The sequence below is a fragment of the Notamacropus eugenii genome, chromosome 1 (assembly GCF_028372415.1).
Source record: "Notamacropus eugenii isolate mMacEug1 chromosome 1, mMacEug1.pri_v2, whole genome shotgun sequence".
Classification (NCBI taxonomy): Eukaryota; Metazoa; Chordata; class Mammalia; order Diprotodontia; family Macropodidae; genus Notamacropus; species Notamacropus eugenii.
This window is the reverse complement of record NC_092872.1, coordinates 146,007,573-146,079,661: the sequence shown is the minus strand read 5'-3', so window position 1 is coordinate 146,079,661 and position 72,089 is coordinate 146,007,573. Positions and strand designations below refer to the sequence as shown.

Below are 72,089 nucleotides of genomic sequence, written 5' to 3'. Positions count from 1 at the left end.
TTCCTTTTAGCAAATGATCCTGTGAATGATGGAAGAGTCATGACATTATTAGTAGCTATCTGTGTCTTGGACATTGCAGAAAAAAGGAGAACACTGTACCAAGGAAAATTATTGATATATCATTATATCAAATATATATCTAAATACAAAACAGAAATATAGGCCGTAAGACAAATTTGCCCTGTTGGCCTCAGGATCTGCTAAAGATATAGTCTAGAAACATGATTCAAACTGAGTAGAGTTTATAAATAAAAGTCAAAACTCTATTAACATAAAAATGTCACTGAGCTGTTCTGGACCCGGAAAATAACACGTGCAAGATAGCAGTAGCAAGCAACGACACCTGTGGTGCTAACCTAGTCTCATCATATTCTTCTGGCCACAGCAATTTGCAAAATGAAAACAGGTGGAGCAAACAGGAAATTTTTTTTTTCAAAATTAGTTTTATTGACGCAATTTTTGTTATATTTCAATTTCCAAACTGTCTCCCTTCCTCCTTTCTTACCCTGAACTAGTGAAGGCTACCAATTATAAATATGGTGTAGAACTATACACCATAAACATATGTAAATTAGACTATGTGCGTCTCCATTTCTGAGTTCTTTCTCTGGAGGTGAGAGTGCCTATTACTTCCTAGCTCCTTTATAGATGATTTGATTAATTACAGTACTCAAAATAACGTGGTTGTTCACAATTATTCTTCAATCTATTGCTATTATTATATACAGTGTTTTCTTGGTTCTGCTCTCTTCACTTTCCATTATTTCATGCAAGTTTTCCATGTTTTTCTCAAACTCCAACAGCTCATCATGTCGTAGAGAATGTAAGTATTCCTTCACAACCATACATAAGAGCTTCTTTAGCAATTCCCCAATTGATGAGAATCCCCTCAATTTCTAGTTCTTTGCCACCACAAACAGAGCTGGTATAAATATTTTAGAACATATAGATTCTTTTCTTTTTAAACTGATCACCTTGTGACACATCTACAAGTGCTATTACTGGCTCACATGGTATATAGAGTTTTATCGCCCTTTGGGCATAATTCCAGCATGTGCTACAAAATGATTAGATGAGTTCACAGTTCCACCAACAGTGTATTCAAGACCCAAATTTTCCACATCCGCTCTAACATGTCTCATTTTCCCTTTCCTTCATTTTGATAGATTTGAGATGATGTCTCCATGTGGTTTTAATTTTCCTTTTTCTAATTGGTAATGATTTAGAGCACTTTTCAAATGAATTTTGAAGTCTTCATTGAGAAACAGTTCATACTTTTAGGAGTTTTTCCTAATTTAGTGGCCTTCATACTTCATATCACACTAATCACGCTCTTATATTAAGTTGACACTCAAATTACTGGAGTCATACTTAGCCTTAGGAGCAGATTCAAGCACGTATTAAGAAAATATTGGAGGTAAGTATATTAGCAGAGGATCCTGCTATTTCGTAAAAGGTAAAGAGTTGTAGAAATATACCTTTGCCTTGCCCCAAGCCTTGGATATAGAAAGAAGAAGTACCCTAAGAATTGCTCTTTCCTGTTGTGGCAGTTTCCCCTCTGATATCACAAAATCTCTCACTAGGAAAAACGCAGAAATCAAAGTTTCCTTCCTTTATCGCAGTCATTCCCATGAGGTAGAATGTCCCAAATTTGGTCATTTTATATTTTGGCTTTTATTCTTTTGTACTTTCTGCCTATTTTTATTGCTTATTTTTCTTTTCCAGGCCTCTGATAAGAACTGCTTTCAACTTCTCAATGTTTTTCCTTTTTCTCTGCTTTAATGGAAATGGTTTACATACTTCAACATGGAGTTACTGTGTTCGGAGGCAAATACATACACTTCATTCTCCAGTGAACATGGACTTATAAATTCATTCTTTGTACTTTGAAGCAATTTAATTTTGGCAGAGGATTATGTGAATTTTTTCATGGTCACATGATTTACTCAATGTGATACTTTCATTTTGTTTGTATCATTATGACTCAAAAACGTTTCTTCTTTCCAATGAACGTATCTTTGTTGGACTGTTTTTAACTAAATTAAAGGAGAAGACCATGAGACACTAAACTTTTACGTTCTTATTAATGGCAATTTTGCTGACAATTGAGCTTTTAAAAAATTTGTGAAATATATTTTGAATTCTATTCTTAAGATTACACAGCATTGAGCAATTCAGTCATCTGCAAAATTAATGAATCTGAATTTTAAATTGTGAAGGGACCTCCACATGGAGTCACTTAGTCCCATAATCCAAATGAAATTACCACTGCAATATATACAGCAAGTGCTTGAGTTTTGGTTTGCGTCAACACATACATTAAACACAAGGAAGATATAACCTTAACAGCATTGTTTCCCTTTACTCTCTTCAGGGACAACATGAGCTTGAAACTTCTACAAATTTCCTGGGGTTTTTTCTAGATATAAGACTTCTTCAAATAAAGGCCACAGGAAAGCAAATAAACACATTTTGGGAAGACATCTAAATGGAAAACTTAGATCTATATATGTAAAGGGTAAAGCTCCACTTTTCATACCTGCAGCAATGTCCTGAGTATAGAGTTTGTAGTTATCTGGGACATTTCCAATATCCCATTCAAAATTTCTCCATTCGTCAATAGGGTAGAAATATCTGAAGGTATCTCAAGACCTACAATCAACACAAGAAAGGCACTACTTGAGCAGCACTGGTTTCGTTACTCTCTTCAGGGACAACATGAGCTTGAACCTTCTACAAGTTTCCTGGTGTTTTCTCACTCTGTAAGAGTCCTTCATTTGAGGACCTTAGTAGTCCAAAAAAACACATTGTGGCAAATAAGGGAAGTTGAAAATTTGACGTAATACATGCACAGGGTAAACCTCCACGTTTTGCAGCTGATGCAATGACCTCATAATAGAGTCACTAATTATCTGGGAGATATTTGAAAATAACCCATTGGAAATTTCTCCATTGGCCAATATGGTAGATATACTTGACGGTATCTAAAGACATACATTCAACACAAAGAAGATGTTCAATTAGCAGCATGGGTTCATTACTCTCTTCATGGACAATATGTGATTCCACCTTCCACAAATTTCCTGGTGGTTATCTCACAATGTTACATGTCTCCATTAGAGGACCCAAGAATCGAAAGAAACACATTTACACAAGGTACCTTCACATACAACTTTGAAGAAATAGAGGAAAAAGGTAAAACTCCAGATGACTTATCTGCAGCAATGAGCACAATACAAGGTTGGCAATTTCTTAGGGGTATTTTCAATGAACACATTCCCAAACGCTCATTTCGCCATTATGGTAGATACATATGAAGGTATCTCAACACATCCATTGAACACAAGGAAGATATAACCTTAACACTATTGATTCGCTTTACTCTCTTCAGGGACAACATGAGCTTTAACCTTCTCCAATTTCCTGGGTTTTTCTCTAGATAGAAGATTTCTTGAAACAAAGGCCATAGGAATCCAAATAAACACATTTGGCCAATAAGTGAAAGAGAAACCTTTGGAGTACTTTCTGTAAAGGGTAACCTCCACATTTCACATCTGCAGCAGTGACCTCAATAGAGAGTTTGTAATTATAGGGGAGATAATTGCAAATATCCCATTCGAAATATCTCCATTGGCCAATATGGTAGATATATAGGAAGGTATCTCAAGACATACATTGAACACAAGGAAGATATAACCTTCACAGCATTGATTCGCTTTACTCTCTTCAGGGACAACATGAGCTTGAAACGTCTACAAATTTCCTGGGGTTTTTCCTAGATAAAAGACTTCTTCAAATGAAGGCCATAGGAATGCAAATAAACACATTTTGGGAAGACAGCTAAATAGAAAATTTAGATCTATATATGTAAAGGGTAAATCTCCACATTTTGTACCCGCAGCAGTGTCCTCAGCATAGAGTTTGTAGTTATCTGGGACCTATTTCCAATATCCCATTCGAAATTTCTCCATTCGTCAATAGGGTAGACATATCTGAAGGTACCTCAAGGCCTACATTGAACACAAGAAAGGCACTACTTTAGCAGCGCTGGTTTCCTTACTCTCTTCAGGGACAACATGAGCTTTAACCTTCTACAAGTTTCCTGGTGTTTTGCCAGTATGTAGGATTCTTTCATTTGAGGACCTTAGTAATCCAAAAAAACACATTGTGGTAAATAAGGGAAGTTGAAAGTTTGAAGTAATATACACAAAGGGTAAACCTCGACGTTTCTTAGCTGATGCAATGACCTCATAATAGAGTCAGTGGTTATCTGGGAGATATTTGAAAATATCCCATTGGAAATTTCTCCAGTGGCCAATATGCTAGATATACTTGAAGGTATCTAAAGACATACATTCAACACAAGGAAGATTTTCAATTAGCAGCCTTGGTTCTTTACTCTCTTCATGGACAACATGTGATTCCACCTTCCACAAATTTCCTGGTGGTTATCTCACAATATTACATTTGTCCATTAGAGGCCTCAAGGATCAAAAGAAACATATTTACACAAGGTACCTTCACATACAACTTTGAAGTAATATAGGTAGAAGGTAAAACTCCAGATGACTTATCTGCAACAATGAGCACAATACAAGGTTGGCAATTTCTTAGGGGTTATTTGCAATGAATGCATTCCCAAACGCTCATTTTGCCATTATGGTAGATACATATGAAGGTATCTAAACACATCCACTGAACACAAGAAAGATATAACCTTAACACTATTGATTCGCTTTACTCTCTTCAGGGACAACATGAGTTTTAACCTTCTCCAGTTTCCTGGGTTTTTCTCTAGATAGAAGATTTCTTGAAACAAAGGCCATAGGAATCCAAATAAACACATGAGGCCAATAAGTGAAAGAGAAACCTTTGGAGTACTTTCTGTAAAGGGTAACCTCCAAATTTCACATCTGCAACAGTGACCTCAATAGAGAGTTTGTAATTATAGGGGAGATAATTGCAAATATCCCATTCGAAATATCTCCATTGGCCAATATGGGGGATATATTTGAAGGTATCTCAACACATACATTGATCACAAGGAAGATATTCAATTAGCAGCCTTGGTTCTTTACTCTCTTCATGGACAATATGAGATTCCACCTTCTACAAATTTCCTCGGGGTTACCTCACAATATTACAGTTCTCCATTAGAGGCCTTAAGAATCGAAATCAACACATTTACACAAGGTACCTTCACATACATCTTTGAAGGAACATAGGTCAAAGGTAAAACTCCAGATGACTTCTATGCAGCATATCAGCACAATACAAGGTTTGCACTTTCTTAGGGGGTATTTACAAGGAACACATTCCCGATTGCTCATTTCGCCTTTATGGTAGATATATAGGAAGGTATCTCAAGACATACATTGAACACAAGGAAGATATAACCTTCACAGCATTGATTCGCTTTACTCTCTTCAGGGACAACATGAGCTTGAAACTTCTACAAATTTACCGCGGTTTTTCCTAGATAAAAGACTTCTTCAAATGAAGGCCACAGGAATGCAAATAAACCCATTTTGGGAAGAGAGCTAAATGGAAAACTTAGATCTATATATGTAAAGGGCAAATCTCCAAGTTTCGTATCTGCAGGCCTGTCCTCAGTATAGAGTTGGTTGTTATCTGCGACATATTTCCAATATCCCATCTGAAATTTCTCCATTCATCAATAGGGGAGATATATCTGAAGGTATCTCAAGGCCTACATTCAACGCAAGAAAGACACTAATTTACCAGCACTGGTTTCCTGACTCTCTTCAGGGACAACATGAACTTTAACCTTCTACAAGTTTCCTGGTGTTTTCTCAGTATGTAAGATTCCTTCAACTGAGGACCTTAGTAATGCAAATAAACACATTTTGGCCAATCATCGAAATTGAATATCTGAAGTAATATATGTAAAGGGGAAACCTCCACGTTTCGTAGCTGCTGCGATGACCTCATAATGGAGTTTGCAGTTATCTGGGAGATATTTGAAAATATCCCATTGGAAATTTCTCCAGTGGCCAATATGGGGGATATATTTGAAGGTATCTCAAGACATACATTCAACACAAGGAAGATATTCAACTAGCAGCCTTGGTTCTTTACTCTCTTCATGGACAATATGAGATTCCACCTTCTACAAATTTCCTCGGGGTTACCTCACAATATTACAATTCTCCATTAGAGGCCTTAAGAATCAAAATCAACACATTTACACAAGGTACCTTCACATACATCTTTGAAGGAATATAGGTCAAAGGTAAAACTCCAGATGACTTCTATGCAGCAATCAGCACAATACAAGGTTTGCACTTTCTTAGGGGGTATTTGCAAGGAACACATTCCCGATTGCTCATTTCACCTTTATGGTAGATATATAGAAAGGTATCTCAAGACACACATTGAACACAAGGAAGATATAACCTTCACAGCATTGATTCGCTTTACTCTCTTCAGGGACAACATGAGCTTGAAACTTCTACAAATTTACTGCGGTTTTGTCTACCTAGAAGACTTCTTCAAATGAAGGCCAGAGGAGTGCAAATAAACCCATTTTGGGAAGAAAGCTAAATGGAAAACTTAGATCTATATATGGAAAGGGTAAATCTCCACGTTTCGTATCTGCAGGCCTGTCCTCAGTATAGAGTTGGTTGTTATCTGCGACATATTTCCAATATCCCATCCGAAATTTCTCCATTCATCAATAGGGGAGATATATCTGAAGGTATCTCAAGGCCTATATTCAACGCAAGAAAGACACTACTTCACCAGCACTGGTTTCCTTACAATCTTCAGGGACAACATGAACTTTAACCTTCTACAAGTTTCCTGGTGTTTTCTCAGTATGTAACATTTCTTCAATTGAGGACCTTAGGAATGCAAATAAACACATTTGGGCCAATCAGCGAAATTCAAAATTTGAAGTAATACATGCAAAGGGTAAACCTCCACGTTTCGTAGCTGCTGCGATGACCTCATAATCGAGTTTGGAGTTATCTGGGAGATATTTGAAAATATCCCATTGGAAATTTCTCCAGTGGCCAATATGGTAGATATATTTGAAGGAATCTAAACATATACATTCAACAAAAGTCAGATATTACGTTAGCAGCATTGGTTCCCTTTACTCTCTTCACGGACAATATGATGATTTAGAACACTTTTCAAATGAATTTTGAAGTCTTCATTGAGAAACAGTTCATACTTTTAGGAGTTTTTCCTAAATTAGTGGCCTTCATACTTCATATCCCACTAATCATGCCCTTATATTAAGTTGACAGTGAAACTATTTGGGTCATACCTATAGTAGCCTTAGGAGCAGATTCAAGCATGTATTAAGAAAACATTGGAGGTAAGTACATTGGAAGTGTGTCCTGCTATTTCATAAAACGTAAAGAGGTGTAAAAATTTATCTTCGCCTTGCCCCATTCCTTGGATATAGAAAGAAGAAGCACCCTAAGAATTGCTCTTTCCTATTGTGGCAGTTTCCCTTCTGATATCACAAAATCTCTCACTAGGAGAAACGTAGAAACCAAAACTTGCTTCCTTTATCACAGTCATTGCCATGAGGTAGAATGTCACAAATTTGGTCATTTCATATTTTGGCTTTTATTCTTTTGTAATTTCTGCCTATTTCTGTTGCTTATTTTTCTTCTCCAGGCCTCTGAGAAGAATTGCTTTCATCATCTAAATGTTTTTCTTTTTTCTGTGCTTTAATGGAAATGGTTTACATGTGTCTATATGGAGTTACTGTGTTTGGAGGCAAATAAATACACTTCATTCTCTAGTGAACATGGACTTCTAAATTCATTCTTTGTAATTTGAAGCAATTTAATTTTGGCATAGAATTATGTTAATTTTTTCACGGTAACATGATATAGTCTATGTGATACTTTCATTTTGTTTGTGTCATTGTGACTGAAAATCATTTCTTCTTTCCAATGAACGTATGTGTATTGGACTATTTTTAACTAGAGTAAAGGAGTACACTATGAGACACTAAACTTTTACATTCTCATTAATGGCAATTTTGTTGACAATTGAGGTTTTAGAAATTTTGTGAAACATATTTCGAATTCTATTCTTCAGATTACAGCATCGGGCAATTCAGAGTCATCTACAAAATTAATGAATCTGAATTTTAAAGTCTGAAGGGACCTCCACATGGAGTCACTTAGTCCAATAATCCAAATGAAATTTCCACTGCAATATATATGGCAAGTGCTTGAGTTATGGTTTGTGTCCTTGATTCGATTACAGATGAAATGACCTCCAAGGGCCCCTCAAGGTATTAAGATGATATTGTCCTAGGGTGACTTTTGGCATGATCTATTTACATTTTTTAGGCATACTCTTGCTCAATCCATTAATTCCTTTACTTCCATTTACCTCTCTAACTTCCTTTCATCTGGTCACTGAAGAATCATCCCTCATTCTTACCAAGGCTAGCCTGGCTACTTTCAGGATTCTGAGTTCCCCTCCTGTCAGACCAGGATTGGAGAATTACCATCCAACGAGCAATCAATCAAGTATTTATTAAGCAGCTACTATAAACCAGGTACTAGGTTAGGCAGTGGAATACAAGTACAAAGGATGAAACATTTCTACTCCCAGTAAACTTCCATTCTAATGAGAAAGACGATATGAATACAGCCTAGATATTAAGTCAACAACCGCATATATGATTACATGTTTTTGTCATGGTAGTTAAAAACTGGAAACTAAGGGCGTGTACATCTATTTGTGAATAGCTAAAAGAATTGTGGCAGATGAAACGGGCCATTTCAGAGGAAACTGGGAGGGCCCATTGGAACCCATAAAATGAACAGAACCAGGCGACCATGTCCACACGCACAACTGTACAGAGAAAAACACTTTTGAAATGTTTTAGAACTCTGAGAAACGTAATGACACACCTTGAACCTAGACGATTTAATCATGCCGAGGAGGGATGGACTTGAAATTTATAAGGAGATCTGCATATTTGCATGTGGGCAATTTGGAAGTATCTTTTGTTGGACTAGGCATATTTACTAGGAGAGTTTTAAAAAATTGTTCTGTGAGGGCAGAGTGGGAGGGCATGACAATAAAAAATACTTACATAAAAGTAGAGAAGAAGGAAAAACAAGTTGCTGTGAAAGGGAGGCACTAGCTGTTGGAGGATGAAGAAAGGTTTTGTGTTGAAGATGATATGTGAGCTCCATCCAAGAAGAGATAGACTCTATGAGGTAGAGATGAGGAAGGAGTGCCTTCCAGGGGATTGGTCAGTGCAAAGGCACAGTGATTGGAGATGAAGTTTTGCGAGTGTAGAGCAGAGAGAAGACCACTTTGGCTGGATTACAGAATGTCGGAGGAAAAGTAATATACAGGAGGGCTGGAAAGACGGATGGGTGCTAGGTGCTGTGGGGTTTCCAAAGCCAAACAGGAAAACAGCTATAGACTTTCTATTTTGTTGTAAAGGCAATAATAAGCCACTTGAATTGGTTGGCTATAGGTATTGACATGGTCAGTTCTACACTTAAGGAAAATTACTTTATGAGCTGTGGTGTAGGATAGACAAAAGTAGGAAAGACGTGATGTGGGGAGAAATTAGAGAGCTGTTGCAATAATCTAGGCGAGAGGTAAAAAGAGCTTAATCGAAGGAGATAGTTTTGTGAGTCGATGGGAATGGATCCGAAGTGAGAGATGCTACAAATGCAGAAATAGCAAATTTGGCAAAGAGGAAGGGAACATTGGCAGGAAGGGTGGAAAAGGAGTGGAAGAAGAAGGCAGACTGGTTTTCAGTGCCTGTTCCTGTTGAACCCTCATGGTGAGACCTTGGTTGCCTAGGGACAACACCCTGATCAGATATCATCTGGAGGGCCCAGCAGGAGCATGTGTTATGAGGCCCTCCAACGTGTTAAAGAAAGTTTGACGTGATACGTAGCCTTTCACACCCACAGTGTCCCCCCATTTCAAAGAACAATTTCTGGAGTGGAGGTATCTTTCCATAGCAGTCAACATTTTTTAAAGGCTGATGATGTGGCAGTCATGACGCTAAACTATGTTTTTGGGGGGAAAGGATGGTTTTCTTTTCATAAAGGTAGAAGTTAAAAGTGGGAAAAGGGGGATACGGAAAGAAACACAAAGTGCAAGGTCTGCAAACTTGCAACAACTTTAACCCAGAACTTTCATTGATTTAAAAATTTTATCCTTGGAGAGAAGAGAATACAAAGGAGAAGATTCAGTACTGTGTCCCTACACAAATGTAAAGCAAGTCCTGTTCCTGATAATGAGTGTCATGAAAATAGACTTTTCATTAGCAACATCATTGAGGTTTCATGAAATTGGAATCCAAATTACTTCCTTCTTAAAGGGAATGTATTGTAAGCAAGAGAAGGAGAAAATAATTGGGACACAAATTACAGTAGCTTTAATCACAGAGAACAAATTGTAAAGAAATGTCAATATAATGAAGTAAATTGTCTTACGCAACATGTTAATCTGATACAACATGACCATTTTGGAAGGTTTTGCAAAACTACACATATATAGCCTATGTTGTATAGCTTGCCTTCTCAGTGGGGATGGGTGTGGAGGGAGGAATGGGGAGAAATGGGCATTCAAAGTATTAGGAACAAATATTTAGAATTGTTTTTGCGTACAAATGAGAAATAAGAAATAGAGGTAATGGGGTATAGAAATCTATTTGGCCCACAAAAAAAGAGTAAAGAAGGGGATGAGGGAAAAGAGTGATGTGATAGAAGGCAGAACATATAGAGGGAAGGGGCAATAAGAATGCAAGGCGTTGCGGGGTGTGGGGAGGGGAGAGATGGGGAGAAAATTTGGAACTCAAAATTTTGTGGAAATCAATATTGAAACCTAAAAAGAAATAAATAATCATTTGAAGAAAATACAACGGCAGTTATTGTACTGTGATGGAGAATCCTCAAAAACCTTGCCACAACTCTATCTTCCAATAATTCTTACCCCTCAAAACCAGTCTGTGACCTTGAGGAGCTCTGCTGGGATCACTAATGTAACAGAAAAACCTGTGGAAACAGTTAAGGCTGGTATCACTGCCTCCCTTTGAAGGACAATTACAGAAATCCTTCACATTTTGGTAGAGCTTTGTAGTTACCATGATGTTTTCCTGAAAACTCTGAGTTCTCTTGCTTTTACCGATCTACATGGCACTTAAACAATTTGTAAAGCACTTTCATTACAACTCTGTGATGTAGGCACTATTATTTTCCTCATGTTATAAATGAGGAAACTGAGGCTTGTGGTCACATAGCTAGTAAATGCAAGCACTCCAACGCAAGCCTTTTTGTTCAGTCCTTTTTCAGTCGTGTCCAGCTCTCTGTTGGGTGTTTTCTCGGTAAAGATACTGGAGAGATTTGCCATATCCTTCTCTCGCTCACTTTACAGAAGAAGAAACTGAGGCAGAGTTAAGAGACTTGCCCAGGGTCACAGGGCTAGTAAGTATCTGAGGGACAATTGGAACTCTCTCTCCTTGCTGACTCCAGGCCTGAAATTTTACCCAGTTTTATACGTAGCTGCCCAAGTATCCTAACTCCAAATCCACTGCTCTTTTTGCTATGTCACATAGCTGTTTCTGTGAAATGAAAGAATCAAGACATCAAATGCTGTGCCTTCAAGTGACTGCTGGCAAACCAGGATCCAAGACTAGAACCCGAATCTCCTGACTGCCAGCCCACTTCTGTGATTGAACGCCATCTTTATATTACATTCTTAGCTCTTACTATTCTAAAGCAATCAACTTTCCACATTTCTTGGCAGTCATATTGGGAACATTATGATTCTGATGTAGGGAAACTATGTTTTGTAATGTTATTCATATTATCATTAAACAGAAATAATAACAAAACGTGTTTTCTCTTTGGTTTGGTCCTAGTTTAATAAAAAAAAAAATAAGAGTAAGTGGTAAGAAATGAGAAATTTTGAATTTGTTTTGCAGAATCTATTCCCTAAGAACTGAAGCATTAGAAGATGATACACAGAGTCAGTAAGACCTGGATTTAAATCCGGTCCGAGGCTCTACTCCTGCGACCTTGGGCAAATTACTTCTCTGTGCTTCAGTTTTGTGATTGATAAACAGAAGAGCATTGTGTTCCTTGCCTCCAAGGTCCCTTCTATCTTCTTAGCCTATCTTAAGGGCAGGAAATTAACACTGGATTTGCAGTCACCATAATTGTGTTAGCTAGCATTTTAAATAGTGCTTCAAGCTTTGCAAAGCACTTTGTAGAAATCATCTGATCTTCAGCCCTGTGAGGTAAACGTTTCTATACTCATTTGATGGATGAAGAAACTGAGGTTGAGAGGTTAAATGACTTCCCCAGAGTCACACAGCTAAGTCATTGTCTGAGGAAGGATTGGAACTCAGGACTTCTGGATTCCAAATCTAGCACTGTATCTATTGCACTACCCCCAGTGGCCAAAATTCTGGGTTCAAACGCTGTGTCCAACATCTCTCAGGTGTCTTAACAGAGTCAAGCCATCTCCTCCCGTTGGGATAATTCCTCCTCTCAAATGTGGGGAGAACAATTACTAGTCACAAGGTTGTTCCCACGATCAAATAATAAAATGTATATCATCGATTGATACGTCAGCCATAATTGTAAGTAGTTAAACAATTTACTGACCCTTGATTGGGAAGAACATGAATTAGGGCCTTCATGTTTTAGTCAATTGGAAGACCATCTGGAAATTTCTTAGGTCTATTATTTTAATAAGTTGAGTTCTATCAAGAAAATCCTTGGGATACCTGACTGTGAAAATGAAACGACACCTATTTAATTTGCCAGAGATGGTCTTTATCTCTTCTCTCCTCAGGTTTAGGCAATAGATCCATCAATAGCAAAGGAACTTCTTGGGAGGGTATAAGGTCATTAGAATTGGGAAGATATGGTTGCACTCCTCATATCCACTTTCCTCCAGTGACAACAAAAAAGAATTCTTTTCCAAGGATCATAATATTTAACTTTATAGCTGCAAATAAGGTGGAACATAAGAGGAAATTATGGTGAAAATAAATTGTCAATTAGATTATCTAGATATTACATTTTAATTTGTCGCTTAATTTGAAATTCTAAGAACTGGTATAGAAAAAGGACATAAGACTTATATTGGGAGGTCTTATACAACCCTTTTAAAGACCCATATTTTTTTTAAAGGCCATAGAAGAAATGTATGTTCACATGTTCTCCGTAGGAGTGACACTTAGGCATTATTTTACCATGGAGAGATTGTTGTTTTTTTTCCAAGTATTCTACCCAGATATAACTCATTGTTTTCAGTTTGACTAACATGTCAAAGTGACTGGATAACACAATCCTAGTTATGATACAACTGCAAAAACTGACTCATATTTTGAGCAATTCAGAGAATGGAGTGTAATTATTATTATTAAGGAAATGATATTATTAGTATTATGAGCAACATTAATGGCTACTTTCAAACTAATTCTGTCACAGGCGTCAATGATAAAGTGTGTCTATTGAGTTTAATTTTTAAGGCTTAAAAAAGAAGAAAAATATGAAGCTCTGAGAATAATGTTGTGTTTGAATTTCACCTCTATAAATTGGGTAGGTTAAATTTCTGGAAGAAGATATCATTAATTTCAAATGGAAATTGAAAAAAAAAAAAAGGAAATTAAAGAGGGAAAATCATCCAGACAGCAATCTGAGTGCTGGTAGAATAAAAAGAGCATATGTATGCAATGCAGGAGGAAATCCCATTTCAAATCTTTCATATTTAGGTGCCAAGAATGGTTTTAAGTAACAAGGGAGATCCCAAGTGAGTCTGATTAAGTACACTCAATTTTCAGCTGCCTGTGGATTGGTAAGATTCAATCTTCAACTATTATTTTTGACTTCTTCATTCATAAAATTTTCCTACTTTTCTTTTAAATTTTGATCACTTGGAGCACTTATTTCCTACAAAATGACCCTTTCCAAATATAACTGAAGAGATTAAATAATTTTCTCTAATACCTACCTATACATTGTCATAGCAGGATGTCGAACCAGAATGACTGACCCCTCACATCTTGGCCGTTGTTCTTTAAGTTGAATCAGTTCTTGCCTTGAATTTTCACTTCCTTTGGGGCTCCTCCAATTCTTCTCTTCTCTTCCTTTCCCCTCATCCCATTGGAACACATCATGGCAAAACATGCAACCCCATCATGGAATACGAAAGTAGCAATCTGTTTTTCTGGGCTCTTGACTGTTCAAATAGAAAGGAAAAATACGATTTCATATTATTTCTAATGCTACAATGAAGTACTTTGTAAGAAAAAGGGATCTTGAGTTGTAGGATAGTTATACACTTTCTAGCATGTTCCATCATCTTCAGCTTTATGTTTCAATTGCGATTTTGAAAAATCTAAGCAAAGGGTCCAAGAGAGGCATGAGTTAAGTCACAAGATGCAAAGGATTTAACTTGTCAGGACTTCAAGAGAGTAAGAGGTATTAATTCAGAATATTTTTAATCCAAAAAAAGGTTGGATTTTGATGACTGCACTTAGTGGAAAAACACGTATGTTTCGCTGCTTCTATTTGAACTCAGGACTCAATATAACATCTGGTGGAAAGCTCTTCATTTGAAAGAAATTGTAACCCACATAGTCATGAAGAAGTAAACATCTAAGTACAAGGGACACCTCCCATTTGTACAGAAATCTGTGATTCATGTGGCAGGCAGCAGCATGTGAATTTTAGGTGTTCTGCGGGAACGTTTTCCACCTCCAGCAGGCTCCAGCCCTCTGACAGGGTCAGAAATAGCCTGAATTGAGGGCAGCAGTTTGCACTGCGATTTCTGGGTCTACTTCAGGTTATTTTCACGCATGAAACAGAACTCCCTGCTGGTTCTATTGATAACAACGCTCGCAGACCACCTGCAAAACAGACCTAAAACGTCACTTCCACTTGAAAACAAGAAGCAGAGCTACGGGAATTGCTCCAAGCTAGCACAGCGGGCAGGCATGGCTTTGAAGGGTAGAGAACGCCAGGACTTCCTTTTCGGAAGGAACGGGCACCCGAAGAGGTGACTGAAAACTGTGCATTTCGAGGACACATCAAAGGACCCCAAAGCGCGCTTGAGGAAGAAACAGAAAAATGGCTTTCAGGCTTCTGGCTTGATGCGGCACTTGCCTGGTCCGAGCCAGTCTGGTATCCCACGCAGCAGTCGGACGGGACTGGGGAGGTGCACAGAGCAGGCAGAATCATAGCTTCAGAAGGAAAGTGAAAAGTTTCACGGAAAAACGCGGACACGCACTCCCGAGAACGGCGGCGCCGGGGCGCGCTTCGGGGCCTGGCGAGTACTATTGTGCTGGCCCAGCCGCCAAGCGGCCTGAGGCTGACCACGGGCAGAGGCATCTACAGCCTGCTTCCTAAGCTCCTGGGGCTCCTGCATCCTCTGATTTAGGGAGCCACGCGGGAGGATGAAGGCAAGGGGGGCGGGGAGGCTGCTGCCAGCCCGAGGGTTGCAAAGGGGTGACCGCGGTGAGCAGCAGGCGGGGGGAGGGGCGCTCTCGGTGCATCCCTGGCTCTGGGGGTGCGGAGCGCTGCCAGCACAAACGTGCCCCGTGCGTGCACGTGAAGGACGTTTGCAGGCGCCTTTAAGCCCCACGCCGGGTCCCCCTCCGCATGCAGGCGTAACGCAGCCGCCTAGGCCCCTCCTACGGGGTGGGGTGTCCTGGTGGGAGGCACGTGGCGCATGGCGGGGTGGGCGGCGTCTGCCTTAGGGACCCTCTGGCTCCGCTTCCCCTAGCGCGAGGCAGACAGGGAGCGGGGAGGGAAGGCGGCTGACCCGGATGGCGGGGGAGGACCCGGGGGTGGGCAGAGAAGCGCGCGGCTGCCTTGCTCTTTCTGGCTCCCCCCACGCCTGAGGCTGCGAGTGCTGCGGAGCATGCGCGGCTCCGCCCAGCTCAAGGACGCAGGGCCGCGGGCCAGCCGTGAGCCGCGGGCCAGCCGTGAGCCGCGGGCCAGCCGTGAGCCGCGGGCCAGCCGTGAGCCGCGGGCCAGCCGTGAGCCGCGGGCCAGCCGTGAGCCGCGGGCCAGCCGTGAGCCGCGGGCCAGCCGTGAGCCGCGGGCCAGCCGTGAGCCGCGTGTCCGTGTGTGCGCCTTGGGGGTGGGGGGGGAGCGGCCGACGCCCTGCGTGGTGGGCGCTGCTGGGGCCCGCGCACTGGTCCTTGACCCGCTGGCCGAGGGGGCACTCGCGGGCGCTGCTGCCGCTGGCCACCCCGCGTCCTGCGTGATGTTGTCACCCGGGGGTCCCGGGTCCTGGAGCACTTGGAGGTCTTTGCGGACAGTGGAGGGCTTGAGACCAGCTTCGCTTTGCCGGCTTACTCTTCCCGCCCGTGAGAAGGGAAGCAGTTCACTGTGGGCTCTCCACGTGGAGTTTGCCAAAGACTTCCAGGACTGTCATGCTGCGTTTGCTGTCCTGCCCCGGCTTCATCCAGTTCTCTCTCCTGACTTGTCCCTCCCCAAAAGTGGTTACTTCCGATGACTTCCTCCTCCCCTGTGTCCTCCCCCTCACCCCTCTTGTCCCCTTCTCCCCCACTTCCCTGTAGCGTAAGAAAGATTTTCACACCCAGTGGAGTGAGCGTGTTGTTCCCTCCTTAAGCCCAGTGTGACCCGAGGAAGCTTCCCTTCTGCCCTCTCACCTCCTCCCTTTTCTCCTCCGTGGAAAAAGCTTTTGCTTGCCCCTTTTGTGAGATAATTTGCCCCATTCCACTTCTCCCTTTCTCCTCCCACCCCTTATTTTGATTTTTTTCTTTTTCATCCCTTTTATTCAACTCACCCTTTGCTCTCCGTCTGTATATGCATATATGAGTGTGTGTGTGTTTAATCCCTCCAACTACCCAAATAGTGAGAAGAGTCTGAAGAGTTCCAAATACTATCTATCCACATATGAATGTAAACAGAGCAACTTTAGAAGGTGCCTTAGGATTTCTCTTTCCTGTTTACCTTTTCATGCTTCTCTTGATTCTTGTGTTTGAAAGTCAGATTCTCTCCTCAGTTCTGGGCTTTTCTTCAAGAATGCTTGAAAGTCCTCTATTTCCTTGAATGACTGTTGTTTCCCCTGAAGTAATATCCTCAGTTTTACTGGGTAGGTGGTTCTTGATTTTCATCTTAGTTCCTCTGACTACTGGAGTCCCTTAATGAAGAAGCTGCTAGATCTTGAGTTATCCTGATTGTATGTCCATAATTTTCAAACTGTTTCTTTCTAGCTGCTTGCAATATTTTCTCCTTGAGCTGGGAACTCTGGAGTTTGGCTGAAATATTCCTAGGAATTTCGCTTTTCCTATGTCTTCCAGGAGGTGATGGGTGAATTCTTTCAATATTTATTTTGGCCTCTGTTTCTAGAATGTCAAGCCAATTTTCCTAGATAATTTCCTGAAAGATGATGTCTAGCTCCTTTCTTTCATCATGAGTTTCAGGTAGTCCTATGATTTTTAGATTGTCTCTCCCCATCTATTTTCCAGGTCAGTTGTTTTTCCAATGAGATATTTCACATTGTGTTCTATGTTTTGATTCTCTGGTTTTGTTTGACAATTTCCTTGTTTCTCATAAATTCTTTACCTTACATCTGCTGAAGAAAATAGTTCTGTAAAAGTTAGAAGTGAACATTTTTTTTGGAATGTTGCGTTGAAGTAAGTTTCTTTTATTTGTGTCTACATATGTGTATGGACACATGCATATATACATATACACACACATCCAAAACCGCATACCTGTGTATATATCTTCACTGTCTCCAAAAATAAAAATGTCCTCAAAAATCAAGAATGATTTCAGGTTGTGACAAAGTAAGGAGACAATCAGTGATGCTTGGGAAGTTAAAGTATTTTGTGGTTCTTTTTAAAAATAAAAAAAATGAATTCAATGGTAATCAAGTTTTCCATTCTTGACCTCTTTGAATAATGTTAATCATACTTTTGGTACCTCTGGAATTGTGGTGAGGGAGCATTGTTCTGAACCGAATGTAATTCTGTAAAGTTTGATGAGCTGCATTTCAATACTTTGGATAATAGGTTAATGGAATATTTAGTTTTGTGTATGAAAATGCTAATTCCACAGCAATTTTTATTGTTTTCCTCAGTGTGTTATAATTCTTCTTGAACAATGTGTAACTGATTTTTAAGTGTCCATTTATTCATTGAGTTGGTGATTCTCTTTTGCAAGCCAGTTAATGTTTTGAATCAATTTGAAATGGCATTGGTTCCTATCTCTGCTGAAATATTACTGTGGAATAAGATGAAGTGTGCTATGAGGGGCGCTCTGGACCTGGGCCCCCCTGAGAGGATAGGAGACGCCCAAGGGTCTGGACCTGCTGACGCGGCATTGCCACGCTGGCACTGGGGCGGCTCGTCTGGACTGGGCTGGGCTCCGCCCTCAGGGAGGAACTGGGGAGGGGCTTACCCGGAATAGGAGGGCGAGTTCTGGGGGCCATAAGGCACAACACGGAAGGGGACAGGGGGGACTTCTGGCTGACTATCATGTAATAAAGGTGCTCTTATCCACCTCCGGAGTTCTGCCTGGTAATTTCTCCCCCTGATCCCCAAGGGGGGAGCCAGATATGTCTGAAGACCCTGGGCAGGGTAAGTTGATGCGGTGGTCGGGGTTCCGCCCCTGACAGTGTGCCCCACCCCCAAGCTGATTACAGACTGACTTCTGCAGTTTTAACATTCCTACGCAGAAATTCTGCCAAATTGTTCATTGTATTCTGATCTGTTATAGATGAGCTAACCAGCCCAAGCACAGATGATGAGATTGCACTTATTCCTGCTTCTGCTGTCATTTTGGCATCCACCTGCCACTTACTCACTCTAGCCGAGATTCTTCCCAGCCTTACAGCTTCACCATCATGGTAAGTCTAAATTAGTCAATGCCTAGACGCAATTCTAACCTCAGTCTTTCATCTTGGAGGTCATAGCATTCTAGAATTTCAGTGTCATTGCAACAACTCCAAAGCCCAGCCGTGTGCATCTAAGTGCTCAGTTTGATGTGTGGGATCTTCTGCGCCATCCTAGATGGCCAGCGCAACTCAGAACACTGAAAGGTCAAAATCATATGAAGAAAGCCTGGGGGATTGCAGAGTAGAGGCCAAAGGGTGAGTACTGGGCGTTTGCTGTGAGACTCTTGCACATACTTGTCTGGGTAGAGAGACTTGGAGGAGTTCCATTTTAGATTTTCTCATACATGACATTGAAAAGCCTAAGAAATGAAGTCCCCTCCTAATAAGTATATACGTTTTATCAGATGATGGACAGAATGAATCAACTAACTTTAACATGGTCCTGTAAGTACACCTAATAGTTGTCCTTTACCTTGGGGACTGTCAGGGAGGATGAGGTAGGTATTTCTGAGGCTACATTTAAAGTAATAAGAAGATGCCATGTCATTCATTCTCCTCCCTAGAGGATACCACTTTTAATAGCAGTAAGGCACAAAGAATCCTCGATACTATTACCAGATGATCATACTTCATCTCTCAGGGACCTTTAATATATGACTTCATTTGGGAAAAAATTATAAAATTGAGAATTACTTATTTAGGTTGTCATTTACCCTTGAAAAAATTCTTGTAGAATAAAATTCTTGTGGAATCCACTTTTTTATTGAGTGTTATCTCTCTCATATGACATGTTCAAGTAACCTGCTGTATTTCCACTAATTTTTTGTTTGTGTTGTAAATAATCTGATACAGTTGACTTTTCTGACAGGACTTATAAGCATGTATCTACCTTGAAGGAAATCAAGGTACATGTTTAGTTTATGATTCAAGTATCTTATGTATGATTCTGTTTATTTTTCATTACTGTGGCTCTCTCATTCTGATCATGGACTTGAATGCAAGCAATCTACCTATGGTCATAATGAAAGATTTTGAGGTTTTTCTTCAGTGAGCTCTCAAAATATTGCAAAGTAGTAAATGTCAGCTCAACTCTTCATCCAGTTTTTACATAATACATATTTGTCAAGTATGTTCCCTCAAAGATTTTTCCAGATATTCCTAAATGACCCCATTTCCGGTTACTTGTCACTGATGAGGGGAACACATTCACTCTTAAAGCTATGCATAAATGTCCAAACTAGTTAAACACATGGCAAAATAACTTTGAAGTAAAATCTGTGGCTACCCAGGGAAAAAACATATGCAAGAACTCAGTCCTTCATTTGCCCACTTTTTTCCAGATTTGGCTATTTTGAAACGTTCTGACCAGTTTTGAATTTGGCAGTTTTGCCCAGATACTAAAACAACATAGATGCAAAGTTCCTACGAAGAAAGGAACATTCTTTGATCAGATTGGTGTAGGGTGGTGCAGTGGACAGAGCACCAGGGCAGGAGGACCTGAGTTCAAATCTTACCTCAGACACTTGACACTCACTGGCTGTGTGAATGCTCAAGACGTTTAACCCCGATTGCCTCCTCCTGGGTCATCTCCAGTCATCCTGATGAGTATCTGGTCATTAGATTCAGATGGCTTTGGAGAAGAAGTGAGACTGGTGACCTGCTCAGCCCTCCCTCACCCAAAACAAAGTCCAGCGCAGGTCATGTCTTTATTTCTCTGATGGCTTGGTCTTCTTCGGCAACCAAGGGTGAACATGCACAATATTAATCCAAGTAGTAGACACTTTAAAACTATCCATTTTTCAGTTTTACACATGACAAGGCTCTTGATCCATTTCTAGTTTGAATCTGTTATAATTTCACTTCCTTACATGTTAAATGTTTGTAAATTTTAGCTAGATATTATAACCTTCAGGCAAAATCTCATTGTAAACAATTTGCAAAATGACCATTGGCCATCTTGATCATGAGTCAAGTTCCTTTTAGTAGTCAGGATCTTTAAGAGTCTTCAGAATAAATTTATTGTCATGAATGGAATAAGTCCCAGTTGTTGATTCATCCAAATCTTACTGTTCTACTTTCCCAATATTTTCCATATTTCCCATAACCAAGATACACTCTAGGTTATGAATAGAGTTTCTGTGATAGAATGTGTCTTCTAGGGATACTCATGTGGCAGATACTCCCTGTGAAAGTAGTTTGAACTTTCTTCATTTCATGCCAAACTTTCCCCAGCTTCCATTTCTTTCAAAGTTATTCTATAATGTCAGGCGTCTTTGACGAGGATTTTGTAGGTTCTAGCAATTTATTTGAAGTCCCACAGGGTTTCAGGGAGAAAATGTAAAGCTCCACTTAGTATATTTTAAAGAGTGAGCATTTCCATAAAGTGGATATTTCAATCCTGGCCTCCACTTGTTATATAAGGATCCTGGGGTCACTAATGGCGACCTCATGAGCTGGAGGATAAAGGAATATAGCAGTCTGATATGGTACGGTGTCTACCATCTGTTATAGTTTTGGGTTTTTTTCTTTGTGGATTTGTAGAGGAGAAGGTGTGGAAATCAAGCCAGCAACTCTTTATTTTCTTGCTTCAGCCAAGCAGACCGTTTGCCAACAACACGCAGCCAGAGTGTCATTATGAGGCAGACTTTGCTTGGTAGTGAATTGGAATCAAAATTTCACAGTCCACCTTCTCCCAAAGAAGAGTCAGAAAGAAAGATGTCCTCAGTAAAGGACCATGCTTTTGCTGGAGAAATGTAACAATTCAGTGATTGAGACTACTTAGAATATTAAGTTCTCAAAATATTTTAACTTTCAAAATTCTTTCCTAAATATTCTTCCTAAGTCTTGGTGGTTGGTTTTACCTGGCTTGTAAGGGCCATAGTCCCGGGGGTCCTTTTCCATTTAGGCTTAGGCACAAAAATGTAGCTTTCTATAGTATGTATTACAAAAATAAAAAAGCAAGCAACATGTATTCCTGAAAATTGCAAATACAAAATTCATTTTTCACACCTATGTGGAAATGAATCCTGGGCAATTTAAGATATTATAGCGTGACATACACATACATGAGATGGGCTCTCCTAATGCTTGAAGATGCCCACATTGTGATCCAGTTCATTTCAGGCTCCATCTTTTCTTCACAGGACTCTCTCATGCTAGCATTAATAATGTAAATATCCCTTCCATAAACTCTCCCTAAGACCCATCATCAAGAATCCATCATGATCCTATTATCTGCAGTGGAAATATGACAGTCCCCACATATATTATCCACCCCTTTACTTTTCTCTGTAGATACAAGAGTGAGAGGCAGCATGGAATAGCAGGTAGAGAGCTGGCCTCAGAGTGAGTCAAAACCTGAGTGCAAATTTCGCCTCTGGCACATAGGGATTGTGGCTCTTTACCTCTGTGGGCTATAGGACACTCTTTAAGCCCCTTCGGTTGCAGAGCAGGAATGAGTATTTCTAGAATGAGCTGTACCTGCTGAAAATATCGCACAATATCTAGCCCAAAAGAAAAGAAATTAGAGTGTCAGCACTTGTACACACACACACACACACACACACACACACACACACACATATACATACACACATATACATATGCATGCATGCCTGAGTGTGTGTGTGTGTGTGTGTGTGTGTGTGTGTGTGTGTGTGTGTATATATATATATATATATATATATATATATATATATATATATATATATATATATATATATATATATATATATTAGTATAAATAGAGGACCATTAGAAACTTGAAGATGTTGGGGTAGAAGATAATGGATCTAGAATATTTGAAGAATCCTTCTCTGTATCTCCAGCTTAGTTATACTAGATACTTTGTGAATATTTGTGGAGGTTTTCCTCAGTGAAAAATTCAGCATAGTTTACATTATAATGGCATGAAAAACACTTAGTGCACTTTAAAATATATGGAAGAAGTTAATTTTCTTTTACTGATGAATGGCAAGTGAGGAATTAGAATGACTTGCCACGTTGGTAATAGGTGCATCTTTCTTAAAAATTCAAATATTGAAGGGATGCCATTTCAGCCAAAATATTTTGTTCATGTATTTGAATGATGATTCAAACAATTTTGTTTCCTTTGCTTTTTCTCAAATAAATCACCTCCTTTTTCCCACAATAATCAGAGATGACTTCAGTCCTCCAAAATACAAAGGCACATGGAGAAAACTCATTGCAAACGTCATGAAGGAAATATTTGAGAAAAATCCAAGTGCTGTAGGAACCTTTGGTGTCAGACTGGATGACTGCCCCCCAGCACATATCCATCTGGCAAGAGACGAAATCTTTGCTCGTACCCTAAGAGTCTAAGATACCTGTAATCTCCTCAGTGTGGCTGCTGCTTCCAGTGATACAGAGAACAATGTGTGATGCAGAAAATCATGTATTTCCGTTAATTTGTCCCTGGCAGGGATGTACATACATGCCGGACCTTACTTTCATTCTGTTGACATTTTGTGCCACCACCCGTGGCACAAGGTATCCATTGGTAATCCCTTGTCCTCACTTCAGTGGCTGACTCATCTTTTTTATGTGGGTCATGGTTACTTCTGTGACATTCTCCACTTGTACACAACTTTTTTTTTTCTAGTGGATAACCTACTTGTGGCCTGCATGCACTTCTGTGTTGACCTTTGAATGTTGTGATCTGTGACTTGCAACCATGTATTGCCAGTCTCTCAGCACACATTGAAATGCCTACTACGTGCCAGGTGTTGTGCCTGCCTCTGGGGCTGTGAAGGCAAAAGAGGAAACAGCATTTGGCCTCATAGCACTTGCACTAACCGGTTTAAAAGCATGCCTGTGGGTAGCAGTGTACAGAAGAGATCCACAGTAACCTGGAGAGAGTGGGAAGCATTCGCCCCCGAAGGGACCAGGAGAGTCCTCCTGCTGAAGAAAGTGGTCACTTGAGCAGAATCTTGAAGCAAAGAACACTGAGTTAGATGCTTTGTCTCATGATTTGGGGAGTTCCCTCCATGATGCACTTTGCAAGCCGTCTGTGCCTGCTCAACCTGTGTGTCTATATTTTCCCCAAGATTCTCTGTCAAAATGCTGGGAACTTTTCTCTCTTTCTCCCTGCAACACAAGGGCAGTAGGAAAGTGCTCTTCCCCTACCTTCCTTTCTTCCTTCCCTCCCATTCCCCAAAATCAGTCCATCCTCTCTTTCTGCCATGTGATTGTTAGATGACCACCTTTACTCTTGCTCTTTGGAGTGCCTTGTTGATATGTTGCAGGCCGCTCACACCAACCAAGCCCCCTTCTCTGCCTGCCACATGAGGTTCGTCTCTAGGTTTTCCGAGGGAGTGCTGAATAGCTGGGCCTTTGTTGTTTGGGGAAGCTTGGGGTTGGTCAGTTTTCCAAAAGCAATCCGGAGAGCTCTCATCTTCTTTTTCCTCTCTGCACCCACATGGAGATACCGTTAGACAAATTCAGTAGGGGTCCAGCCAGACATAGGTTGGAATCTGGGTATCCATTTGGTCTTCCTTTTTTCTTTGGATGGTCAAGTCACTATCCTTTGAATGATTGCAGATCTCTTCCAGGAGGCTCTGCAATGTGTTGTTGCTTGATGCAGTGAACAGGATGTCATCTGCAAGCAAGAGTATTTGGAGAAACTCACCATCCACTGGGCATCCCTTTTTGCCTTAGGCACTGGGCTGGATGTGCTCAATACATTGCTGATATCTCCTATCTTATGCCTCACTAGATGATTATTATCAAAGAGTCATTCAACAGGATGATTTATGCCGTTAAGACTTCCAAAGAAGGATGACAATATCTGGGTGGCAGATGCCTTGCTGTAAGAGCTTGTCAGAGAGCATTTTGCTTTAATGATTCCAATGTTTTTTCATACTTGATAAGCATTTTGTTTCCATTAATTTTGAGATGTTTGATTGTCACGTACCATTTTTGAAAACCCACTTGTCACTACCTTTTATCGTTGGGAGACCTTGGAGATCTACCTGTCCTCCAAATACCTTACAAACAATCACTGAATATTCTTATACGTTGACATTCTCTTCAGGCTGAGCATCCCAATGGATATTATAAGATGTCTACCAGTAGACATTCTATGCCTTTGACTTCTTTTCTCCTGTGGCGAGTATTAGACCTACTTTTTTTGAGAAAATGGAGATGTCACTTAGGATATTGTGCATAAAGACATGGAAATTGTGGTCAGCTCAGTGTCACTTTTGAACAAGAGCATCAGTAGGATCTCCCCACTGATACCACCATGTTCTTGTTTTTCACCGAGGCATTATATTTTACACCCTCCATGACAATGCTGAACTCCTCTAGCAAGCTTCTGAGTGTCTGTTTTGTGCTTCCCGTGAAATGACTAATCCAAAGTTGAAGTTATCCCTGTTCCATCTTTCAAGGAATGCTTTATGATTTGTATGCAGACGTGGGAAGCAACATTAGAGAAGACCTGTTGTCAAATATTTCTTATGTTGTTGTTGTTGTTCTTCCTTCGTATTCCCAGAGGACTGATGATATCACAGTGTTGGTCCAGTGCATTGAAATATGGCTCATCTGTCTAATGTGAGATTGGAAGGCTCTACCGCCTTCTCCGTTCAGGAGCTAATTGCCTGACTTCTAGTGTTCTTTGCTCAGCGGACTAACTCAGTGATTTCTTAGTAATAAGAACAAATGTATATTTGCTACCTTAAGATTTACAATAACAACACTGTGAGAAAGATGTTGCCGTTGTCTTTCGATGCGTTTCATGCAAACTGGGTCTTCCCAGAGTTTTAGTAACTTGCCCACAATTCTCCCAACGAATAAATGTTGAAGGCAGCATAAATACCACCTGAGTCTTCCATACTCCCCCATGCAATACTCTATTAGATAACACTTGGCTGATACTCATTTCCATCCCAGTGTTCCAGATATGTTTAACTCAGTTACAACTGAGCTCACTATTCTCTAGCTACTTCCCATGACCTAAATCGGAAATCTTTTATTTGAGAAATATATAGAGATAAATAACAGCTTTACAAGACCATTTGAGGGGGGCCTATAATCATTAGAATTGTCTCTTTTTATTTTGTAGTAGATTCCACTAGGAGTTGACATATGCTGCAAATCAGTTGAAGAATGACGACTTGAATATACAGATGTTTACCGAACCCTTGGAAATAATGCTGCTATCTCAAGTATGCAAGAAGCACTCAACAAGGGAATGGTTGATATTGATAGACATGGTGATGTAAGCTAATTCGTTCCTTCCCATTGATCTGAATGTTTCAAAATCTCATGGTGATTAGAACACATAACCTGTTTCCCTTTTGAATTCCTAAAAATGGCTCGACTTGAAAGTGATGATAAGCTTACTGAAATCAGATGGTAAGTTATCCTCTATAAAACCAGTTGAAGTTCCCCACCCTTAGGTTTGAATTTCAAAGGAAATTAAACTGGAAATAGAGTTATATGGGGCTGAACTAGAATGTATTTTCTTTTTCTTTTTGGTCAATCCATGAAAACAAGTTCATATCCAAATTATATAAATACAAATTTATATACAAATTATTTACATACAGCGAAACTACCTTGTTGTGTCCCTCCTTATTTCTGGCACTCAGACTCTTTAAACATGTTATTCCATATTACTTATATTTACATGTTTTTAATAAATCAACAAATCTTTTCTGAGCATGTCTCACACAGACACGCACCTATGTTGCTATACACACAAAGCCAAAAGATCTTTCTGTTGATGTTGGGGGCAGGAAAAAGAGAGGTATGTTTAAGACAAAGTTCCTGCTCTCAAGGCACTTTTGCACTCTAAATTACTCTAAGGATTTTCTCATTAAAATTGATATCATTGTGGAGGCCTAAATTTTAAACCTACTTAAGACCCACTCTTTTTCTCCAAATCAACATTTGTCATTTCGTTAACAATTGAAAGAATGCATTCAGCCTAAGCGTTTGAGAGAAACAGTGTCTTTGTATTGTCAAATAAAATGTGGAGTTTATTGAAGCAATTCAAGAAGAAGATCCCCTAGAGCGTCTACAAACATTCAAACCACTGGTGAGTATTATTAGGCAGTTGGAGAATGACACCACAAAGTTCTCCAGAGTTTTAAATCCATCTCTAAAAGGATGTTTTTACTGATTCATGATTTGCCTGAACATCATTATGAGACCTTTAAGTTTCTCTCCGCACATCTGAAGAGAGTAGCAGAAAATTCCGAATCCAAACAAGGTGAGTAAATAAAGGATTGAAGTCATATTCTTTAACTTTTTAAATCAGAACTTTATGTTTTATGTAAGAAAATCAAGAGTAGCCTTCTAATTAAAAGGAAAGGGTACAGATTTGTCTACCTGGCTTTTTCACTAAGTAGACCCCAGATGCAGAAGCGGTAGAAGGAAAGGGCAGAGATGTTCATGAATTCTGATGGTTCAGATATTTTTCTTCTGAAAGTACTCGATGCTCTTACTAAACTAGCCTCCTTCCCACTCGCTACACGTGTCAGCTTTCTTGTCTCCTTGCCTTCACACACAGGTCATAAGTTGCTGACTCTCTCTCCTAACAGTGGGAAAAAATCATCGAAAGGATTGTAACATGAAGAATTACTTTGAACCTTTAAAATCATAGTAGATTTAGAACAGTGTGTGATACAGGGAGTGCTGTGATATGCACTACTGCCCTCCTTATGTAGGATCCTTCACAGTTTTGGGTTTTTTTCTGCCTCTGATATGTCCCTGAAGAAAATTAGTGGCTTCTCCCAGCTTATTGAGCATTCTTCACAGTTCTGGGGTTTTTTCTTCCTCTGATATGTGTCTGAAAAAAATTAGTGACTTCTCCCAGCACGTGTTTTCCTATTTTTCTTGACTGACATATTCATGATGTGCTTGTTTCCCGTTTAATAGTATATATTGCAGCAGTTCACGTGTTGGGTGCTTGAACATTTCCCTGTGGTCAGAGAACTTGATTTGCTGCTTTACATGAAATATTTTATATATATATATATATATATATATGTTATACCAAATGATGGTAGTTTGAACCATGTAGCTAAATTAAATACTTCAAAAGCACTATAGCAAAATTTGGAAACTTAAGTATAATTCCAATTTCTGCTGATTACTTCCTGTTATGTGACCTTGAAACGGTTGCTTAATTTTAAGGCATAAGTTTCCTACTCTAAAAAATGAGCTAGTGGATTCTCTGACTCTATATCCTGTTGTCCCTTCTCCTTTGCTTCAGAGTGCTAGTCTCTGATGAAGAGGCAACCCTTCCCTTCAAAGCCAGTCTGTACATTTCATTGTCTCACTCCCACCTGGACTCTGTCTTCAACTTCTACAGCAATGAGGGCTACGGAAACGAGGCCAAACCCAGACTAGCAGATGTGGAGAAACACCCTGGAGAGCCAGGATACCCAGACAGTAACAGATCCAGTTTCAGCTGCCTTGTCCTCTCCTGTTACCACCATCATTACGATATCTGCTGGAGTGGACAGAAGCATTTTCTTGATGTCTCCAGAAGGGCCAACAGAGGCTAAAGCATCGTCCAGCACTTTCTGCGACACCCCTGGAATCGGTGCCAGCGAGCACGTGTTCACCAAAAGGCCAGGAGGGCCTGACAGCAGGGCTTCCACCTCTTCTCTGAGCCAACTAAGTGAAGGACCCAGCTACTGCAGAAGAGTCTCCTACCCCTCTGTGGGAAACATGACAAAACTTGGTCATGACTGCAGCCCAGAGAAGCCCAGCTGAACCTCCTCCCCCAGAGCTCACAGAACCCAAAGCCCTTGAGTGAGATACTCCCTCTGTTGCACCAATGACTGACTTCAGAAGCAGGGACAGTGAAAATTGACAGGGTGGTTTGGCCTCGCACCAGCGTTCTCATGTGGGAGGCCATCGGATCAGGTAACCCTGCAGCCTCAGATGCCAGCACACTCATCCCAGGAATGTTTCATCTGGGTGGGAGCAAGGCTGACCTCATGTCAAGTGGTGTGTGAGGGTCCAGCCCAGAGCCAGCTGGCTACACGACTCCATCGCAGACCCCAAGTACTTATATGGATCAGGCTTGTAGGAGAAATAGACTGGGTCTTGGTATTGAATATACCAGCACCTGCTGTATCCATCACCAGGATCGCTGGCATAAGAATGGTGATCCCTGAATCTTGACTTACCCTGAAGCCCTGGATCTCACGGTGATTGGTTGGTATTATGTCTGCTTTGCCACAGGCCTTCTGTCCTTTGTCTCCAGTCACCTTCTCTGGGGTTCCATACAAGTTCAAGCCATGAGCTTCAATAATCTTGGGACTGAAAGCCTGAGCATCCTCCTCAGCAGCAAGGTCGTAACGATCTTCTTTCTTTATCAGGAGACCACTCCCAACCAAGAACTTCTGGGTAGAGTGGGAGAAAATACCACAGGTGCTTTGCTGATCACTCCTTTACCTGGACCTCCTGTGTAATTATCTGCACTTATGGGAGAGGTACCAAGTAGGTTAGGTACCCCTCCTGGTTCAATCCAGTCGGGACTGTAGCTTACAATCTACACTGCAATTGATAGACTCAGCGTGGACCTGAAGTCTCCCATTGGCCACAATGGAGCACAGTCCATACTGTCACAGTCAAGATGACTGGGGATATCTGTCTGTGCTCCCATGGAGCACAACACAGAAGCTCAAGTGATCTCAGTCCTGCTTCTTAGCCTCAGCACCAGTTGCATGGTTCTCCCTGGACAAAGCACAGTTTCTCCTTCATCTACCAATTCTGAGGCCAGGGATCTGACGATTGGCTGAATCAGATACCATCCCTGCATAGCCAAGGACACTGTCTTCTTCTGCTCTTGTAAGTTCATCTGGTCTTACTCCCTGCACAGTGAACATGAGCTCAACTGCCCCAAGGCCTGATGCCAAAAGACTCATCTTCAGCACTAAAATCAAAGACGTTGGCCCTGTCCCTCCTGTGGTCACTCTCAGCCCTGAGTTCCCAAATACGTTATCAGAGAAAAGCACCAATGCCCCATTGACCACCCACCACTTGTACTGAAGATCCACTCTTCTCAAAGACTAATCCTGGAGGTTCATTGGTCAGCACTGGCTCAATTTTTGTGGGGACTGATGCCCATAGTGTTCCACATGCAGAGAGAGGGGAGCTCAGAGCTTCCTCTGACCACGTTAACCAGAGAGACCACAAAGAGCACCATTCCAAGCAGGGCTCAACACAGAAGTTGAAGTGAACTCAGCCATTGCTCCTCCTGCAGTTCCAGAAGACTCTCCAAAAATTCTGAAGCCATTCTGACCAGCAGAGTCATAAGCCCTTCCTCCACGTGGCAGGGGGCATGGGGAACCCCAGTGACTGCTGTCCATATTGTTATCAGGTTCAAGTGTGGCTGCTGTGTCCCAGACTCATCCACTTGAAATTCAGAGTTCATTAATTATCATCAAAGCCCCATGGGAGAGTGACCCAGAAGGTCCATTGTCTTCTCTTGCAATCGAGGCCAATAACAGAGTGACCCAAACAGATTAGACTCTGATATCAGGGCTGCAGGAGAGCCAGGTTTCCAACGGTGCCATCTCAGGGACAGAGCCCAGCAAGATCTACCCCAGCTTAATTTCTCCTTCAGAAACACCATGACATGACACTAGTCCTGAGAGGGGAACATGCACTGAGCAAGCACTGCCCACTGAGCCAACTGAGCAGTTGCTTGAGACAGGAGCCAGGGCTGCTCCTTTTCTTTCCAAAACGCATTCTAAAGTCACTGTATCGGCACCACAGACAAGTAACCAAGGAACTGAAATCAAAGCATATCTACCCTGGTTGTTATAGGGACCCTAAGAGTAGGCACTGGCTGTAGCAGGACCTTTACGTCTCCAGTATCAAAGATCACAACTTCTCTCAGCATGGATATGCCAAAGGTGTGAAACTGAGCTCCTCAGGCAGCCAGCTGTCAAGGAATTTTCATTCTAATGGGGGAGACAACATATAGAAAGGAGTGGTCCCCAGTGAAAGACAACTGAGTTATGTATCTTGCAGGAATGGTCCGTGGGGGACCAAGAGAGTATATGGACACAAGATATTCGAGAAGAATGGCAGTGAGGATTTGGTCACAGTTCCAGATCTGGAGAGGATCTAGGGGATGAAATGAAGCATGACTTTGGATTTCATGAAAAAATAGATCAGGAGAGTCATTCACCAATGGGGACCATGGAAGTCCAGGGGAGACTTTCTAGGGACTAAGCATGAATCCTGCAAGAAGAGTCTTTGGTATGATCATTGGCGCAGTAATAAAGCTCAAGGAGAAATGGCCAGAGTGTAGGTTCAAGGCCTTAACAGGGCTTGTGAAAGGCCTTTAGAGGATGAAGTGCCCATGATGTGTATTGGAGAGGAAAATGGGGTCCTGGAGACTGGGTATTATCCAAAGGAAAAAAGAATCGCACTGAGAGGAAATGAGTATCCCTGCCAAAAGAAGACCAACCCTGCCCACATGCTAACCACCTCTTGTGCTCATAGCATTCTCCTCCAGGAATACAGTTGGTGGCTCAGTGGGTCTGCTGTGACAAGCAGCTCAAGAGAGTCTACCACCATCCTGAGGACTAGCTTCACAGTGACAAATTCTGTTTCAGAGACTGGAAGAGAGGCTTGATCAAGGAAACCCCTCTAGGCTCAGCGACCATTTGGTATCCATCTTCTCTTTGTGGGGATGATCACAAATTGGTTCAAATCTGAGACACCCAGAGGAACTCTGTTTTCCCATAGAAACATCAGTTCCACCTGAGACCCTCTGGAGTGACCATGGTTATTCCCATAAACCTGCCCTGCTCCTTGACTCCAGCAGATCCCACAGTCTGCCAAGGATCTTGTGAGCCATGAAAGACCACGCCAGTGGCATGGCATACTCAGGCAGGACCAGAGGCGGGTTCAGCTGCCTTGTCCTTCACTCCTCCAAGCACCATCCCAGCAGATGGTGGAGGGGACGCAAGCCCTTTCTTGATGTCTACACAAAGGCCAACAGAAGGTCAAAAGTTGTACAGCACCTACCCAGAGAACACAGACACTTTTGCAAGCACTAAGAGAAAACAGATGCGCTTTGCAAACACAGGGATAAGACTCTGGCCTGAGAGAACCCTCCCTACTTGTCTGTTCTGCCTGACTGAAGGACCCAGCTACTCACATTCCTTCAGCCTCTTGGGAATCATGGCCATGCCTGGAGCTCAGAGAAGCTCAACTACATCATCCAGCCTAGAGCCCAGAGACAGCATAGTCACCACAGTCCCTGAGGGGTAGTATTGTTGCTCCAAAGACTGAATTCAGAAGCAGGTACAGTGAAGTGTTAGAGAGTATTTTGGCCTCAGCTATCAACCCAGCTTGGGGGACCAGCAGACCAGGTGACCCTGCAATCTCAGATACCAGCACCCTCATCTCAGGGAAGTTTCATCAAGTCCTGTGGAAGGGTGCAGCCCAGAGCCAGCTGTCTATAGGACATCCTTCACCCTCGGTAATACAAAGTCCAGAAGACCAGGCCTGGAGGAGAAATAGACTCATCCATGGTAATAACTACACCAGCATTTGCTGTCTCCATCACCAGTATCTGTGGGTTTTTCTCCAACAAGAAGAGGTGACCCCTGGTCCTCATGTTTAGCTCAGGTCACAATTGCCATCATCACTAGGCCAGATACCCCCCTTCATGGCCAAGGGCGCTCTCCTTCCAGTCTAATAGCTTGTTCTGAGGTGAGCTATATAAGCTGGAGCACATGAGCTCAGCTTTCTCCTATATGTGTTAAACCGAAATCTGACTCTCAGCACCCAAATCACATACACTGTCTTTCTTTTCCTTACACTCCCTATTAGCCCTGAGCTCCTACATAGAGTGGCAGAGAGCAGCAGAGATGTTCCACTGACCAATTTCTTTCCCAAGGCCCCAGTGTTGTCAGTGAGCATTCCCGGAGGCTCATCGATCATCTCTGCTACCTTTGTTCCCCTAGAGAAAATCGTTAGTGCGATCCTGCTTAGAGGCCTAGAGAAAACCTCCGAGCTATCTCTAAGCACCTTAGTCATCGAGGCCAGTATGTTTCAATCATCAAGGTGACTAGAGACATCTCTGCAGGTCCTCCACGATACAGCACCCAAACTGAAGTGACACCTTCACTTTCTCCTAGTGTTAACTTAGGAGAGATTGTAGCAAGTTGTGGGGTTCAGACTGCCAGAGAGAATAGCTCTTCATCTAGGTGGCCCACAGGGACCAAGGGAGGGTGAATCCGGTACAGATCTGGCTGCTGTGACCCAGGTTGAACTATCTGAGTCTCCAAGTCTATTGCTCACTCAGATTTTACAGGACAGTAGCCCAGAATCTTTATTGTCTCTGAAGGTGAGCCCATAATAGAATGTCCTCTGAGCCCAGCGCTAAAGGAGACCCAGGCATCCCTGGGCACAATTTCAAGCACAGAAGACTTAACTTATCCCCTGTGTTAGAAAGCCCTAGGACCACACTCATCCTGACTCTGCTCTAACGAAGCCCTCTAGCAACGGAAATCAGTGGGGAACAGGCACTGGCTCAGCTGCCTCTGTTTCCACAAAGCTGCCTGTAGTCACTGCCTCAGCAGCAGGGCTAGGGACCCAAGGATCTTCTGGGAGTCTAAGTACAGGTACCCTGAAGCCCACCATTGCTCTGGCAGTTGGGTGTTGCTGTCACTTTAAGGTTTCCTTATCGATGACTAGAATGTTTATGTAAACAGGGTCATAGTGACTTGCCTAGCAACAGCTCCTCAAAAGGGGATAAATCAGCTCTACCAGCCCCATTGTTTTACCACTTTGTTTGGACTTTCCTTGCACTCACCACCTCCTTACCTCCTACAAGTACCCACTCCTATACCACAACCCAAGAACCCAGCTATTCTACTTTTGTGTCTACAAGTAAGTAGACTTCTTTAAACCTCACAGTAAGGTACAGTGATAAGACTTTGGAAAATATGTTTGGATCACCAAATGAGAATTGTGTCTGGCTTAATCACGAAGATGATACTCCTGCTGCTGCTGCACATGATATAGTTAGTATTTTAGGGTTCACAGAGTTCCGTCTAGATATTTTTTAAATTTAGTTCTACAGGGAATTTTAACCATCTCCCCATTTCATAGATGAGGAAACTGAAAGGGACATTGATCAAGTGACCCTTCCTGGTTTGACCCATTGTTGTAAGTATCTGCAGCTGTATGTGAACTCAGATGTTCCTGATTCCTAATCCAGCACTCTCTACCCTTGCCATAAGAATTTCCTTGTGTAGGCATTTCTCTCTTGGCACCTCTGTTTTGGGGCTTTTTTGACTTGAGTGGTGTGACACTCTGTTCACTCCCTTGTCAAATCTAGCGGTCCTTGTGGTAAGTTCATTTTCCTCTTTTTTTTTTTTTTTTTTTGGTGAAATGCTGACGTTTCCAATTGCAAACAGCAAAGTAAAATTTGAGAGTTTCCAAAAGAAACGTGTAGGGACAACATACTTTTCACAGTCTCTCACGAACCTCATCTTACTGATCTGTGGATCCATCCATTTTCTTTACCATTCTTTCTTAAATTTTGAGTTCCAAATCCTCTCCCTAGTTTCGGTCTGTCCCCCATGCATTGAGAGGGCCAGGGATATGGTTCCTGTTATATATGTTAAAGTTATGCAAAGCACATTTCTGTATTAGCCATTTTACAAAAAAGCAAGAAAAATGTAGCAGGCCTCAATATGTACCAGAGTTCATCAGTTGTCCCTTTGAAATTAGAGAGAATTTTTCATTATAGTTCCTTTGCAGTTATGTTGGATGATTTTATTCATCAGTTTAATTTAGTCTCTCTCTCTCTCTCTCTGTCTCTCTCTCTCTCTCTCTCTCTCTCTGTCTCTCTGTCTCTCGCTCTCGTTCTCGCTCTGTCTGTCTGTCTCTCTCTCTTTCTGTCTCTCTATGTCTTTCTCTCCCCTCTGTCAGAATTAATAGCCTTCCAATGCAGCAAGAAGCAGTGAGTATTCAGTGTTGTAATTTCTCTATGGACCCATGACTTGGCAAAGTAAACTGTTGATCCTCTTCCCCATCCTATTTTCCTCTATACTCTTGAAGGAGAAGGGAAAGTGGTGGCCCAGTGATGACCTGTGGTCTCTCAGTAGTTTAGTCCTCAATTTCCATGGGATAGTTAAGGACCTAGCCTCGCACTGTCCCTTTTGCCACATACCACACTAAAACATTATCTTCTCCTGACATTCATATAGGTTGACCAGGGTGGTTTTCATCCTTAATTTTCCCCCCATCATTTCCCATCTGCATTGACAGCGAGATTCTTTTCCATCTCTCTTCCTCAGTTCCTCCCATACTAATTCCATGTGTCTGTGCTCTGTGTCCTATATAGTGTGAAGTGAAGTGTTTCTTTGGGAAACTGACTGTAAGCAGAGGAGGTGGGAGTTGCAGAAGAAGGTGGTAGTGGAGGGAGGGGTTAGGGAGGTCCTATCACAGATGCATAATTGGAGTCAAGATGGCCAGTTTTCTTTCCAGTAAAGTATAGATGAACTTCACTTGGGTATCCTTTTTGGAGTTGATGGATGGCAACATGTTCCATTGAATAGGGCGTTTGTCTACAAGTCGTGAATACCTAGTTTCAAGTCTCACCTCTGTCACTGTGTATGGGAACGTGGCCACTACAGTGAATCCTCCCTGGGCCTCAAGTTCGTCACCTGCAAGATGCAGGGATTAGAAGGTCCATTCCAAGTCTAAATCTGTAATCCTTTGATCCTATGTATCCAAGACTCAATTTCTCTTCTCCCCAAAACAGACACTCGCCTTATGGAGTGTTTCACACTCGATTTTACGATTACCAATCTCCTCTGCAAGGCAGACATGGAACAGTCAGGCTCCAGGCAGTTCAGCGCCACTGAGAACATCCTACAGAGTCTGGTGAGAATCTTCCCTTCCTGTCCTGCCTTCCTCCTCTCTGGACCTGCAGCCCCATATGTCCAGGGGCTCCCTCAATCTCTGTCTTGCTTTTCAGGTCGGAGCAATATTTGAAAAGAGCTGCATTGCCTTCCATTTCTCTGGTTGCAAGCTGAAGTCACTAAGGTAAGGACACTGAGGGAGATGGGCCCAGGTTGTCAGGGAAACAGATGATGCCTGGTGCAGTTCTTCCTTTTTGTTGGGTCTATGGTCACTTTTTGGACAACACCAGGAAGACTACTGCCAGTACCAGAGGCTGTCCCACCACGATTTGCTTCAAGAAGCTTTGGGTTGCTTCCCAGCAGCAGCGCTAGGTAGCTATTCTCAAGACAAAACAGGCCCTGACCTCAAGGAGTTGGCATTGTGGTGGCGCTGAGGGGATACAATGTGTGACCTAAATACATGGTGAGTTGAGGAGAGAGAGGACACTGACAACTGAGAGGATTCAGGGAAGGTTTTCTATTGGTGGTATCATAGCTGCGTTCCTTGAAGGGGAGACTAAGGAGTCCAAGAGCATCTTGAAGAGGGAGTGCAATCCAGGCATGGGAGACATCTTATGCAAAAGCACCATGCAACATCTGAGTTCAAGGTACAGCTGGTAGGCCAGTCTTCTGCAAGTGCCAAGTGAGCAGTATGTACATCGCTCTGGAACACAGGACTGAAGAAGGCAAATCGAGAAGGATTTTAAAGGTCAGGTGGAGGAGTTTTTAATTCACATTAGAGGCAATAAGGAGCCACTAGACATTTGGGTTGTAAGAGAGTGATATAGTGAGAGATGTGTCTTAGGGAGATCATTTTGGCAGGCATGGGAAAGATGGATGGATAGAAGAGAGGAGGAGTCGGTGATGAATTGGGAGGGTAGGAGGCACTGCAAGCAAAGAGAGGAAGTGGGAGGTTATTGGAAGCTTCCAGGTCAGGGTTGTTGATATGGGCCTTTGTGTGAACAAATGTGAAAGATACTAAAGGAAATCAAGGAGCCAATAAACTGGTTATGGGAGCTGAGGTAGAGGGAAGAAATTGTAACAGAGACAGATATTTGAAACCTGGTGATTGGTAAGATGGTGGTGGCTTTCACAAAATTACGGAAGTCTGGAAGAGGGACAGGCTTATGGAGGGGGCAGTGGAAATGGAAGAGATACCAAGTTCCATCTTGGTTATATTGGGTTTTGAGATACCACCAGGACACAGAGGTGGAAAGAATGACTTCCCCTTAGTTCACCTAAAGGCCAGTTTAGCACATATCAAAAGTGAATTTTACCCAGAGCAATGCACACGTACATGCGCACACACACACACAAACACACACACACACACACACACACACACACACACTAAAACACACACACGCACAAACACACGAGACAAATGGCTAAAGTCTATGGGCATACAATTTTCAAGTTGTACGTAGTCAGTCAGAAAAGTATCCATGGATGGTAACAGTCAGAAGAGATGTAATTTAAACCATATGGAAGGATCGAGTCAAGGTAATGAAAATGGCAGAAATAACTAAATGACACTCAAATTTGTGGAGAAAGGGGAATACCTGTTCTCTGATATTTCAGTTGTGAAACTGCAGAATATTTTTGGAGCACAGATCACCCATTCATAGTAAAAGTAGGAGAAACGATCAGATTCTTCACATGGATAGCAAATAAAACTGTTCTATAGAACATCAGCCAAGCAGCTTGCACATGCTCATAAGGACTAGGTTCCTTGGCCCATCTTCCTATTATATTATGTTTTAGAAAGGAGTTCCAAGAATTCATATGAAGATTAGGAATGGTCCTGTCTGGTGAAATTCGACAAGTCATCCTGGTGGAAGAAGGGATAAGCGTTAGTGTGGAAAGTAGCTGCTGTGTCCTACCTCCTGGAAGCAGTGGAGCTACATATGCTCAAGCTGTGTCCCCCAGGTCTCACCTGTCTCTACTATGCCCCTGCCTTCCATTTCTCCCATAAGGGGCTAGAGATTTCGTCAGTTATGCCTTGCAATAAGAGTTAGCTCAGTTTTAGCTTAGGGATAATATAATGGGCCTCATTTTCACATGGTCCTTTTCTCTGCTATTTTATGCACTTTGTATAAGAAAATTGCCTTTAATTCCAATGACTTGTAATAGCTAATATCCCACTCCATTCAGGAATTTCCTCACATTCAGGGATTTGACTCTGCTTTCATTGGAGTTTTCTGTATTTCCCCTAGTGCCTGGCCTATTTATATTTGGAACAAAATCAAGGTAGACAAAAGAGTTAGGTAGCAGAATTAATCAGAGCTCCATAACTCTTTATACTGTATAGGCAGATAAAAAAAGAGTAGACCTTTAGGAAGGCACGTTCAATCCTTGCAACTTTTGGTTAGAATTCTCTGTTCTGAGGTCTGTACAGGAACTCAGTGACCTACCTTGAGATTTCCCTTCTCTAACAGAATCTCTTCTTTCACTTCCCTTATTTGCCTCTCATTGCTGTGTCGCCTTTTCCCCCCACCTCAACTTATTAACGTCTGCACATGGCTACAGACGCTATCTCCCTACTTTTTCTTGTTCTGTCTGTCTCTCTGTCTGTCACTCCCTTTCTCTCCCTTTCACTTCTCCCCATTTCCCTTTCCCCCTCTCCCTGTCCCTTTTGCTACCTCACTTCCCCATTCTCTGCCCTTTCATTTTCCTAGGCTCCTTCTCTTTTTCTAACTCTTTCTCTCACTCCTTCTCCCCTTCTCTCCTTCTTTTCCTTCCTCCTCCTCTTCTCCTCCTCCTCCTCTCATTCACTCTTTCTCTTTCTCTCATTTCCCTCTCCTCCTCCACTTTCCTCTCTTACTCTCTTCCCTTCCTCTCACATTCTGCCTCCTGTTCTTTCACTCTTCTTTCTATATTTCCCCTCTTCCTCCCCTCCCCATCTTTTACTCTGTCTTTCCATTTCCTTTCTCTGTCTCAGCCACAGCCCCTCTACCTCTTGGTCACATGTTGCCTCTCCCGCTCAACGATTACAAGAGTCCAATTATGTTCACACCTGTGAGGGAATGGTATTCCCTCTGAACTACAAAGTTCTGTGTGCCATCCAGTTCTCAGCACTGTAGTAGATGAGGAAGAATAAGAATCTCCCACAAATGAACTTCTGAAGACCCAGAAGGTGAAACAGTTCCACAGAGGCAGCAAAATGGCAATTGTTCAAAGAGCTGGAAGTGGATGCACAAGGAGCTAACCAACTAGCTTGGATAATTAAGAAGTTACTTACAAAATATGTGAGTGTTGAAAGATGGTCCACAGAGGAGTGAACAGGAAGATTATAACAATATCAGAGTCTTGCAGAAGTTGTGTCTGGAGTGCTAGTGCTGCTCATCTTGATTCCATTATATCCATTATATTCCAGAGGTTGCCTGTTTTAGTGGGTAGCGAGTAGGCCCCAAGAGTCAAGAAGACCTGGGCTCAAGTCCCCTCTCTTGACACCAGGTGATTGTGTGAGCCTGGGCAAATCATCAAATTTCCCCAGGCAACCATCTGAGTATATGTTGCAGGGAAGGTGCTGACAGGCCTTACTCAAGAAAGGTCTATGCCTTTCCCTACCCTCAACCCCTTAAATCAATAAAGTGATAGTTCTACCAAACACTTCTTTTACAATCAAGAATTATTCTAAAATAAACCTGAAATAATTTGCGGCGCATTGATGGTCCCTTCTCACTGCACCTAACTTTGGCATGCCCATGAGAAGCCAGATATTTGACAGTCCTTACCAATGTGTCCTTCAACAGGTCTGTGAAGAAAGGCACTGGCGTGCATCTACTTTGTGCCTATTGGAATGTCCCCACCATTCCAGTCCTGGACGAAAGGAGGATGTACCATGATTTTCGCAGTCAGACATGCAAAATTACAAGACTGGGTCCCTACACCCTCGACAGGAAAAGCCTGTACATCAATGGTGAGCAGTAATTCTGTCCAGGACATATAGTTCTTTAACCTCCATGCTTGGCCCCACTCCTCTTAAGCACTCACCTGTCAAAGCAATCTTCCGTTCCTTGGAGGATCCAGCTTTGCCTGGAGGGCACCTACTTACTGAAAGTACTTTCCTCTGATGCGCTCAGAGTCTGAGGGGTAGCCAAGGCCCCACAGGACCCTAGATGGGCAAAGGGACTTCTGACCTGGGAACTACTTTCTGAAATGCTTCCTCTTAGCTGATGACCCATATGTTTTCAATTCCTTTGCTTTCAGATGCTCTCTCATGTTGCTCTTTCACACTTTCTCAAAATCTCTTGGTCCTTCCAAACATGGCTGTTTTCTCTGTCTCTCTCTCTCTCACTCTGTAGGTTACAACTATAGGGTGTCCCTGTTCTCCTGCGTAAGCTGTTGTGAGTATTCTTATCCTAGTATCAAAGAGAGAACACCCCTTGTCCTTACCGACCCTGTTCTCCCAGCATATTAGGAAGGCAAGAATGGACCACGAGTGTACTAGTGAGAGGAAGGCATAATGTCCCCCTCCTTCTCAGGATGCAGTCTTCACCGCTTGACTCAGTACCCTATCCAAATGAAGTCTCTTTTCCTTGTTTGTCACAGTCCCTTCCCCTCCTTGTCACATGGACATTGGGTCCACAGTGTTCATTCATGATATTTCTCTTCAGTTCCAGTAACATCCAGGAGGCCAAATCCAAGTTCAGTTTGCACAGGTAAGGTCTGCTTCCACCTTTGATCCCTTCTCTGGAAGCTTTTGCTTTCATTTGGCTAGGAGACTGAGAGAGAGGGGATTTTAGGATCTTAGGCTGTCCTGGCAGGAGAATTCCAGGTCATCTAGTCTAGTCTGAGTTCTGCCATCATTTTGAGTTGAGGACACTGAAGCCCAGAGCCATGTAGATAGCAAGGGGGACAGGCAGGATGGGAACCCATGTCTCCTTTCTCCAAATACAATATTATTCTGTTGCCTTGTGTGAGCAGAAGAATAGTTTTATGGCTCAAGGTTTCCTAAAGGATTCATTCATTTATTCAGGTTGCTGAGTTTTCCTTGCACGAAAGAATAGGACATTTTCAGGTCAGTGTCCTTAAAGATGAGGGTGATTGTTTTCATGATGATTTTCTTAGAAAACATGCCTCCACATATTCAGTATTTGGCAGTTGTTAGAAGTGTGGAAAAGAAAAAACACAACAAAATATGAGTTTGCAAATACATTGAAGTATCAAAGAAGCAAAGCTCGGTGGTAGAACCATGGAGAACCATTCTGCTGCTTCTGAAGATAGAGATGTAATGGCTTATGTATGTAGCCTCCAGAGACAGTCATCATTATCATCATCTATCATGTATATAGTGCTTTCACAAGGCACTTTACAGACACTACATCACTGGGATGAATAGTTCCCAAGCCCACACGTGGGCATTTCAATCCTCCTTCATAGTAACCTTGCTTCATCATGATGCTGACAGATGGGAGAGGCTGAACCAAGTTTGGAGGGTTACAGGTTGCCTCAGGGATGCGGTGAATAGGGCCAGGTTACTGACTTTTCCTCCCAAGTACATTGCAATGGGGTGTCCCTGACTGTGCTGAATGACGCACATTGAGCATTTCAGACATCTCTCACTCTCTTTCTTGTAGCTCCGGACTGCAGATTTGAGTTCTTCACCCTCAAGTTCACCATCACCAACTTGATCTATACATGTGAAATGGGCCAGGTGGGCTCAAGTCAATTCTATGGCACAGAGAGTGTCCTCAAGTTCCTGGTGAGACATGACTCCTTCCGTTCCGCTTGGCCCAGCTGCTTTCCTCGTCCTTTGGTATAGAGGCTTGATCTTGAAATCCGACTGTCTCCTTTCACTTCCAGCTCAGGTGCTTGATGGCCAAAACCAGCATTGCTTCTGTTTATTGCGGCTGCAGACTAACCTCGCTCAGGTGAGATCCCTGGGAGTCACTGGCCTCATGAATCACGGTACCCAGTTGGTGCCCTTCAGAAAGGAGATTTCTCCAACCCGCTGTGTTGTGGGTCCAGGTCGATTTTCCAGTTCCTCATTGAATCGATCCACGTCTCCTTGCCACATCATCTCAGGGAGGTGAATCAGACTTGGAAAATTGGCAGTTCCCCACAAAAGTCTCCCTTTTCAGTCTCTTCTACTTCAGGGTTTACCTCAGCCTTCTCAGGGGTGCTGTTCCTACTTGCAAAATTCTTATCAGACTTATCAGTCCCATTTTGGGCTTCTGATGCCCATTTTTGTCTCCTTTCCCAGGCCTTGGAAAGAAGCAACAGGAACTGGAGTTGGTGTCACTTGTGCATGTTGGAGAGATGCAGACAGCCCCATCCTGCAGAAAGAACAACTTTATTGGGAGCTGAGAAATCACACCTGCAATATGACGAAACTGGGGTCCTACATGCTGGATGAGAGAAGTCTTTTTCTCGATGGTGAGTACAGAGCTTTGCACTTAGTAAGTCGTTGTTAAATGCTTTTTCATTCACCCATTCATTCATTCATTCATCTAGCCATGCATCCGTGTATCCATTCATTCATCTTCCCATGGCTAGTAGCCCAGGTCTGCAAATGAAGCTCTGTAATTTCGTTCCTTATTTCAAGGGATTGGTGCATGTGTTCCAATTCACACTCTCTCACTTTCGAGGGTCAGATTTCTTTCTCTTCCTTTGCCAGGTTCTAGGGAAGCTACAACCTGACCCAGACTCCTTTCATGCTTCTTCTTGGAAAGGTGTGGGTTCTCTGAGATGTATTAAGCCAGTACACAGCTAGCGACTAATCTGTCAATGAGCTCTTTGGAGGGGAGGCAATTTCTCTGCTGCCTGAAGTACAACCAATCCCTGACATGGATCTTCTTCCCTTTCAGAAGAGCACAAGCTGGGGCAGCTGGGTGGTGCAGTGCGGAGAGAAACAGTGCAGCAATCAGGACGAGCTGACTTCAAATCTCACGTCAGACACTTGACACTCACTAGCTGTGTGACCTTGGTCAAGTCACTTAACCCCAATGACCTCATCCTGGGTCATCTCCAGTCATCCTGATGAATATCTGGTCACTGGATTCAGACGGCTCTGGAGGAGAAGTGAGGCTGGTGAAAACTTTCCTCACAACGTGATTCTTTCTTTCTTTCTCTCTCCAGATGACAATTATCTGACCTTGGACTCCACCAAAAACTGTAAGTCTACAGTACATCAACATCTCCAGCCTTCTAAGGTCCCTATTGGGAAGGAAACAGCTCATTCACTCTACCCCTCAGCCCCAGCACTGTGTTCAGGCCTAGATAGAGAGGAACAGGGAAGGAAGGGTGGGTGTGTGCATAGAAATCTCTTGCTGGATCTTTCCTGTTTCTGCTTCTAGCACCATTATTCTCTTGATTCCTTAAGATTTAGTTCTGGGCCTCAGTTCACCTTGGGCTGACCAAGCTTAGGAGTGAGTTGACCACAAAACCTCACCTGAGTCATGGAGATGAATTCCTCAAGGTTCCCAGAGGCCTCTAATATCCTTCTCAAAATACTCTCATGGTGCTATGTTCTAGCGGGTTCCCCTGAGATTGCAGGATAGAATAGAGGGAGCATTCCAAAGCTGGAGTGAGGAGGTTTTGTTTCAAATCCTGATCCCAGTATGCTTTGTCACCCTTCACAAATCACTTACACTCTCTGAACCTCAGTTTCTTTAGCTGTCCAAGGAGAGTCATAGTGCTTGCTGTGGCTCCAGGTTGTGAGGAAGGGGCTTTGTCAATCTTAACTTGCCACAGAACTCTTGGTGGTGCTGCTGGTTGTCATTACTGTTCTCATTTGTCATATTCCCCAAGGCGCACCCCTTGGCTCTTCATTATTCTAAGTACGAAACTCGTTTGGAACGCTCTTTGAAAGACATCGGAGCTTTAATTTCCTCTCTGTCCTAAAGATCTGAAAAGTGTCCCTTGTTTTCCCGTGAATTCGAATTGTACAACACAAAGTTCATCTGTCCATTTTCACTCGATCACGTTAGTGCTGCCCAAAGCAGTATTTCCAGTTTGTACTCTGACTCATTTCTTCCGTATCCACTAATTGCCCTGTCATTTATTTGACTGCTGTATCCTTTACCTAGGCATCCACCTAAGAAGCCATCTCTGATTCTTCGATCTGCTTCTCCTCTACCCAATCAGTCACATGGATTCTTCTGAAAAATTTCATCTAAGATCTAGTCCTTCCCCATCGCCACTAACAACATGTAGTAGTCTGGGTTCTCAGAGTTGGACTCCTGGATTGCTGCATCAACTTGGAACATAGCTTTTCTGCCTCTAAGCTTTTCCTCCTTCCAACCCATTTAACATGTACTCCAATATTTCAATACTTACAAGTGTTTTCTTAACATTTCCCACGGGTAACAAACATTATTCCAAATGATGGAAGAACAAAGAAAAAGGGAAAATAATCCCTACCCTTAACAAGCTTACAATGGGTGAGTCATCAGGAGCAACATGCTGCAGCCTAATAATCTCTGACATATATCTTTCCATTGTGGTACACCTGCAGTTGTGTCCTCCCCAAATTGTGTTGTTCCATGGCAGCGTTACTCTTGTAAAGGAATGGCCTTTTGTTCATGGACTAGATTGGCAGCATTCAAAGTATTACATAACTGCCCAGAAGCCAGCTAGCCAGCTCCTTCTTCCTATTTGCTGCAGCATACAAGCCAGTCACCATATGATATAAATAGAATCTATTTCTTGAACCGGAGCTTTTACCCCGATATGCTGCAGAATTGAACAAACCAAACACAACACCTAACCTGGGCAATGGGTCACTCAAAGGACTCAAAGCTGTCCTGATGCTCAAGATACTTTTTCGATAAGAATCTTTTGAAAAAACCCTGGCTCCCGAACCATCATCCAAGGCTGATTGTCTGCTGCTTGCTCAGTGAAATGTAGCTACTTAGTGACCATTTCTGTGCAGGATAATGGGTGTAGCTCTTTGTTAGGCTAGACCTCAGCCACCGAGCAACCTGTTAATGAGTTAATGAGTCAGATCCACAGTTATACCTAGTTGGCACAGCAAACAACTTTCAGGTCAAGTTGTTCGTTTTTGGAAATCTTTCGCTTGCTGCATAATGGCAGTTCCTCCACTACCACCTGATATTTGAATGATTTTCCCAGTAAGTTTCATTCAGCTCCTATCTTACCATAGCTGTATGGCCATTTATACTTCTGGGATTGACTTTGAAAGATTGGAAGACACAAGGAGGAGCTGGGCACATTTTGCCAGCTCTCCTACAGTTTCAGTCAAATTGCTGCTCTTCCTACATCACAATGTCTCATGCTCACCATATCCAGCTGAAGCCTTTTGCACTGGCTTTGCAGAATTTTCTTTGTCAGGCCCATCTATGTATCTAATGTAGTCAACGCCACTTTCCCAAAGTCAGACTTATCTCCCCTAATTGCTTTTTGTAGACTTGAGTCAGTCTATTCCCCTACCTTGGCTGTGGCTTTCTTTTCCTCAAATTAAGCGGTTGGAGTAGATAAGCAAGGAAATGCGGTTCCTTCCAGCGCTTATAGGTTATGAATCTTTATTGCCCTCTGAATAGTTCATGCTTGGTTCTGAGCTTGGAGGGTGTAAGAAGTTCTGTTAGGAGTGCTACGACCACATCATATCCAAACTTTGAATTTACTTCTGCGTACATCCTAGGCCACATTACGATGTCAACGATGCATATTGTATCCTTTCTACGTATTAGTTTTAGGTCTATGCCTGAGGATCAGAGGGGCCAAGTGACTTGCCAATGTTCACCAAGCTAATAAGTTTTGGAGGTAAAACCAGGTCTTCCTGACTTCAAAGCCAGTCACTGAGCCAGTACGACTACTCCTTTACTCCACGCACTCTTAAGAGGCACGAGACAAATATGCCTCCAGTTGAAAACCTGGGCTTCTCTCTCCCTCCCTCTTATAGCCATGGAACCCAGCCTGAAGTGTTTCACCCTGAAGCTGACCATCACCAGCCTCCGGTATTTGGCAGACATGAGCTGTCCGAACTCAATCCAATTCAATATCGTAGACACCATGATGCAGCATCTGGTGAGACTGCCTGCTTCCAGCCACCCTGCCGAGCTGCCCTAATATCTTGAACATCCACCTGACATACTCACCATTTGTTTCTCTTTGTTTCTTTTTTGACCAGATTGGCCACTCATTCAAAAACACCACCTTTGGTTCCCTGTACTCTGCATGCAAAGTGACTGAACTCAGGTAAGGCTGCCAAGCTGGGGACTTGCAAGTGAGTCTCCTGGGAGAGAGCTCTACGTTTGAAGCACAGACTTCAAAGCTTCACTGTACATTGACTCACACATTCTGTTTCCTCTAGTTTCATGCTAGCCCTGTCAAAAGGAATCTCTTCTCCTTTCTCTCCCCGTCCTTTAGAAGACATATATTTTAGGATTTCTATCTAGAGCCAGTTCTACACCTCACATGCATCAATCCATTCAGCGAAATGCATGTAGTATCAGCGAGATTCTGTGAACAGTGGCAGGCACTGGGGTCAGAAAAGCAAAACAAAAACAAATGTCTTCCTCTCCCCCAATAAAACCACCAAACAATCTTTTTCCTCAACGAGCTTACATTCATTTGGGGGAGTCACTATAATCTGATCACAATTTTGGCTATGCCTGGAGTTCTTTCTTGCTTCTATTACCCCCAATTCCATTGGATTCAGAAGACCTGAATTCAAATTCCAGCTTTAATGCCAGTGTCTTTGAACATGGATGAGTAACGTGACTTACCTTTTCTGAATTTCTCCATCTGTAGAACACAGAAGAGAGTACTCATACCATATTCTTGATAAAGTTGCTTGAAGGGAGCGCTTTGCAATGTCACTACAGAAATGACAATTATCATTACTGTTTTCCTCATTGAAAAATAATCATAAAAAATTGTGTCCCTACCACTCTTTCTCAGTTTATCCAGAGTATCTGTTTTCCTAGGCCTGTGAAGAAAGGATCACAGACAGCTGTAGATGCCATCTGCACGTGTCTCCCATTTGCCAGCAGCACTCATCTAGATGCCAAGCAGATTTTCCACGAGCTGAGCAACCAAACTCGTGGTATCCGGCTACTGGGCCACTACTCCCTCGACAAAGATAGTCTCTACATCAATGGTAAGCAGTCTCATGGAAGGAAGTCTTAACATCTATCTCTGCCTCTGTCTCTTCTCTTCCTCCTCTCTTTTAATCTGAACGTTCGCCTTTCCTTCTGACGCTTCTGCTATGAACAAGGTTCTAATCTCATGCAGCAATTCAGAAGAGAGAAAGACAGACTCTAGAGACCTTACCTGTTCCTCTACGGAGACCTTTCCTCTGAGTTTGTGAGTTTCTTGACATCTGACGGAAACTATACAGAGCATTCCTTGGTCCTGTCTTCTTCAACCTTTTTCTCAATGGCTTAGAGAGATACGTAGATGGAAACCAATTATTGATACCGTGAGACTAGGCGAGAAAGGGTCATTGATGTGTTGCGTAGAACCAGAATCCAGAAAGCTGAGACAATGTGACAAATTTGACCAGGTAACTTTTAATAGAAATAAATGCAAAATTCTACATGAGGATAGAACAGGGAAAACATTATGTCCTTTAACAATTTCTGGGAAGATGCTGCTGGAGCTCTTGTTGAGCTACAGTCAGCAGTTTAATGTGCCAACGAGAGACTCTCTGGCCCTGTGAGTCTATGTGGAAAGAATTCTAGTGTCTTGGACTAATTTGTTTGTAGTCCTAGTTTTTGGGTTTGTTAATTGAATATTTTATTTTCTTCACCTACTCCATGTAAAGAAGCATGTTTCCCATTTGTTTTGGTTTTTGTTTTTTACAAAAGTTCCAGATTTTCTCTCACTCTCTTCCCCCTATTCTCATTGGGAAGGCAAGCAATATTGATATAGCTTTATCGAAATCTTCCGTGCCCCAGAAGAAAACAGAGAGGAAGGGAAGAAGAGATGGAAGGGTATGAGAGAAGGGAGGGCAGATTGTGGGAAGGGGCAATCAGAAAGCACGCTGTCTTTGGGTGTTCAGAAGGGAGGGATGGGGGGAATAATTGGAATTCAAAATGTTGTGGAAGTCAATGTTAAGAAGCAAAAGTAAAGTGATTAATTATTGGAAAAAAATAATAACTAGTGGAAGAAGGAAATGGATAAGCAATCCATTTTGTTTGCCAAGAAAACATCCGGATGGGATGATGAAGAGTCTCACAAAATTGAAAACTGACTGAACAGTAATTGTTATCATTGTGCCTCTGACAGCAATGTGAGGTGACTAGAGAAAGATGGTTAGCATTGTATTTTTTTGGAATTTTCCCACAGCACCAACTAGCTCAATAAAGGCATGTTGAATTCATTTGAACAGTGGCAGAAAGGATTCAAAATTAGGATTATTCTTTGAAGTTTTTGAGAAGAGAGAACCTTCTCTCTCCAAGAAAAAAAGAGAAGACATTGTTCAGATCTTACCCTTGGACACTTACTAGCTGGGTGACCTTGAAGAAATCCTTGTCATAATGAAAATGACCTTCTAATAATGATAATAACAATAGCATTTCTATAACACTGACAATGTTGGGTCATTTGGTCCTCTCAATAGTCCTGTGAGGTAGGTTCTACCGTAGTTCTAATTTTCCATATGAGGAAACTGAGACTGAATGAGGTTAAACCAAAGAAGCAAGGGCCTGAGGGAGGAATCCGACTCAGTGTCCCTGACACCAAGTCCATCAACAATCCAATCCTTTAGCATCTCAGAGCTTCAGTTTCTTCATCTGGAGAAGGAAGGGTGTGCATTGGAAAGCCTATGACGACCCTTTCTATTCTTTATGTGTGATCCTAAGCTTTCCATCAAGCCAGGAGTGGAAGGAGAGGAGCTACCATTTCCACTTTCCTATACACCAAAGGAGAAAGAATGCCTTATTTCAGGCACTTACTTATGCTTTGTCTTATTCTCATTCCTCACAAGCTGCAAGCTTCCCATTCCTATCTCGTCCTGGTGTGATAGGGTTCTCCTCCAAGAAGCAGCTTTTTCTCATAAGTGATCAGGTGCAGCAGAGCTGATCCACTTTACCTGTGTTATTCAGTATGAGAATTCCTTTCTGTTCTTTTCTGCCATGATGTATTCATGACCCTCATTGTCAACCTTTTTGTTTCCAGGTTATAATGAACCTGGTCCAGATCTACCCAGTGTTGGTAAGTATGTGGGCACTCTCATCTCATAATCTTGAGCCATCTGGGAGCACTGAACCTTACTCCTTTCTTGACCCCTAAAGTTGGAGGCCAGTGCCTTTGCCATGCCCAAGTCCCTGACCCTGGAGGCCATTTTCAGGTGATATGAGAAAGGAATCCAAGATATAGAGTTAGCATGTTTCCGTAAATCATGGGAAACAAAGACCTCCTGTCACTGGAGGTCTTCAAATGTCAGCTAAAGGACAAGTTCTCAGGGATACTGGAGTGTGCATGTGTTCTTCAATTAGATTTCCTCTCAGCATGATTTTAGTTCTGATATAATAGGATTTGGTGAAACTGTGAAGAAAAGACTGAAATGTAGGGAAAAGGCACTCAAGATCCTTTGAGTCTCCCTTGCCATGCAAAAATGGCTTCCTGTTTCATCACTCGCCCTTCCTTGGCTCGAAACTGGGTGGAGATGACTTGTTAAGCTGTCTTCACCATCAGTCAATGATGCACCAAACATTGCTTAACTTCCATCTATGTATCAATCTCTGAACTCGGTGCTCAGAGTAGAGGGTGAAAAAATGTGGGAATCTTTGTTCGGAAGGGGGTTTACATTCTGTTGTGGGGGAATCCAGAGCCTCTGTCTGAGATAGCATGGTGAAAACTTAGCAAAGCATCCCCACGAGATGGTCAAGGGGATTAACAGTGGACCTCACCTCTTTTAGAGAGATATTCTAAAGGAGAACTCATAATGGTATTTAGGAAGTATTCCGAAGTGTCACTGGAGCTCATAGTGTCACCAGCTCGGCACCTTAGCCATGGCCTTCTGAAAGATTACTTCTGTAATAGCCCAGGCAGCACAGGCAACTAGAAATACCCATCCACCTTCAATCATGTAGTGATTTGTCAAACACTTATTTGACATCTCCTACAGGGGGAACCCGGAATTAATAACCCCATGACAATTGAGTTGATCTGAAAGAGTTTTAAGACACAATAGTTTCTGTCACGTTTCAGTGTCAGTATTTCTTTCTTTTTTGACACCTTTTGGCGTCAAACCCCATTCTGTCATCATTTGTGACTCTCAAGGCATCTTTAGGGCCTGCAGCCCGCGCAGGTAGAAAATCAGCAAGATTAGGATGCTAGGTGATGTCCACTGGGTCCCCCATGGAAGCTGCTTAAAGAATGTGATTAGGAAAATGAAAATGGCCACGATCCTTAAAAATCACCTCCTTCCAAATGAGCGAATCAGAATCTGAGACTTGGTGCATCATCTTGGGTGGGGGACAGTGACCTTGGTATGTTGGATATTGCAAGGCTCTCCCCTCATTAATCCTCACATACACTGAAGAAAGAAGGATATGAATTTCTGGCAGTTGATTTAACAGCTTCTCAAGAAATACTCCCATAGTTCTAGGAAATGAGTCCATGCTTCCCATTCAAAACCTAAAAGAAGTGAAGACCTGGACCATTCTAAACAAGAAGCACACAGCTTGACAAGTTTGTCAGGAGAAGCCCATTTTTCAAATATCTGTTTCCACTGCTTTAACTCCTCCCCAAAGCATTCTGTGACTACATCCAGGTGTTCACTTTTCTCCCACATCCACTATGAAATTGTCCACAGTGTCTTTATCAGTGATTTCCACTCTTCATGATTTTTCCTCAGTTCCTGTGAGAACCAGTTACCCTGCAGACACCTCTCTGACCCCATCACAATCCTCCACTTCCTCAGGTAAAAAGAATGCGGCTGATAGGCATTCCCAGGAGTATCATTGTGTGCATAACTAGAAAAGGGGAAGAACAACTGTGGGGACGTAGGCAAGGAAAAGAGAGGAAGTGGTTAGGGATTCCTTGATGTGAATGTCAGTGGGCCATGGAGTATGAGATTGCCCTCCAGGAAAGCGTAAGACAGTACAAGACATGCCCAGGATTCAGGGCTGGATCTTTTGTTTCCTTCCTCTGTAACAGCCGGTGACAACATGACATTTTTACCCATCCGCTTTACCATCACGAACTTACGCTACATGGAAGGCATGGATGACCATAGCTCTGGCATTTTCAATAACATCCAGAGAATGCTTCGTCGCGTGGTGAGATTTCACAGGCCCTGTCCAGACCCATTCCTGCATAGCAAGCTTCTCCACCGTGGGGGCTGAAAATCTGGTTATTCATTCCCCTTCTTATTTCCTTCACAGTTCAAACCCTTGTTCGGGGAAAGCAGCATTGCTTCCTCCTATGATGGATGCCAAGTGGTGGCCCTGAGGTGAGACCTGAGAAGAAGTTGTCAGGCCCACACATCATCTCCCATGATGCCCCCAGTTTCATGGCTAAGGTGCAGGGTGGGTGGACAACAGAAGCACTGTCTCCATGGACGGTCCATTTCCTCCTTTTTCAAATCTGAGCAGGATTTCCTACCCATTCTCTTCCTTCCAGAGTCCTTAGGAAAGTGATTCCCCTTGTGTGTCGTGATTGGGAATAAATGCTGGCTTGTGGAAATACATTTCTCAAGTGGGAGTTGTGTGGCTGCACAGGCAAACTCCCCACACAAGGAATGGGCATGTTTCCACCATCAAGGATTCCGTATCAGCCTTTGTGATGGCAGGAAATCTCAGCTGAACTGTCCCCAATGTCTCCTAGAAGTAATTTTCTCAGCATCGAAACTCAGGAACCTCAGCATTTGTTTCCTTCCACAGATCTCTCAAGGGTGGCTCAAAAACTGGAGTGGAAGTTGTGTGCAACTTTCGAGGGGGGCCGACCAATCCCTCCTTAGACAAATACAAGGCATATTGGGAGCTGAGCAAACAGACTGAGGGTATCAGCAGACTGGGCCCCTACATTGTGGAAAAGGAAAGTTTCTACCTTGATGGTGAGATTCCTCACTGGCACAACCATTGATCTCTTTCCCTCCAGCATAAGCTTTGTAATGAGACCATAGTCCCAACATTCCTATCTTTTCCCTTGATTCCCCACTTAGATTCAGGCCATCTCTCCCACCCCAGCCCCACCCCAGCAGCTCATGTTCTCACTCTTCCCTTGTTCATCCACTTGCACTCAATCAGCCGTACCCATGCCTATTTCCTGGTTACCTTAAGCCATTCTTTCTCTTTGTCTGACTTTTTTCATTTGCTGCCCACTCTTGAACTCTGCTTTTGATCCTGTTATATGTAATGTTTTTAGCCATCAATCGTGTAGAATCGTAGATGGCAGAAAATAGACAAAGGACAGACAAGTAGAAGTGTTGGGTGGTCAATAATAGAAGGCAGAAAATAAACTCCACAAAAATTAGAAAGGTGCATCACATCTAAGAACCTGACATTTAACCAACGTAAGGCCAAAATATGGATGCAGAGTTACCCAGTAATCTGGCTGACCAGAGGGTGATGGGGACATGAGCAGAAAGGATTCATGTTGCGAAGACACCAATTAGATTTCATGAAGGTAAATCTAGAGACTGTAAAGAGGAAGATGCTAGTTCCCTTATCATCTGGCCTTATCAGCCCTTGATGATAGTAATCTGTTGTGATCTGAGGATCCAGCCTTCAGAAAGAACATATATAGACAGAAAATGGCCATGATGGGAAATTGAAATGATGTGATAAGAAGATTGCTTCAAGGAACTTGAGGTATTTAGTCAGATGAAAGAGGTATAAAGATTGTCTTCAAACATTCCAGTACCTCTCATGGGGCATATTATATAAGATGCTTCTACTTGGCCTCAGCAGAATGTTAAGGAAGGCGTGAAAATTCCTGCGTCAAAATACTCATGTGAGTATTGATACTCACATGAAAGCAAATTGTTCTCATTGATTAATGCAGTGGACACCCATTCACAGAAGGTTTCCATGCTTAGGCTAAATCACATTTTGCTGGGAGTGGAACGGAATGAGTACATCTACAGGAAGCTTGGACCACAAGGAATGAAAAAGCTTTTGAAGTGGTACCTTTTGTCTATAAGCGTTCTTCCATGCTCTTAGAGATGAACGGGTTAGACAGTAGGGGGCTTGAATTCCTACCGAGTTTCTGCAAGCCAGGAAAAGGCAAAAATGAAAGGGATCAGGGCTCTTGGATCCATCTAAATCTCAGAAGATTGAAGGGTCCTTCTTACTTCTATCCTCATGTAAGAACTTCATGGAACAGATTACGGAAGGGCCCTGAAGAATTGCACTCTCCTCCCTTAAGGATATAACAGGAGAACTCAGACTCTGCCGTTCACGTCATGGCTAAGGTTCAGGGTGCACAAACAGGAAAGGCCATTCCCCATATCCAGCGTCCATGTCCTCCATTTACAAATCTGAAGATGTTTTCATTCCCAGTCTCTTTATTCGTGTCCTCAGGAATGCCATTCCTCTTCTCTTTCATGATTTGGCACAAATGAAATGTTGACAGCTCTTGCTCTCATCTTTGGGTCTCTCCCATTTCCTCTTCCTTCGTTTCTGATCTTCCCTTCATTATATCTTATTTTGCTTTACAGGTTGTAATGAACACCATCCCTTACAGCTCTTCACCAGTAAGTGTCTTGATATCCAAATCAACTTGCAGTCTTCTGTTCCTTCCACTGAAGTTAACTCTGTAGGCTTTACCAAGAAATTCTCCACACCATAGTAAATTTCCCAGCAATAGAAATCATTGTGAACACTCAAGATGTTAAGAATGCATTAGAAGAGGGTTAGATGGTCTCTGAGGGCTTTCCCTGAAGAAAATGTCCCAGGTTGTATAGAAATGGGCTCTCCATCCTTCTGGACCTTTGTGATCCAGAGACACTCTTTCATTTTCTGGGATTCTAGGTCTCTCTCTGAGGTTGCATGGTGATACCTTAGCAAGGCATGCGCATGGAATGGTCAGGGGAATTAGCAGGGTAAATCAACTCTTTCAGAGAGATTTTCTGAGGGAAAGTCATGATGGTGTCCATTGTACCACTGAATACCTCTTTTTCTTGGAGTGTCATCAGCAGGACCCATTAGACATGTCCTTATAAAAGGCTCCTCCTGTGTGGCCCCAGGCAGCTAAGTCAACCTGAAGTGCCTGTCCAGATTCACTCATTTATTGATACTTTCTTCATTCCTTCATTTTTCAAACACTTATTATGTATCCCCTACATGTGCAACTCTGAGTTAATAACCATATACCAATTGGAATGATCACAAAGAGTTATAGGACACAGTGGTGTTGGGCAGTATGCAATGTCAATACTACTTCTTCATTTTTACAGCAGTTCCTGATCCCAATGCATCATCAGTCCCAACTCTCAAGGAACCCTCAGGTCCTCCATCCTCCAGAGGTAGAAAATCAGCAACATTAGGCGACTATCCATTAGATCCCACATGGAAGCTATGTAGAGAATATGATTGTGATAAGAAAGTTAAGAACCTTGCGTTAAATATGAAGAATCACCTCATTCTAAGAAAACCCTTCCAAACAAAGATAAAGCAGTACCTGAAACACAGGGTATAACATCTTGTGTGAGGGAGGGTGACCCTCAAAGACCTCCTCCCAAACACATGTGCACATATACCCACACAGAAGACAGGACATAAATTTCCTGCTGTGGAGTGAATGACTAAGTACATATACATATATATACATATATATACATATATATATATATACACACACACGTGTATATCATATACATCTTTATATATATAACATACATATATATTTATAGATAAAGATAGATATATTTATATATATTTATATCTATATCTATGTATATATCTATATATATGTATATATACATGTGATTTGTTTCCACATGGGCATCCATGTATCTAAGCAATTAGCTACCATTCATGAATCAGTCAATATGTCACTCTGTCCTCCTTGGAATGTTTTGACAGCTTGATGCACTGCCACAAATTCAGCATATTGACCCCTTCCACCTATGCAAGGACTTTCCAATATCCACCTAGTACTTGGCTTAGAGGCTACCGCTTTCCAGTGTATTCTGAGGCCCTAATATTCTGCTGCACCATCAGTAAACTATTCCTTTCCCTTTTCTTCAGTTAATCCTTCTAATCCCTCATTCCATTTTGCCAAGGGTTATACCAACTTTTGCTATGGTTCGGAGGGTATATCCTTTCCCTTAGTGGGTATGTTTGCTATTCATTCATAGAGGGTTGATTTAAATGTATTTTGAACATAGCATTTCCAATGACTTGTCCAATTCTTTGAGAAGCTGGTGTAATCATTACCCAGGTCTTGAATCCATTTGCCAGCATTAATGTTACCCCATGAGTCAAAGTCAGTTGTCCAGTCTCTACGAAAGCCCAACAGGCAGCTAACCACTGCTTTTCAAAAGGGGTGTATTGAATGCCAGATGAAAGGAGTTTCCTAGACAAAAATCCAAAGGGCACATTTCAGACAGGTTGAATATGCCATAAATCAAGGCTCAATTGGATCGTGGTCTATGCTTCCACAAAAGCTTTACTTTGTTCAAGTGACCAAGCGCCAATTCAGTGTTTTTTATTGTAATCTTCTATAAGGGTTCAAATTTTGTTCTTGATGTGGTACATGATGTCCCCAATATCCAAATAATCCTTGAAACTTTTGGGCCTCTATCTTATTGGTGCAGATGGAAAAATTCTGAATCTCTTGTCAGGTTTGTGGGAGGTGTCAACCCCCTTTTCCTTTATGTACCCCTCAAATCTTCCAAGTTCAGTTAGCTCTTGAAACTTTGCACGGTTAATTTCCAAATTTTATCCCCTGGAATCCTGTCCATGGTGCCAAATGAATCGCTAAGGCAGTGTTTACGGTACTGGGGGTAACTGTGAATATACTGGCATAGTTGTCAATTGCAAAGTGTAACAGATGCTCCATAGAGAAGGTAGAAAAAAAACATTGATTGGGACCTCAGAAAGCCACGTTCCCAAACCACCAAGCAACACCATGTATAGTAACAAAGAAGTCAATACACATGATGGCAAAGAATTTTTCGTTTAAATTACGATTATTCAGGTACAGAGGGCAAGCTTAGTATGCATTTCCTCAGGAGTGTCTTACTGTATTTTCCTAGCAGATGAGAGGCATAGGCAAGGGAGGTTGAGGAAATGGTAGGGGTACCTTGAAATGGATGTTATTGAGGCCAGGGATTACCAGTTTTCCTTCCATGACAAGATAAGAATAGATTTGTCAGTACATCTATTTGTTCGATGTGCCCAGAGTTCAGACATGGATATTTTTTCCTCTTCTACAATAGCTGGTGTAAACAGCCTGCAGCCTTTACCATTCAACTTCATCAGGACCAGCTTGTCCTACCAAGACCACATGGATCACCCTGGTTCTGCCTATTTGTGTTCCATCAAAAGGACCTTGCAGCAGCTGGTGAGATTTCTCAGTCCCTACCCTGACCTTGGGATGCTCTAATGGACAAAAGCATTGGTTCTGGAGAGATAGGACACTGGGTTCAAATACGTTGTCTGGTGCTTCTTGCCTGTGTTACCTTGGGCTAATTATCTAATCTCCCTGAGCCTCAGGTTTCCTCATCTGTGAAATTAGGATAGCAAAGTCAGAATAAATGAATGAATGAATGAGTCTTTCATAATCAAGTGCATACTGTGTGCTGGACAGTTTGCTAAGTACTGGGAATACAGATACAAGTGAAGAAGACCATCCAAGCCTTCAAGGAGCTTGAATTCTAAGGGGCCCGGAAGGGGTTGAAGACAGCACATTAAGGCAATGTGGAAAATCAGCAGATTATATATTCCAGATTGCATTGTGTCACAGTGTTTGAGAAATGTCCTAAGGCTCTGGTTCCGGGGATGATAAGGTGAAAGCTTATATTTCGGTGGCGATGATTGTGTTGGGGAGAGGTATGATAGAACGAGTCAGGAGCAGAGTGTAAGCAGTTTAGTATGTAGGCAAGTCAGAAGACAGCTTCTAAGGTGTTTGGGAGCTCCAGATTTATGATGTCAAGCCCCCTCCTCCTCCTCAATAGTCTACTCCATTCTTTGGGCGTCATCTTTACAAGGCCCATTTGTTCACTCACATTTTCCTTTCCTTGCAGCTGAATCCCTTCTCCTCGGGAAGCACACTAACTTCACTGAGGTGAGACCTGGGAAGCTAAGACTTGGAGGTCTAGGTTTCTGTCCTGGGGCTACACTCACATAAGTAGGGCTCACGGTAGACAATATACATATAAAGTCTCCACAAAGTGACCTTTTCCTGCATTTCCCCATTCCTCAGTTGTTTCATGCCTCTCTGTCTTGGCCATGGAGTGTCAGGAATGGAGATCTTTGTGTCTTCCACAGTGCTTTCTCCAGAACAGTTGTAGGTTTGTAGGTCCTCTCGGGGGCACTATCAACTATTATCCTGACGTCTCTGACGTCCCAGTTTCACTGCCCCAATACACAAGTCTCTGTCACCGCAGTCAGCACCAGTCTTAGGAGATTGTATCAAAATTTCCTTTCCTAGACCAATGACGTGTAGATCCATGACTAGAGTGGCTGTTGTATGCCACTGCTGGCAAGATCCTACCACACCCTTTCTGATCAGAGAGAAGTTTTCCTGCGAGCTGAACTACCAGACCTATGGCACCACCAGGCTGGGCGTGTATATTCTGAAGAATGACATCCTCTACCTAAATGGTGAGCTACCTAACTGAAGCAAGGTTTCGCACCCATGCCTTTTTTCTTTGTTCTAATCCCAACATTACCTCTTTTCTCATTTTCATTATGCTTTGGCCCCTCAGGCAGCCCAAACTTTCTTCTCATTCATCCCTTGTCGATACAATTGCACCAAAGTCATGTTACACATACCTAGTTCCCCAGAGAGTGGGTTCTGGCTTTTCTTCTTTTCAGTCAGTTTCAGTCACCAATCTCTGAGGAAGTAGCTGTTTGGTTCTACAGATTTCTAAACAACTTCAAGGAAGTCATACATAAAAGGAAGCAAATGTATAGATGACACAGAGTTGTTTGGTAGGTAGCTACCATACGGCAAAGAAACAGGATCTAGTAAGGACTCAACTCACTCGACAAACAGGCTGTTACATTTAACAAAATAAATTGAGTGAAGACGAATATAAGATTTTGGAATTAGGTTTCTTTCAATCAATGGATTGAGTTCAGAATGGAGGAGACATGGCTAGACAGCATTTTGTGGGGGTTCTCACATACTTCAAACTCCATAATGAATGACAAGTACAATGACAATGGCACAAGTTAGTTGAAAAGTATCGTGCATATATTTACAGAGACTCTTTTCACATGCAGAGCTTTAGAAGTGTTAGTCCTACCATGCTTTGGATGCATCAGAGTACATCTGAATACCGAGTTTAATCTCTCAGTTACAATTGAGGAGGGTGTTGGGCAGGGAGGGGCTCACTGAGGAACAGGGTGAAAATGGAGTGGACTTCCATTCAGGTCAAACCAATTATCTTTTGGATGGTTGTCTATTGAGTGTCATTCATTTTGCTGAGCTCATAAATTCAAATAGCATTTGAACTTAAGCAGCTTGCATGTATCCAGAAAGAGCAAAACATGAAATATATTTACAGCAAATACACGACCTCTCTTTCTAGTGGGGTACATCAAGAAAACGGTTCGAGGAGACAGGGTTTCAGGTGAACCAGTGAGAGGATGAGGGGTTCCTAGCAGTGGAAGTGAGGATGGACAGCTTTCCAGGGGTGTGTGAGCACTTATGTAAGGCCAGAAGATGGAATGTCAGGTACGGGTAAAATACAACAGCTAGAATGTATAGTGTATGACTGTGAGACATGTAAATGAAATGGATAGAGATCATTGGGCTTTAACTGGATTTGTTGTTGGCTTAAAATATGAAATAGGGACACTTCTATTTTATTCCATGGGTAATCTTAAAGAAGGCAGTCTGCAAATTTTAGACCAGTGAAGGTTCTTAAGGATGTGAGTGGCATGGCCAGACCGGGGCTTTGGGAACTTGAATTTAACAAGTGTGTGGAAGATGGTTGAAGTTTAGAGGGCAGAATCTGAGAGGCCAGTTTGTGGAGGCTATTGTGCTAGGCCATGCCAGCTAGTGGGGATGAGGACTTGAATGAAGGTAGTGTCTGGGTGAGTTAATGTGTGCGGTGCTGTAGAAATAGAATAGATGTTAATTTTGGAAACTGGAGGCAAGGGAGCAAGGCTGAGGGTGAGTGTTGTGAACCGGGTCACCATGGTGCCATCAGCAGCAATAAGTAGATGATGCTGAGATGTGGGTTTAGAAAGACATCTGAATCACCCTCTGGACAGGTTGTGTTTAAGATGAGTTTGCAACCTTTGTGTGGAAATGTCCAGTCATCGTGTCCCTCAAGAGAAGAATTAAATCATATAACGCTATGAAAGAGAGAGTCTGGAGGAGAAACGGTGTGATCAGCAGTGTCTGTATCATAGAAATTTCCAAAGGAATAAGGACTGCGTAAAAGTCACTGAATTTAGCGATGAAGAGATGATTGGTCAAACTCAGGGAGTTTCAGTTAAATGGTAGGATCAGAAGGCAGATTGCAAGAGGGTGAGAAGTGAGGAGGAGAGGGAGAAGCAGCTTTTTTCTCGATTGACTGTAAAAGGGAGAAGACATGTAGGAATAGGGGAAGGTGAGGACAGGATCAAGTGAAAGGTATTTTTCTCCCCTTAAGGGTGGAAGACATTTGTAGTAAGCAGAAGAGGAATTGGTTTGTCAAATGTTGCCATGCTAATGTTATGGACAGTATGGACAAATGGTGACTAGATGGCATCACAGCTAAGTAGTTGACAACTGGAAGAATGGCTGGACCCAAAGAATAGTCAGTAATTATTCCTGGAAGGAGGTGTGTAGTGAATTGTCCCAGGGATATTTCTTGGTCTCTGTGCTACCTAGGGAAGGAAAACAGCTAGAGAATAGGTAGAAAACACGTTTACTGATTTTACATCTAACCCCAAGGGTTTGAGATAGAACCAATAGATCTACTGGATGACAGATTTGGAATTCCAAATCTTAGGCTAGAATGGTGGGCTCAGATGTAGTAAGGTGAAATTTAATAGACATAGTAGAATTTTGCGTCTGTACTCTCAAAACCCTTTTATGAGTCCAAGATGGACAAGCAGAGGCTGGGAATTTCTGAACAAATATTGGGACATTTAATGGACTGAAGCTCAACATGGTTCAACAGTGTGATGTGTTAAATAACAAAGGTTAAGGAAAACCTTAGGGTACATGAAAGAGACAGAGTATTCAAGTGTCTTCAGGGAGTTAAAGGGCTGTCACAGGGAAATGTGCCTGGACTTGTTCTGCTTTGACCCAGAAGGTAGAACGAGCAATACAGTGTCACGTTACAAAGAAGCAAATATCCACTAGAAGTGAAGAAAAATTTCGTATCATGTGGTGGGATGGTCTACTTCAGGAAGGAGAAGGTTTGCCTTCCCTGAGGAATGTCAAATAAATGGTCGATCACCACTTCTTGGGGATGTGGTGGAGGGTATTCCTGGTCAGGTAAGGGTTGGACCAGGCCATGCCTGAGGTGTCGCATTTCTGTTCGTCCTTCATCCTGATGTGTTGATTTTCTCCTAGAAGTCAGAAGACTATGGAGAAGAGCCTGGTGACAATCCAAGGCAACCCATGGGAAAGTGTGCTGTTGTCTGTGTCTCTTTAGAGCAGAGGAGAGCAAGTCAAGATCCTTTGTTATGTTTGTCACGGTAGAGAGCTGACAGGTTCCCAGGAGAATTCTCTTGTCCCTTTGTTCAACGATCACATCCTCCACATCTTGTGTGGGGGAGGGTGACCCTCAAAGACCTCCTCCCAAACGCATGTGCACATATACCCACACAGAAGACAGGACATAAATTTCCTGCTGTGGAGTGAATGACTAAGTACATATACATATATATACATATATATACATATATATACATATATATATACACACACACACATGTGTATATCATTTACATCTTTATATATATAACATACATATATATTTATAGATAAAGATAGATATATTTATATATATTTATATCTATATCTATGTATATATCTATATATATGTATATATACATGTGATTTGTTTCCACATGGGCATCCATGTATCTAAGCAATTAGCTACCATTCATGAATCAGTCAATATGTCACTCTGTCCTCCTTGGAATGTTTTGACAGCTTGATGCACTGCCACAAATTCAGCATATTGACCTCTTCCACCTGTGCAAGGACTTTACAATATCCACCTAGTACTTGGCTTAGAGGCTACCGCTTTCCAGTGTATTCTGAGGCCCTAATATTCTGCTGCACCATCAGTAAACTATTCCTTTCCCTTTTCTTCAGTTAATCCTTCTAATCCCTCATTCCATTTTGCCAAGGGTTATACCAACTTTTACTATGGTTCGGAGGGTATATCATTTCCCTTAGTGGGTATGTTTGCTATTCATTCATAGAGGGTTGATTTAAATGTATTTTGAACATAGCATTTGCAATGACTTGTCCAATTCTTTGAGAAGCTGGTGTAATCATTACCCAGGTCTTGAATCCATTTGCCAGCATTAATGTTACCCCATGAGTCAAAGTCAGTTGTCCAGTCTCTACGAAAGCCCAACAGGCAGCTAACCACTGCTTTTCAAAAGGGGTGTATTGAATGCCAGATGAAAGGAGTTTCCTAGACAAAAATCCAAAGGGCACATTTCAGACAGGTTGAATATGCCATAAATCAAGGCTCAATTGGATCGTGGTCTATGCTTCCACAAAAGCTTTACTTTGTTCAAGTGACCAAGCGCCAATTCAGTGTTTTTTATTGTAATCTTCTATAAGGGTTCAAATTTTGTTCTTGATGTGGTACATGATGTCCCCAATATCCAAATAATCCTTGAAACTTTTGGGCCTCTATCTTATTGGTGCAGATGGAAAAATTCTGAATCTCTTGTCAGGTTTGTGGGAGGTGTCAACCCCCTTTTCCTTTATGTACCCCTCAAATTTTCCAAGTTCAGTTAGCTCTTGAAACTTTGCACGGTTAATTTCCAAATTTTATCCCCTGGAATCCTGTCCATGGTGCCAAATGAATCGCTAAGGCAGTGTTTACGGTACTGGGGGTAACTGTGAATATACTGGCATAGTTGTCAATTGCAAAGTGTAACAGATGCTCCATAGAGAAGCTAGAAAAAAAACATTGATTGGGACCTCAGAAAGCCACGTTCCCAAACCACCAAGCAACACCATGTATAGTAACAAAGAAGTCAATACACATGATGGCAAAGATGTTTTCGTTTAAATTACAATTATTCAGGTACAGAGGGCAAGCTTAGTATGCATTTCCTCAGGAGTGTCTTACTGTATTTTCCTAGCAGATGAGAGGCATAGGCAAGGGAGGTTGAGGAAATGGTAGGGGTACCTTGAAATGGATGTTATTGAGGCCAGGGATTACCAGTTTTCCTTCCATGACAAGATAAGAATAGATTTGTCAGTACATCTATTTGTTCGATGTGCCCAGAGTTCAGACATGGATATTTTTTCCTCTTCTACAATAGCTGGTGTAAACAGCCTGCAGCCTTTACCATTCAACTTCATCAGGACCAGCTTGTCCTACCAAGACCACATGGATCACCCTGGTTCTGCCTATTTGTGTTCCATCAAAAGGACCTTGCAGCAGCTGGTGAGATTTCTCAGTCCCTACCCTGACCTTGGGATGCTCTAATGGACAAAAGCATTGGTTCTGGAGAGATAGGACACTGGGTTCAAATACGTTGTCTGGTGCTTCTTGCCTGTGTTACCTTGGGCTAATTATCTAATCTCCCTGAGCCTCAGGTTTCCTCATCTGTGAAATTAGGATAGCAAAGTCAGAATAAACGAATGAATGAATGAGTCTTTCATAATCAAGTGCATACTGTGTGCTGGACAGTTTGCTAAGTACTGGGAATACAGATACAAGTGAAGAAGACCATCCAAGCCTTCAAGGAGCTTGAATTCTAAGGGGCCCGGAAGGGGTTGAAGACAGCACATTAAGGCAATGTGGAAAATCAGCAGATTATATATTCCAGATTGCATTGTGTCACAGTGTTTGAGAAATGTCCTAAGGCTCTGGTTCCGGGGATGATAAGGTGAAAGCTTATATTTCGGTGGCGATGATTGTGATGGGGAGAGGTATGATAGAACGAGTCAGGAGCAGAGTGTAAGCAGTTTAGTATGTAGGCAAGTCAGAAGACAGCTTCTAAGGTGTTTGGGAGCTCCAGATTTATGATGTCAAGCCCCCTCCTCCTCCTCAATAGTCTACTCCATTCTTTGGGCGTCATCTTTACAAGGCCCATTTGTTCACTCACATTTTCCTTTCCTTGCAGCTGAATCCCTTCTCCTCGGGAAGCACACTAACTTCACTGAGGTGAGACCTGGGAAGCTAAGACTTGGAGGTCTAGGTTTCTGTCCTGGGGCTACACTCACATAAGTAGGGCTCACGGTAGACAATATACATATAAAGTCTCCACAAAGTGACCTTTTCCTGCATTTCCCCATTCCTCAGTTGTTTCATGCCTCTCTGTCTTGGCCATGGAGTGTCAGGAATGGAGATCTTTGTGTCTTCCACAGTGCTTTCTCCAGAACAGTTGTAGGTTTGTAGGTCCTCTCGGGGGCACTATCAACTATTATCCTGACGTCTCTGACGTCCCAGTTTCACTGCCCCAATACACAAGTCTCTGTCACCGCAGTCAGCACCAGTCTTAGGAGATTGTATCAAAATTTCCTTTCCTAGACCAATGACGTGTAGATCCATGACTAGAGTGGCTGTTGTATGCCACTGCTGGCAAGATCCTACCACACCCTTTCTGATCAGAGAGAAGTTTTCCTGCGAGCTGAACTACCAGACCTATGGCACCACCAGGCTGGGCGTGTATATTCTGAAGAATGACATCCTCTACCTAAATGGTGAGCTACCTAACTGAAGCAAGGTTTCGCACCCATGCCTTTTTTCTTTGTTCTAATCCCAACATTACCTCTTTTCTCATTTTCATTATGCTTTGGCCCCTCAGGCAGCCCAAACTTTCTTCTCATTCATCCCTTGTCGATACAATTGCACCAAAGTCATGTTACACATACCTAGTTCCCCAGAGAGTGGGTTCTGGCTTTTCTTCTTTTCAGTCAGTTTCAGTCACCAATCTCTGAGGAAGTAGCTGTTTGGTTCTACAGATTTCTAAACAACTTCAAGGAAGTCATACATAAAAGGAAGCAAATGTATAGATGACACAGAGTTGTTTGGTAGGTAGCTACCATACGGCAAAGAAACAGGATCTAGTAAGGACTCAACTCACTCGACAAACAGGCTGTTACATTTAACAAAATAAATTGAGTGAAGACGAATATAAGATTTTGGAATTAGGTTTCTTTCAATCAATGGATTGAGTTCAGAATGGAGGAGACATGGCTAGACAGCATTTTGTGGGGGTTCTCACATACTTCAAACTCCATAATGAATGACAAGTACAATGACAATGGCACAAGTTAGTTGAAAAGTATCGTGCATATATTTACAGAGACTCTTTTCACATGCAGAGCTTTAGAAGTGTTAGTCCTACCATGCTTTGGATGCATCAGAGTACATCTGAATACCGAGTTTAATCTCTCAGTTACAATTGAGGAGGGTGTTGGGCAGGGAGGGGCTCACTGAGGAACAGGGTGAGAATGGAGTGGACTTCCATTCAGGTCAAAGCAATTATCTTTTGGATGGTTGTCTATTGAGTGTCATTCATTTTGCTGAGCTCATAAATTCAAATAGCATTTGAACTTAAGCAGCTTGCATGTATCCAGAAAGAGCAAAACATGAAATATATTTACAGCAAATACACGACCTCTCTTTCTAGTGGGGTACATCAAGAAAACGGTTCGAGGAGACAGGGTTTCAGGTGAACCAGTGAGAGGATGAGGGGTTCCTAGCAGTGGAAGTGAGGATGGACAGCTTTCCAGGGGTGTGTGAGCACTTATGTAAGGCCAGAAGATGGAATGTCAGGTACGGGTAAAATACAACAGCTAGAATGTATAGTGTATGACTGTGAGACATGTAAATGAAATGGATAGAGATCATTGGGCTTTAACTGGATTTGTTGTTGGCTTAAAATATGAAATAGGGACACTTCTATTTTATTCCATGGGTAATCTTAAAGAAGGCAGTCTGCAAATTTTAGACCAGTGAAGGTTCTTAAGGATGTGAGTGGCATGGCCAGACCGGGGCTTTGGGAACTTGAATTTAACAAGTGTGTGGAAGATGGTTGAAGTTTAGAGGGCAGAATCTGAGAGGCCAGTTTGTGGAGGCTATTGTGCTAGGCCATGCCAGCTAGTGGGGATGAGGACTTGAATGAAGGTAGTGTCTGGGTGAGTTAATGTGTGCGGTGCTGTAGAAATAGAATAGATGTTAATTTTGGAAACTGGAGGCAAGGGAGCAAGGCTGAGGGTGAGTGTTGTGAACCGGGTCACCATGGTGCCATCAGCAGCAATAGGTAGATGATGCTGAGATGTGGGTTTAGAAAGACATCTGAATCACCCTCTGGACAGGTTGTGTTTAAGATGAGTTTGCAACCTTTGTGTGGAAATGTCCAGTCATCGTGTCCCTCAAGAGAAGAATTAAATCATATAACGCTATGAAAGAGAGAGTCTGGAGGAGAAACGGTGTGATCAGCAGTGTCTGTATCATAGAAATTTCCAAAGGAATAAGGACTGCGTAAAAGTCACTGAATTTAGCGATGAAGAGATGATTGGTCAAACTCAGGGAGTTTCAGTTAAATGGTAGGATCAGAAGGCAGATTGCAAGAGGGTGAGAAGTGAGGAGGAGAGGGAGAAGCAGCTTTTTTCTCGATTGACTGTAAAAGGGAGAAGACATGTAGGAATAGGGGAAGGTGAGGACAGGATCAAGTGAAAGGTATTTTTCTCCCCTTAAGGGTGGAAGACATTTGTAGTAAGCAGAAGAGGAATTGGTTTGTCAAATGTTGCCATGCTAATGTTATGGACAGTATGGACAAATGGTGACTAGATGGCATCACAGCTAAGTAGTTGACAACTGGAAGAATGGCTGGACCCAAAGAATAGTCAGTAATTATTCCTGGAAGGAGGTGTGTAGTGAATTGTCCCAGGGATATTTCTTGGTCTCTGTGCTACCTAGGGAAGGAAAACAGCTAGAGAATAGGTAGAAAACACGTTTACTGATTTTACATCTAACCCCAAGGGTTTGAGATAGAACCAATAGATATACTGGATGACAGATTTGGAATTCCAAATCATAGGCTGGAATGGTGGGCTCAGATGTAGTAAGGTGAAATTTAATAGACATAGTAGAATTTTGCGTCTGTACTCTCAAAACCCTTTTATGAGTCCAAGATGGACAAGCAGAGGCTGGGAATTTCTGAACAAATATTGGGACATTTAATGGACTGAAGCTCGACATGGTTCAACAGTGTGATGTGTTAAATAACAAAGGTTAAGGAAAACCTTAGGGTACATGAAAGAGACAGAGTATTCAAGTGTCTTCAGGGAGTTAAAGGGCTGTCACAGGGAAATGTGCCTGGACTTGTTCTGCTTTGACCCAGAAGGTAGAACGAGCAATACAGTGTCACGTTACAAAGAAGCAAATATCCACTAGAAGTGAAGAAAAATTTCGTATCATGTGGTGGGATGGTCTACTTCAGGAAGGAGAAGGTTTGCCTTCCCTGAGGAATGTCAAATAAATGGTCGATCACCACTTCTTGGGGATGTGGTGGAGGGTATTCCTGGTCAGGTAAGGGTTGGACCAGGCCATGCCTGAGGTGTCGCATTTCTGTTCGTCCTTCATCCTGATGTGTTGATTTTCTCCTAGAAGTCAGAAGACTATGGAGAAGAGCCTGGTGACAATCCAAGGCAACCCATGGGAAAGTGTGCTGTTGTCTGTGTCTCTTTAGAGCAGAGGAGAGCAAGTCAAGATCCTTTGTTATGTTTGTCACGGTAGAGAGCTGACAGGTTCCCAGGAGAATTCTCTTGTCCCTTTGTTCAACGATCACATCCTCCACATCTTGTGTGGGGGAGGGTGACCCTCAAAGACCTCCTCCCAAACGCATGTGCACATATACCCACACAGAAGACAGGACATAAATTTCCTGCTGTGGAGTGAATGACTAAGTACATATACATATATATACATATATATACATATATATACATATATATATACACACACACACATGTGTATATCATTTACATCTTTATATATATAACATACATATATATTTATAGATAAAGATAGATATATTTATATATATTTATATCTATATCTATGTATATATCTATATATATGTATATATACATGTGATTTGTTTCCACATGGGCATCCATGTATCTAAGCAATTAGCTACCATTCATGAATCAGTCAATATGTCACTCTGTCCTCCTTGGAATGTTTTGACAGCTTGATGCACTGCCACAAATTCAGCATATTGACCTCTTCCACCTGTGCAAGGACTTTACAATATCCACCTAGTACTTGGCTTAGAGGCTACCGCTTTCCAGTGTATTCTGAGGCCCTAATATTCTGCTGCACCATCAGTAAACTATTCCTTTCCCTTTTCTTCAGTTAATCCTTCTAATCCCTCATTCCATTTTGCCAAGGGTTATACCAACTTTTACTATGGTTCGGAGGGTATATCATTTCCCTTAGTGGGTATGTTTGCTATTCATTCATAGAGGGTTGATTTAAATGTATTTTGAACATAGCATTTGCAATGACTTGTCCAATTCTTTGAGAAGCTGGTGTAATCATTACCCAGGTCTTGAATCCATTTGCCAGCATTAATGTTACCCCATGAGTCAAAGTCAGTTGTCCAGTCTCTACCAAAGCCCAACAGGCAGCTAACCACTGCTTTTCAAAAGGGGTGTATTGAATGCCAGATGAAAGGAGTTTCCTAGACAAAAATCCAAAGGGCACATTTCAGACAGGTTGAATATGCCATAAATCAAGGCTCAATTGGATCGTGGTCTATGCTTCCACAAAAGCTTTACTTTGTTCAAGTGACCAAGCGCCAATTCAGTGTTTTTTATTGTAATCTTCTATAAGGGTTCAAATTTTGTTCTTGATGTGGTACATGATGTCCCCAATATCCAAATAATCCTTGAAACTTTTGGGCCTCTATCTTATTGGTGCAGATGGAAAAATTCTGAATCTCTTGTCAGGTTTGTGGGAGGTGTCAACCCCCTTTTCCTTTATGTACCCCTCAAATTTTCCAAGTTCAGTTAGCTCTTGAAACTTTGCACGGTTAATTTCCAAATTTTATCCCCTGGAATCCTGTCCATGGTGCCAAATGAATCGCTAAGGCAGTGTTTACGGTACTGGGGGTAACTGTGAATATACTGGCATAGTTGTCAATTGCAAAGTGTAACAGATGCTCCATAGAGAAGCTAGAAAAAAAACATTGATTGGGACCTCAGAAAGCCACGTTCCCAAACCACCAAGCAACACCATGTATAGTAACAAAGAAGTCAATACACATGATGGCAAAGATGTTTTCGTTTAAATTACAATTATTCAGGTACAGAGGGCAAGCTTAGTATGCATTTCCTCAGGAGTGTCTTACTGTATTTTCCTAGCAGATGAGAGGCATAGGCAAGGGAGGTTGAGGAAATGGTAGGGGTACCTTGAAATGGATGTTATTGAGGCCAGGGATTACCAGTTTTCCTTCCATGACAAGATAAGAATAGATTTGTCAGTACATCTATTTGTTCGATGTGCCCAGAGTTCAGACATGGATATTTTTTCCTCTTCTACAATAGCTGGTGTAAACAGCCTGCAGCCTTTACCATTCAACTTCATCAGGACCAGCTTGTCCTACCAAGACCACATGGATCACCCTGGTTCTGCCTATTTGTGTTCCATCAAAAGGACCTTGCAGCAGCTGGTGAGATTTCTCAGTCCCTACCCTGACCTTGGGATGCTCTAATGGACAAAAGCATTGGTTCTGGAGAGATAGGACACTGGGTTCAAATACGTTGTCTGGTGCTTCTTGCCTGTGTTACCTTGGGCTAATTATCTAATCTCCCTGAGCCTCAGGTTTCCTCATCTGTGAAATTAGGATAGCAAAGTCAGAATAAACGAATGAATGAATGAGTCTTTCATAATCAAGTGCATACTGTGTGCTGGACAGTTTGCTAAGTACTGGGAATACAGATACAAGTGAAGAAGACCATCCAAGCCTTCAAGGAGCTTGAATTCTAAGGGGCCCGGAAGGGGTTGAAGACAGCACATTAAGGCAATGTGGAAAATCAGCAGATTATATATTCCAGATTGCATTGTGTCACAGTGTTTGAGAAATGTCCTAAGGCTCTGGTTCCGGGGATGATAAGGTGAAAGCTTATATTTCGGTGGCGATGATTGTGATGGGGAGAGGTATGATAGAACGAGTCAGGAGCAGAGTGTAAGCAGTTTAGTATGTAGGCAAGTCAGAAGACAGCTTCTAAGGTGTTTGGGAGCTCCAGATTTATGATGTCAAGCCCCCTCCTCCTCCTCAATAGTCTACTCCATTCTTTGGGCGTCATCTTTACAAGGCCCATTTGTTCACTCACATTTTCCTTTCCTTGCAGCTGAATCCCTTCTCCTCGGGAAGCACACTAACTTCACTGAGGTGAGACCTGGGAAGCTAAGACTTGGAGGTCTAGGTTTCTGTCCTGGGGCTACACTCACATAAGTAGGGCTCACGGTAGACAATATACATATAAAGTCTCCACAAAGTGACCTTTTCCTGCATTTCCCCATTCCTCAGTTGTTTCATGCCTCTCTGTCTTGGCCATGGAGTGTCAGGAATGGAGATCTTTGTGTCTTCCACAGTGCTTTCTCCAGAACAGTTGTAGGTTTGTAGGTCCTCTCGGGGGCACTATCAACTATTATCCTGACGTCTCTGACGTCCCAGTTTCACTGCCCCAATACACAAGTCTCTGTCACCGCAGTCAGCACCAGTCTTAGGAGATTGTATCAAAATTTCCTTTCCTAGACCAATGACGTGTAGATCCATGACTAGAGTGGCTGTTGTATGCCACTGCTGGCAAGATCCTACCACACCCTTTCTGATCAGAGAGAAGTTTTCCTGCGAGCTGAACTACCAGACCTATGGCACCACCAGGCTGGGCGTGTATATTCTGAAGAATGACATCCTCTACCTAAATGGTGAGCTACCTAACTGAAGCAAGGTTTCGCACCCATGCCTTTTTTCTTTGTTCTAATCCCAACATTACCTCTTTTCTCATTTTCATTATGCTTTGGCCCCTCAGGCAGCCCAAACTTTCTTCTCATTCATCCCTTGTCGATACAATTGCACCAAAGTCATGTTACACATACCTAGTTCCCCAGAGAGTGGGTTCTGGCTTTTCTTCTTTTCAGTCAGTTTCAGTCACCAATCTCTGAGGAAGTAGCTGTTTGGTTCTACAGATTTCTAAACAACTTCAAGGAAGTCATACATAAAAGGAAGCAAATGTATAGATGACACAGAGTTGTTTGGTAGGTAGCTACCATACGGCAAAGAAACAGGATCTAGTAAGGACTCAACTCACTCGACAAACAGGCTGTTACATTTAACAAAATAAATTGAGTGAAGACGAATATAAGATTTTGGAATTAGGTTTCTTTCAATCAATGGATTGAGTTCAGAATGGAGGAGACATGGCTAGACAGCATTTTGTGGGGGTTCTCACATACTTCAAACTCCATAATGAATGACAAGTACAATGACAATGGCACAAGTTAGTTGAAAAGTATCGTGCATATATTTACAGAGACTCTTTTCACATGCAGAGCTTTAGAAGTGTTAGTCCTACCATGCTTTGGATGCATCAGAGTACATCTGAATACCGAGTTTAATCTCTCAGTTACAATTGAGGAGGGTGTTGGGCAGGGAGGGGCTCACTGAGGAACAGGGTGAAAATGGAGTGGACTTCCATTCAGGTCAAACCAATTATCTTTTGGATGGTTGTCTATTGAGTGTCATTCATTTTGCTGAGCTCATAAATTCAAATAGCATTTGAACTTAAGCAGCTTGCATGTATCCAGAAAGAGCAAAACATGAAATATATTTACAGCAAATACACGACCTCTCTTTCTAGTGGGGTACATCAAGAAAACGGTTCGAGGAGACAGGGTTTCAGGTGAACCAGTGAGAGGATGAGGGGTTCCTAGCAGTGGAAGTGAGGATGGACAGCTTTCCAGGGGTGTGTGAGCACTTATGTAAGGCCAGAAGATGGAATGTCAGGTACGGGTAAAATACAACAGCTAGAATGTATAGTGTATGACTGTGAGACATGTAAATGAAATGGATAGAGATCATTGGGCTTTAACTGGATTTGTTGTTGGCTTAAAATATGAAATAGGGACACTTCTATTTTATTCCATGGGTAATCTTAAAGAAGGCAGTCTGCAAATTTTAGACCAGTGAAGGTTCTTAAGGATGTGAGTGGCATGGCCAGACCGGGGCTTTGGGAACTTGAATTTAACAAGTGTGTGGAAGATGGTTGAAGTTTAGAGGGCAGAATCTGAGAGGCCAGTTTGTGGAGGCTATTGTGCTAGGCCATGCCAGCTAGTGGGGATGAGGACTTGAATGAAGGTAGTGTCTGGGTGAGTTAATGTGTGCGGTGCTGTAGAAATAGAATAGATGTTAATTTTGGAAACTGGAGGCAAGGGAGCAAGGCTGAGGGTGAGTGTTGTGAACCGGGTCACCATGGTGCCATCAGCAGCAATAGGTAGATGATGCTGAGATGTGGGTTTAGAAAGACATCTGAATCACCCTCTGGACAGGTTGTGTTTAAGATGAGTTTGCAACCTTTGTGTGGAAATGTCCAGTCATCGTGTCCCTCAAGAGAAGAATTAAATCATATAACGCTATGAAAGAGAGAGTCTGGAGGAGAAACGGTGTGATCAGCAGTGTCTGTATCATAGAAATTTCCAAAGGAATAAGGACTGCGTAAAAGTCACTGAATTTAGCGATGAAGAGATGATTGGTCAAACTCAGGGAGTTTCAGTTAAATGGTAGGATCAGAAGGCAGATTGCAAGAGGGTGAGAAGTGAGGAGGAGAGGGAGAAGCAGCTTTTTTCTCGATTGACTGTAAAAGGGAGAAGACATGTAGGAATAGGGGAAGGTGAGGACAGGATCAAGTGAAAGGTATTTTTCTCCCCTTAAGGGTGGAAGACATTTGTAGTAAGCAGAAGAGGAATTGGTTTGTCAAATGTTGCCATGCTAATGTTATGGACAGTATGGACAAATGGTGACTAGATGGCATCACAGCTAAGTAGTTGACAACTGGAAGAATGGCTGGACCCAA

At 42.3% G+C, this 72,089-nt stretch overlaps 1 protein-coding gene across 1 annotated transcript; it reads left to right on the top strand.

The window, feature by feature from the left end:
- The first annotated feature begins 32,099 nt into the window (after positions 1–32,099).
- Positions 32,100–54,382, top strand: LOC140520980 (mucin-16-like). Its single transcript, XM_072635498.1, has 20 exons — positions 32,100–32,384; positions 35,630–35,751; positions 35,846–35,913; positions 39,524–39,690; positions 40,076–40,117; positions 40,388–40,432; positions 41,351–41,475; positions 41,577–41,644; positions 41,977–42,149; positions 42,852–42,887; positions 45,637–45,761; positions 45,865–45,932; positions 46,664–46,836; positions 48,858–48,893; positions 50,542–50,607; positions 50,844–50,965; positions 51,071–51,138; positions 51,569–51,741; positions 53,347–53,382; positions 54,085–54,382. Exons 2-20 carry the CDS (start codon positions 35,641–35,643, stop codon positions 54,324–54,326), a joined length of 1,944 nt encoding a protein of 647 aa, XP_072491599.1. The 5' UTR covers positions 32,100–32,384; positions 35,630–35,640; the 3' UTR covers positions 54,327–54,382.
- Positions 54,383–72,089: the final 17,707 nt, after the last annotated feature.

Excerpts from the sequence above, each read along its gene's own strand:
- LOC140520980 (XM_072635498.1), top strand. The coding sequence starts at position 35,641 with ATGGAGTGTTTCACACTCGATTTTACGATTACCAATCTCCTCTGCAAG. Across the intron at positions 40,118-40,387 it reads GTTCTCCTGCGTAAGCTGTT|TTCCAGTAACATCCAGGAGG; the intron begins GTGAGTATTCTT and ends ATTTCTCTTCAG. Across the intron at positions 45,933-46,663 it reads TGCAAAGTGACTGAACTCAG|GCCTGTGAAGAAAGGATCAC; the intron begins GTAAGGCTGCCA and ends CTGTTTTCCTAG.